The sequence below is a fragment of the Musca autumnalis genome, unplaced genomic scaffold (genome assembly GCF_047663935.1).
Source record: "Musca autumnalis isolate F117 unplaced genomic scaffold, ASM4766393v1 scaffold_4, whole genome shotgun sequence".
NCBI classification, from domain to species: Eukaryota; Metazoa; Arthropoda; class Insecta; order Diptera; family Muscidae; genus Musca; species Musca autumnalis.
In genome coordinates this window covers 23939019-24011107 of record NW_027411977.1, presented here as the reverse complement: position 1 = coordinate 24011107, position 72089 = coordinate 23939019, and the positions used below count along the sequence as shown (strand labels likewise).

At 37.7% G+C, this 72089-nt stretch overlaps 1 protein-coding gene across 13 annotated transcripts; it reads right to left on the bottom strand.

Annotated features, from left to right (window-relative positions):
* Positions 1 to 17951: 17951 nt before the first annotated feature.
* Positions 17952 to 66555, bottom strand: sty (sprouty signaling antagonist). 13 transcript variants are annotated; one of them, XM_073986178.1, is made up of 4 exons: positions 66028 to 66232; positions 58287 to 58564; positions 56753 to 58071; positions 17952 to 24557 (listed from the first exon to the last, which is right to left on the bottom strand). In XM_073986178.1, the coding sequence occupies exon 4, from the start codon at positions 24328 to 24330 to the stop codon at positions 22201 to 22203; it is 2130 nt and encodes a 709-aa protein (XP_073842279.1). In that variant the 5' UTR covers positions 24331 to 24557; positions 56753 to 58071; positions 58287 to 58564; positions 66028 to 66232; the 3' UTR covers positions 17952 to 22200. The 13 variants fall into 13 exon arrangements, with proteins under 13 accessions (XP_073842279.1, XP_073842286.1, XP_073842289.1 ...); XM_073986185.1 differs by having other exon boundaries at positions 57528 to 58071; XM_073986188.1 differs by lacking the exons at positions 58287 to 58564; positions 66028 to 66232 and adding an exon at positions 66255 to 66555 and having other exon boundaries at positions 57528 to 58071.
* Between the last annotated feature and the right edge of the window lie 5534 nt (positions 66556 to 72089).

The following is a 72089-nucleotide window of genomic DNA, read 5'->3' as shown; positions in this document are numbered from 1 at the left end:
CAATTTTTTCTGCGTTACAAAGCTGTAAACTATGGCTGAGAGAATGAACTTCATGTCACAGGTTGAACGCTTGAAGAAAAACTTGACAGACCGACTGGGGCTTGAGCAGGTGTTCTGGGCGTGTCATTTGTTTGTTGCCTATGCAACATATAATACCTCTGTATGGTATGCCGCACCTGATTCTGTTATGGAACGGAGAAAGTTCTTGTCGTGTCAATTGTAGTCAGGTTAGCATGTCTGCCTGTGTGTTGTATTCGTGGACACATTGATGCTGCTGTTTGGCGCCCGTCCTTTGATCTGGAAACGAGATGTAGGTATTTTTTGTGTAAGCTTGCAACTGGCTGAGAATGATTGGATAGGGCCTTCAGATCTAGTACAATTCTTTGGGAGCAGCAACACGTGGAGCCGGACAATGGAAGGGTGACGTATGAAAATTCGTCACACAACGTTCGTACTGCAGCGCCCAGACTTCGGATTTCGCAAGAGCCTGGCGTTTTTTCTGACGGAACATGGCTCTCTAAATGAATTTTTGCATGTAAAAGGTCTGTCTGAGACGGATTTGTATGGCAGACCAAGGACTGGCGTAGGCAATACTACGTGTTACCAGGCGCCATTTGAGTTTGACCGTTTGAAGCCTGAACGTGCTCCGCACGGTTTGACATACGATCATGTATTGGGTTGTTTACAGTGACTTGAAAAAACCAATTTGCCAAAAAATCTGAATTTACTCGTGAACATTTTCGTCCGACCATATTCCACAACTTTTGACGGGGATTATCGCGGCAAGGGTGCATCGATGAAATTAAATGACGACAAAGTACCATCCTATAGCTCTGTGAAAAACTGATTGAACGTATCCACTCGTGGCCAACGCTTAAAAAAAACGAAGGTGAGCCAAATTCAGCGAAATTTGTTTATGAAAGGATCACTTCGAAGAAAATTGTCGCCTGTTTATTCGACAAAACTGGTCATGATGCGAACATTCTGCTTGAGCATCGTAGCAAGATCAATTCTGAGTGGTAGGAACACCACAATTTGTTTGGCTTAATGGGTCATCCGAGGACCCATTTACTTCCCGCGCATCAAGAAAAAAGGCGGTTGGCAACGATTTTCGTCGCTAGAAGATGTTGTCGAAGTCAAACCCCATGTTTTGGAGGTGTCTCATTCGGAGAGGAAAAAGTGCTTCTACAATTGGTTTCATCGCATGCAAAATTGTAGAAATCAAGCTGGAGAATGCTTTAGAAAAAAAGGTTTTGATGATAAATATTCCCGCTTTCATTATTAGCCAGAAAGTTTTCAAGCAGCCCTCTTAAAGATTTAACAGATATGTATATAACGAATGGAAGGCCCGGTGGGTATTTCAGTGTCACATTTGAAGACAGTCGGAACCTTAGTTGTTTAAGTAGTTTTGTATGTCAAGTGTCTGATAGGAGAAGAACAAGACATAGTGGAGGTATACCTCTCACATAGTCAACTCTGCAATTTGGGCGTTTTCGAGTGTTGTTGTTGTTGCGGCGTGGTGTTTCGTTGTGGATGTAGTGCCAGTCACCCTTGAGGTTGACCTCGTTAATTGTTGAGTTATGTTGCCCGTTGCCGCGGACCCAGTGAGTCCTTTGTGCAGTTCGTGAGGCCAGCATGTTCATTGTTGGTGGTCCTGTGATGTGTGTTTTTCCGCTGGTAAACTGGTGGGGGCCACCAGTTCCGGGCTGTTTTGAGTCCAACTGGTAGTAGACTTTAGCTAGGAAGCCTGACCCGATACTTCCCTACATCTTCGGGTCTAGACAGGCAGTTGGTGTTGGCTGTGGTTTGGAACCAAGTCGCCGGCAGAGCCTGGATACGAAAGTGGAGTTGGATAATCAAGCGGTTGCCTGACCCAAAGATGAGCGATCACGCCCAAATGCATGTGAGCGATTTGGTACTCATGCATTTGAGCAGGGGCGTTTGTAGATGCACTAAACACGTCGCCATATACAATCCCAGCAAAATTTGAAGGAAGGGGTTCCATGCGATTACATGATTTCATGGCATCTTTTGGATTGGTTCAAACGAAGTCGTGAAAGATCCGATCTTTTCATTCGAATTTGAACCAATACAAAGGAAGTCGTGAAAGATAAGATCTTTTCATCAGCATTTGAACCCATTCCATCGATCCAATATCACTAAATGTTGACAGGAATACTCATGGCGATAACAGCCAGGTACTGCATCGACAAAATTTTGTTGTGCTGATGCACCTGTAAAGTCTTCGTCTCCTCATCAAAATGGTCCACTGGTATTATGAGGATGCAGTCTGTAGCAGCCTTCAGGGCGAAGATCCCTAACATTTGTTGCATATCACACTGGCGTCATCGGTATGTTGCTTTGTAAAAGATCAACAAGGTTTCTTAATCAACAATCAAGTGCTTCTGGACAGCGAATTCAGGACCTTGTTTCTACTTTTGATCTTGGCGGTGTGGTTTTCGCGGACGACTTAAGCATATTATCGAGTGTTACATCCAAATATTTTGGGCTAGTTGGGTCGATAGTTCAGGGAAAGCATTATTTTAGCCAGCCATGTGGTGAATAGTTTGGAACAAATGCACAAAGTCAGCTATATCGATATTTAACCTATCATATACGATATAGAAGATAGGATCCAATCATCCGCCTACATTACTATATCTATGCCGCCTGGATGATGTGCAATTTCAGAAAGGTAAAGGTAGATAAGTTCCAACAATATCATAATCCTGTCGCGAACTCCCTGTCTCACTATAGGGATCTTCAACTTTTTATTTCTGATTTCCACAAACGACTGGCGTCACACATATACGTGATTATCCAACGTTTCAAACATGGCTGGAAGGAAATCTTCCTCGATGATACCGAAAACCTCCAATAACTCAAGAGCCACCATGACTGTTAGTTCCCAGAGCCTGTTCTGGTTCAGTGCTCGACTCAGTGGATATGGCGTGTAATTGTAGTGTTCATTTTCCGGAATACATGTTGATGTTGGGCAACTGGTAACGAGCTTTTTATCATTGGGAAGTGTTGCGTCTCTAGAATCGTCGCTACTTACAACAGTGGAAAATCGGCCTGTACGATTTGCTGCTGGTGGCAACCTTTCCTAGCTTCACTAGCGGAACCAACCTGTCAACTTTCCTGGTTCTGATAAAATATGGGTGATTAGCGATAAGTTGAAGACAATTTTCAAAAACTCAACTCCGGGTTCATCCAGTTGCTTAAGCATTGCTATTGAGGTTACGAGTGGACCCAATGCTTTGGATTATTTCACGTTTAATATGACATTGCAACATCTAGCATCGTAAATTGTGGTGTATTTACTCTGCTAAGAGGTCCCTTTTACGGCTTAGGGCAAAGCCCTTTCACTGTCGGAACGCTCTATAAATTACCGGTTAATATAACAAGCCCACCTTTTCGGATTTGTAGCTATCACGCTGTCGAAAGTAACAGCCCTTTTCCCCATTCGAGAGTGATTTATCGGTGGCCCACAATTTACTTGATCATATACCAATATTGCATTACCGCTGGTGGTCTGGCCACTTTTTTTAAACTCCCTAACTCTTGCGTCGACAGGTTTCGTACGGCGAAGCTTGTCACGCCATCGCTAGTCCCGCCACCTCTGCTTGAAGATTTTGTATAAGGTTGGGTACACGGCCGGCAGGAATGTAGTGAGCGGCAACAGCTATCATGATGTCTCGAAGAATAATCTCGGCTACCAGAGGATCTAAGGCTGCGTTGATTGGTAAATTCTCTGAACCCTTGTCAATCAGTTTTTCCACTCAGAAAAATTCGTTGGTCAGATAGTTTGGTTGGTCGGTAGTTTGCTAACGCAGACTATAATAGGGAGTTAGTGGGAGTCGAGGGAGGGAGTCGACGGATGCCACAATGATGATGTCTGGCGAGCTGTGGCAATCTCCTCTTACCCTCGTAGAAGCAAAATGTGGAGTTAACAGTTTGCTTGGCCATTGCTTTACCCTTCTGATCATAATTGCCTACGATGGAATACGAATGTTTATGACGAACATTGAAGTCCCATAGCACCAGAAGGTTATTGCCATCCAAAAGGGAACTAATGTCGGGCATATAACGCAGGGCACAATTATTCATCTGCGGTATTTATACTTTAAGCAACTCTACCTAGGCAGTCTCACTTTACTTCTCAAGTCAAACCCAAGCGAGAGAGTTCTGTACTGGACTGACTGGGAAGGCAAGTCCTCCTCCTCCGCATTTTGCACCATTCATTCGTAAAACGTCCATTACAACGTTGCAAGCTATGGCTTCCTGGATTGCGGTAACCATGATGTCCCTCCAACTCGCAAAGTATACAATTTCGTTTACTATGTTGCGGAGACCGTTGGAATTGAATGCCAGGTACGATGCATTTTCGAGGCGATTCATTGTTAGATGCTGCGATTGTTGTTGTTGTTGGGGAGACTGTGGGGCTGTTTCGTATTACGACGACGAATTTGACCCGTTGAAAGATGATCTGGCGCCAAATGCAGCAACATAACTCATACTCGCAGTAGTCTTGAAAGCGGATAAGTCCAGAGCAGTCTCGAAAGTGCACCCATTTTCTACATCCTGTCTTTGTTGCGGAGACCGTTGCAGTTGAATTGCAGGTACCATGAATTTTCGGGGCGCTTCGCTGTTAGATGCTGCGATTGTTGTTGTTGGAGAGACTGTGGGGCTGTTTCGTATTCCGACGACGAATTTGGAGACCCGTTGGGAGATGATCTGGTGCCTAATGCAGCAACATAACTCCTATCGCAGTAGTCCTGCAAGCGGATGAGATCAGAGCAGTCTTGAAAGTACACACATTCTCTACATCCATTATGGATCTGGCAAAAAGGGAACAGACACATAGGTCCGTGGTTCTTCTCTATCCCGGCAATGACTAATAGAACTCGGAACAGGTATTTGCGGGATATATTACGGCTCTTGTTGTGAAGAAATACACGTAACTGTTGATGTGTCGTTCCTAGTTCGCAGATTCTTCCAAATCAGTCCGCCGTGAAATTGCACGCCTCCGTTAACTTCCTTGCCTTGTTACAGTAGTGGAACCATATTTTCATACATTTACCTTAGTATTACCGTTTAGTTGTGAACTTATTCGGGCGGTTCATATAACACACAAATTTATGATATTGCCACGCCTATCCTCGTTTTCTACCAGATTGATGACCATGGTTTCCTGCATTGCGGTAACCATGATGTACCTCCGACTGGCAAAGTATACAATTTGTTGTTGTTGGGGAGACTGTGGGACTGCCTCGTTCCGTTTCGACGACGAAGGTGGAGACACACTGGGGGATGATCTGGCGCCTAATGCAGCAACATAACTCCTATCGCAGTAGTCCTGCAAGCGGATGAGATCAGAGCACTCTTGAAAGTGCCCCCATTCTCTACATCCATTACGGATGTGGCAAAAAGGGAACAACAGACACACAGGCCCGGGGTTCTTCTCTATCCCGGCAATGACTAATAGAACTCGGAACAGTTATTTGCGGGATATATTACAGCTCTCGTTGTGAAGAAATACGCTTAACTGTTGAGGTGACGTCCCTAGTTCTAAGATTCTTCCAAATCAGTCCGCCGTGAAATTGCACGCTTCCGTTAACTTCCTTGCCTTGTTACAGTAGTGGAACCATATTTTCATACATTTACTTCAGCATTACCGTTAAGTTGTGAACTTATTCGGGCGGTTCATATAACACACACATTTATTGGGAACTGCCACGCCTATCACCCTTTTCTATCAAATTCGGAAGTAATTTTAAAGTTGACCACAATTTACTCAAACCTCTACCAATGTTGCATTGCCTCAGGTGGTCTTTACCCTTTGGGTTCACCTACTAGAATGTTGACTTCTAGAGCAAATTTCCTACTTTTTGGACTCAGAGTTATGCATACTTCTCCTCTGGAAAGTTTAGTCTCTTTTCAATTATTCAAGAGGTGCGACCGGTGAATAATTTTCCCAGCTTCCACGATTTGATGCTCTCTGAAGTGGAGATAGTCGATGTACTTTGGAACCCATACTGATAATTTGCTTCATAGTTCAGAAAGGCCTTTTTTTGTAATAGTAATTATCTTCGAGCTAAGGAAATAACAGGTGTTTAGGATACACTATTTATTAGACCTGATGGGTTTGTAAGAGTTGGTGTTGTATCAGCATAGGTTTGATGATAGGCTGGCCGAAACGCTTTTGGTTTCGGGACTGCAACGTATATGACGGTTTCTAATGCGGGACAGACGCAATAAAACTCTGTCTCTTAAATGAAATGAAATATTATCAAGGTTTTGAATAAAGGTAAGTTTTTGACAAATAGAAAATATTTTCCAATGGACCCCTTGGATTGGATAATCCTTGCCAATTATGCCTACATTATTCTAGTCTTTCGAAGTCATTTCTTAAATGGCCATTGTAGGGTATTTCATAAAACCAGACTGTTGTTGTCTTCTTATTCATATTCAGTTCATTCAATTCAGCCAAACACCACACACTCGCTCATTTGTACGCACACACACACTCACACAAACCACCAACAAAATAATGAACGATCGACGAACGAGGCAAAATAAACTAAACAGCTGCTTCCGGTGCTTGATTGATAGTGAACTGCTTCAGAGTGCTTGTTTGTATGACGACAAGCGGCAACGGCAGCAGAGCACACCACACACCATCACTAACAGCGTCGGCGGCCGGCGTTAACAGTTGCCGACGACGACGACCAGAAAGCAATAAACAACAACTAGAAGAGTAATAGAGTCAGTGGTGTGCAGAGGGGCACCTACATACAAAAGCGGTGGCCATATGTGTTGTGGTGCGTTGGCAAGTTCTGCCGGTCGCCTTCTTGCGACTGCCTGCATCCATGCAATTGGAATGGTGCAAATACCAAAAGACAACTCCAAAAAATCTCCAAGAGTAGCAGAAATAGTTTCTTCGAAAATAAAAAAAAACAACTCCACCTCTTCGTTTCTTCTTCTTCGAGTTTTTGAATATTGAACGGATCCATTTGTTCCGACATGTTGTGTAGTAGTAGGAATGTATCGGTGCGTAGTATGACATACCCCTATCGTCGAAAATGTGCGTGTGCTCATCAGCATCATCAAGTGGTGCGTGTGTGTGCTCTCGCTTGTCTACTCCACGTCGTTGTTGAGTTTATTTTTAGTCCGTGGGGGCCTTTCAAAAAAAAGAAGAAAAAAGTGCACGCATTTTAAAAACAAGTGAAGGGAGGCGGAAGCCATGAATGCACCACCACGCACAGCAGAGGTGGGCATTATTTTTGGGCTTATTTTAGAATCAAAGTGAAGTCAGCTCCCCAAGGGAGTGTGGGGGTACTTGTTGTTGTTTGAATTTTGTACACGCCACCCCATGCATTAAACACCACCGACAACACATTGAATATAGTTTTAGGGGGGTCTTAGCGGTTGTAAAGAGTTTTTTATATGAGAAAAAATTGAAAAAAATTGAAGCGACAATTTGTTCCAAAAATAAAATTAGACATTTCGAGTTATTATTCTTTTATTTATTATTATTTTATAATTATTCTTTTTGGAATAAATTACTAAGGTGGGGCTTGAACCGAAATTCAAATCGTGATTTTGGTACTACGGAGATTTTTGTTAACACTTGCTTTAAGCCAATAGTCCGTACTTGGGTTTATCAGAATGCTCCGTACTTGTGTTTATCGGCCTATAGCCAGAAATTGTCAGCAATTTGTTCCGAAAGACGGGGGAAGATAATGTCTACGTATAAATGCATGGAGGGAAAAACTCAGTTGAATTTCAATCCCGAGCACAAGTATCACCTTAGACTCTGAATACGGTTGGAAAAGTAAAAACGTACAAAAAACTCATGCGGAAGTTGAAGATGGCTGGAGATATTGACAAGAAAGTGTCATCTATCGTGAAGGCATCCCAAAGGACAAGACAATCACACGGCAGCCGATGGATACAACATTTTGCGGAAGGACCACACAAGAAGCTGTAGTGTTATAAGTTAACGATAAATCTATCAATGTGAACTACCTTAATATTTATCAAATGTTAGTAGGATTAAGTCGATCAGGTGTAATTTTATTGTTTTTATGGTTCAGAATAGGATAAGTAAAAAATCCAGTATGAAGTAACGTTATATTTAATATATAAGGACGATGATTATAAAAATGTGTGTTCCCGCACATTTTTAATGGTAAAAGTAGTGAAAAAGCGAACTGTGAAAAATGTGATACGCATACAACTTTATTCAAAAAGGTACGGGAACGGAAAAATGAAAAAGAAAAACGGGAACAAATGTCAAAGTCGGCTTGGCAGACATGTTATTTTTTTCACTCTCAAATTTGTCGTGTAAAAAGAGAAGTGAACATTTTACAACATGTTTGTGTACGGGAACGGTTTTTCGGATAAAATGTGTAAAAGTGGTAAAAATTTTAAAAACTTTTTAGTTCTGGAACAAAGCTAATGTCCGAAATTATACAGAGCTTAAGTCCATATTTACATTAGACAATTTTCCTTGCGGCAATAATCAGTTTGATGGAGAGGTGAGGCATATGGTAACCCTTTGCCACTCAACACCCTCTCTCACCTACAAACTGACGATTGCCGCAAGGAAAATTGCCTAATGTAAATATGGACTAACATTTCTAAGAATTCAATTAAACACCTTTTATTTTGCGCTAACCAGTATTGGCATTGACTAAAGGCCAGAACAGAATCAATCGTCGCTTGCTTTGCCTGCTTCCCAAATGTCAAATTATAAAGGAATGCCAGAGCCTCCTAAAGGAGAACGCAGGCGGATTTGCAAAGAGGCTCTGGCATTCCTTTATAATTTGACATTTGGGGAAGCAAGCAAAGCAAGCGACGATTGATTCTGTTCTGGCCTTACTAGCTGTTCTTGCCAAACCCATGTCCCTTTTAGATCCCGTGGCGTCATAATGCGCTGGCAAATAACACATGCCTAGTTGAAAAGAAGAAGTTGCCAACTATCTCTACAAAGCGGTGGAGGAAGATCGTCTTTACTTATACTCTAGTCCGTCCAGTACAGACCTATCGCACTTGAGCTTGACTCTAGTGACCCATACACACAGAGAAGAGATATTGTTGGAACAATCATATTCTATGAGCAAAATAGTGTATTTTAAAAATCTGAAAATATATATTGTTGTTTCAACCATATATTTTTTATTAGCAAACATGATGACACAAAATATATTGTTGCGCCAACAATACATATTTTAAGAATTTTAAAATACATTATTTTGCTCTTAGAATATGATTGTTCCAACAATATTTTTTCTCTGCGTGTACATGGAATGTATGGGACTGCCGAGGAAGACTTGCTTAATGTCTACATACCGCCGATGAAAAGTTGTTCTCTACGTTATATGCCTGATATTTGTTCGCTTTTGGAGGGTGCTAGGCGACTTTAATGTTCATCATGAATGGACTTTGGCATCATCATTTGGCTTTGGGGAACAGCGCTGGCCGAGCAAATTGATATCATCACATTTTGCTCGGTGGACAAAGACGCTCCTACGAGGAAAATGCCGCAGCTAGCCAGACATCACCTTTGTGCCCGGTGTGGTAAGTGACGTCGTTTCCCTTGATCCGGACCACCACCCTATCATCGTCTCTATTAACAGACCACCCGACTTCATAACCTCTGACCACCGTACTTTTATGAGTAATGGAAGAGCTGATTGCCAAGGATACAGAGAATTCACCGCTTTAGAAAGTTGTCAATCCGCCCAGATGTTCAGGTAGCTTAGAGAATTTTCTGGGACATCATCACAGCTGCAGTCACGCTTTACATACATACCTGATGGTCGAATACCAGAAATTAGGCCAAATTTCGCAGCCAATGAACATGATGAGATTTGTCATACGAACCCTGTAGACCCAAGATTTAAAGTTCATTTAGACTACTCTGGATTTATCAATTATCTGGCTTTATTTGACGTATGTTGTATGAAAATGACAACTTAAATCCACTGGATTTGCTAAATCCAGCATAGTCTAAATCAGGCATTAGGGAACTTCCTCTTGAGAGGCTAGTAGGCGAACAAATTCGGAATAAGCGACTAGACCACCTGACGCATTGGTAGGTACCATCACAAAGTACGATAGCCGATGTTTCAGATTTCATTCCAAACACGAAATGATCGAAATCGTTGCAGAATCTCAATGGTAATATTTAAACAACTGGATTACCCTGGAGTTGAGTTTTTGACAAGTGTCCTCAATTAGTTGTTAGGCACCCATATTGAACCAGAAGTCTGGAAAGTTGACAGGATGGTTCCGCAGCTGAAGCCAGGCAAGGATGCCAGTAGAGGCGAATTTGTGGCCAGTAGCGTAGATTTTAGAGCCATGATGAGAAGCAGTTTCCCAGTTGCCCACCATCAGCTTGGATTCCGGAAAATGCATAGTACCACAATAGCATTACACGTCAACTGAACCGCAACAGCAGTCCTTAACTAATATGTGTGGATATATCAGTTAAGGACTGAACCAGAATAGGCTGTTTGACCGATGAGTCATTGTAGCTCCTGACATTTCGAAGGTTTTTAGTCAGCGTACGTAAAAATACTTTAAATAACATTTCCAATCGTTTCGTTTCGTATTTTCCATAGGCACAATACAAAACGAAACATAACCCACGTTGGCCGAGCTAGCTGTTTAGTTTTGTTTTGTTTACATTCGTGAGTGCGAACAAAACGAAAAGTACTCAACTCCACAAGAGCACATAGAAAACGGAATAGTACTAAACACATGTGGATAAATCAAAAACGTTTGGTGGTTGATAAAATTCACTGTGGTATGCTGATTGGTGGTTGATAAAATTCACTGTGGTATGCTGATGTTAACTTATAGGGTTGTTAATCACAATCACATGTGTGTGTGTTTGAGTGTGTCATTGACAATACGCACGGCAAACGTTTTCCAAAAATACTTTTTGTTTCGGTGGTGAATGAAACAACTCGGCAAAGCATAGCCGATGTTACATTTCAGCAGTCGTACGGTTTCCATCTTTTTACATTGAAAAGTTTGTGTTTTTGTTTTGGTTGTGAGAATAAAACGATTCAGAGAAGCTGAAAAGTTTGTGGCTTTGTGTGATTGGTACGAGAATCGTTTTGTTTGTTTCCGTTCATTGTTTTTAGTACCGTTGAGGACATATAGAAGACTTTCCTGGCTGTTATCTTCATGAGTATTCCTGCCACAATTTACTGCACAGACTTTGCATAACAAGGCACGTTATCTTTATGATCGAAAGAGAGTGATCCAAAGGTTCAAATGAGATCCACTAGATCAACAAAGAAGACGAAGATTTTAGCGCTGCATCAGTTTAACAAAATGTTGTCGATTCAGTACCTATCTGGGTGTTATCGTCATGAGTATTCCTGCCACAATTTAGTGGACAGACTTTGCATAAACAGGCACGTTATCATCATGATCGAGAGAGAGTGGTCCAAAGGTTCAAATGAGATTCACTAGATCAACGAGAATTGCCTCCTCATAATACCAGTGTACCATCTTCATGAGTAGAGGAAGATTTTACCGGTGCATCAGCACAAAATTTTTTTTTTTCGATTTTGTACCTACCTGGCTGTTATCGTCATGAGTATTCCTGCCACAATTTAGTGGACAGACTTTGCATAACCAGGCACGTTATCTTCATGATCGAGAGAGAGAGAGTGGTCCAAAGGTTCAAATGTAATCCACTAGATCAACGAAAGTGTTTAGAGTGAGCACCTACCATACGGTCTATCTCACAGTGATCTTAACCACGTCTGCCAACTCCCACATGTTTGGACGTTATCGCCCATCTATACTCCTGCCTCTCTTTGGGTCAGGCACACGGTTAATTATGTAACTCCACTTACGTGTCAAGACTATACTCGCGATTTGGTTCCAAATCACAGTCAAAACAAAGTGCCAGACTATATACGAAGATCTAGGGCCACCTGGCACCCGCAGTACCAGAATATAGCTTCTGGTCAAGCTTCCTAGCTAAAGTTGGACAAGCTTCATAGGTAACAGGTGGACTCAAAGCAGTCCGAAACTGGTGCCCCATCACTTTCCCAACAGAAAACATATATCACAGGACCACTAAAATTTACCGCGGCAACGGATAACATAACTCAATAATTAATGAGGCCACCCTCACGCCCAAATTACAGAGATGACTATGTAAGATGTCCTTCTCCTATCGAAGTCTTGACGTTCAAAACTACTTAAACAACTAAGGGTCCGAATGCCTACAAATGCCCCACTGAAATACGTGTGAGAGGTCCTCCTCCTATCAAACACTTGACGAGCAAAACTACTTAAACAACTAAGGGTCCGACTACCTATGTTCCAAATGTTCCACGGAATATTCACCCGCCCCCACCATCCGTTATACCCATATTTGTTAAATCTCTAATGTCATAATAGTAAGGATATTACGTCGGTATATGCCTCCAGACATCGGTCATCCCACGTTCACATAAATGCGTCAGGGACATACCTCTTACATGCAAAAATTCATTTAGAGAGCCAGGCCCCGTCACTAAGAGTCACAGACTCATGCGAAAACCGAAATCTGGGCTGTCCAGTACGAATGTAACGCCATGAATGTATTCGTACGTCATCCTTCCATTGTCACTGTACATCCTCCTTGTCCGCCACGTGTTGCTGCTCCCAAAGGATTGCACTACTGATTGCACTAATATTCTCATGCACCAGATCAGGAGGTCCGAACCAATCAATCTCAGGAAGTTGCAAACGCTTCAGTTTATATTATTATTATTTATTGCCCCACATCAAAGGTCAGGGCGCCAAGTCACACCAGCAGCGCATCCCTGTCTCACAGATAAGACTTGCTAACATCACTACAAGCTGACACGACTAGAACTTTCTCCGTCCCATAACAGAATCAGCACGCACAGAACTCCTGCTCAAGCCCCAGTCTGTCAGCAAGACCAATCTGACCATACCAGAAACAGCTGTCAAGTTATCCTTCAACCCATTAAAGTGTGACAGGAAGTTCATTTTATCTTTTTGGAAAGTTTACAGTTTTTAGCCTAAGTGTACTCAGGTCAGTTTGACATATGACCATGTGTTGGGTTGTTTACTGTGCCTTGATTGAGACACCTCCAAAACATGGCTTTTGAACGCATTACAACATCTTCTGGCGACGAAAATCGTATTTTTTCTTGACTAGCTGGAATCAAATGAAGTCATTGGATCCCCAGTCGGGGCTGTACGGCGTATGATCCATCAATTCTACGTTTTGTCCGGTCAAACTGGCGCTGGTTTGAATCGATGTGTGAGAGCTCGCATTGTCATGATGCAGAACAATTCGTCTTCTCTTGGTCGTTTTTCGAATTTCTCAGGAGACTTCAGGCTAAAAAACTGTAGTGTAATGTTCAGAATTAACCGTCCTTCATTTCTCAAGCCGTAGAGTCGCCCATACGGTCAGTATTGCCGAAGAGACAGGCGAACATTTGCTTCGAAGGTCTATTTCCATGAACAACTCTGGTTGGATTTGCCTCGCTTTCGGAGACCCAAACTGTCGATTTCTGTTTTGTTTCGGACTTCTAAGAATAGATCCAAGATTCGTCATCTGTGACGACCTTATAAATGCCGTTTGAAGCACCGCGAATGTTTTTATGCACAATTTCTTGGCACTAATCCACGAGATCTTTTTTTTTAGCGATTGACCAATTTTGCTGAATCTAGCGAGAAAAATCAATTTTTGCGGCCAGGTGTTCATGCAATATCGAATGTTAGTTGGCGGAATAAATACCCAAGGATGTCTCTATATGACGGTATTTAACATGACGATCTTGGATTATCCGTACACGCACGGCTTAATTTTTTTCTGGCACAACGGCCGTTATTGGACGACCTTCTTTTTTTAGCGAGTGTCCGCCAGAAGGTTTTTTAGTGCCTCTCGTATTAAAATGCAATTTTTTATACCACACAAATTGTGTCTCCGCTAAGTGGTGTCTTCGCTAATCAAAATCGATTTTATTTTCCTTCGTTTACTTGGAGGCAAGGCTTGCATGGGGGTGACCAAAATGTAGCCTAAGGGACGGCAGCTGGTCCCTTAGTACCACTGACGGGCAGAGGTTGAGTCAACTGGTATGGTCGTCTGTGGATAGCGGGTGGCGCGGCAAGAACTGCATAAGCGGCACACGAACAGCGAAACGCGGACGTCGGACTTGGAGCAAGCGGTTCGCACTATAAACGTTTTTAACAGGAGGCGGGATGGATCCTCCAAATTGGCAGCCCCAATACCATCCTAGGACTCAGTAGGCCAATCACCCACTAGTCCGAATCAAAACACGATTAACGAAACTTCTACAACAAATAATGAAAATGAACAAACCCCCAACTCTTGAAGACTATTGGCTCACGGAAAAGGATACGAATAGGACAATGGAACGTCAGGACACTTAAAGAGACATCTAGACTCGCCCAGCTAATGAAATATAACCTAACCATATTAGGTATAAGTGAAATGAGATGGCCAAAAAGTGGAACGATCACAACAATGAACGGAAACATTGTCTTGTATAGCGGAAAGGAGAATAAACATGAAAATGGGGTGAGTTTCCTAATAGCAAAGCAGTATACTAAAGCACTTAAAGACTGGAAGCCAATCTCCGACCGCATAATAACGGCTCGGTTCCACACTAAATTAAAGAAATGCATTACCATTGTTCAATGCTATGCTCCAACAGAGGAATCTGAAGACTCTATAAAAGATGAATTTTACGACCAGGTCACAGCCACATTACACAACATCCCAAAAAGGCATATAACGGGCGACCTGAACGCCAAAATTGGTAACGATAACGCCGGGCTAACACAAATTATGGGAACTCACGCCATTGGCTCAAAAAATTCTAACGAAGAACGGTTTGTTGGGCTCTGCCAAACATTCAACCTGGTAATTGGCGGGTCAATCTTTCCCCACAAAATCATCCATAAATATACATGGACCTCACTTAATGGAACAATAAGAAACCAGATCGATCATATATGCATCAGTGGAAAGTGGAGAAGGAGTTTAGAGGACGTGCGTTCCAAAAGAGGAGCAGATATCGACAGCGACCGTGAGATAGTGGTTGCTGCAATAAAACTAAAACTCGAAAATATCCACAAAAAAAGAAGGCAAGCGACAAAAAAAAGGTTGATGTAGCAGCGCTACGAAACGTAGAAACAAAACATGAGGTCGGACAAAGATTAAATACACTATTGCCCTTAAATAATAAAACATGGAACGATACCTGCAGCCAACTATATGAACTAGGGAAAACTTCATAGGATACACCCAAACAAACAAGCGTAAACCATGGATATCAAACAAAACCTGGAAACTGATAGAAAAGAGAAACCTGCTCAAACCGCATCAAATAGACAACCCTGTCATAAAATAACAATATAAAAATGTTGCAAAGAAGGTCAAAATATCAGCAAGAAACGATAAGAGGGCATACTTCGACAACCTATCAAACGAATCAGAGGCAGCAGCAGGAGCCAACAATATGAAAGAGTTACATCAAACAATTATCAAATTAAAGGAAAACCCACAACCATTTAATCAAAGACAACAATGGTCAACTTCTTACGACAACCGAAGAGCAAACTGAAAGATGGAAACAACATTTCGAGAATATAAGTAACGATACTGAGGATACTGCAATTCTAAAACTAAAGAGAAATAAGTCCCCTGGAGAGGACGGCATACCCGCAGAGCTTCTTCAGACCAACTCGACAGCAGCTGCAGAAATACTGCTACCATACATTCAACAAGCGTGGATAGACGAGGAATTGCCTGAAACTGGGACGAAAGGAACAATCATAAAACTTCCAAAGAAAAACGATCTGACAGATTGCAATAATTGGCGGGGCATTACCCTCCTCAATACCAATATAAAATACTCGCAACAATAATAAATGACAGGCTAAGGATCGTGGAAAGGGGACTAAGAGATGATCAAGCTGGATTTAGACCCCACAGGAGCTGTCTGAATCAGACGAACACCATCCGGATAATCATTGAGCAATCGATAGAGTGGAGAACCCCGCTGTACTTAGTCTTTATCGACTTTAAAAAAACCTTCGATTCCATAAAAAGAACTGCGATATGGGATGCACTTCGGGCGAAAGGTGTTCCATTAAAAATAATACACATAATAAAAGCTATGTACCACAATGCTGCGCTCCAAGTCCGGCACAATGGGATGGCGAGCGAACCTTTCTACACCATGGGCGGCGTGAAACAGGGCTGCCCATTGTCACCACTGTTGTTTGCGGTGGTACTAGATGAGATCATGCTAATTCTAAGCAAGAAAAAAGAGGAATAACTTGGAACTTTCAACAACATCTGGAGGACCTCGACTATGCAGACGACATATCGTCGGTGTCATGCTTAAGTGTTCCATACGCCATTTTTGGCTTTTTGAGATACAGGTGATTTCTAGTGTTTTCCGGTATGCTCTTTCGCCTCAATAAAACATGGAGAGCAACGAGCATATCAACAAAAACAAAAATGAGACTATTCAATGCATGCGTGAAAAGCACACTCTAATGATAGCTATGGAAGCGAAATGATAGAATAAGTTGGAAAAAACATTGTAGAAGTCCTATGTTCCCATGAGGAATAAGGCTTGCCTCCATTTTTCCATATCATTTTTATGTTTCCCCTTCTATATCTGTGGACCCAGAGGAGCCAGAACCCAGTAGCAACAAAGCCCACAGATAATTTTTTATTGCAAATTCCCTTTTTACAACTTTTTTTCCTGTGAATAAAAAGACATTTTTGTTTTTATTTTATTTGTTGTTTTTAATTCATTTGTATCATTTATTATTAAATATACTTTATTTGTTAAAAAATAATAACAAAAATACATAAATGTAACTTAACACGTTGTTGTTGTTTTTATTTATTTTATGGTTTTTTATTCAGTTTTGATGCTTCTGCTGTAGTTATTTTTTGTTGTTTTTCTTTTTTGTTTTTTTTTTTAATTATGGAAAAATAATTAAATGGAATTATGTAAAAATTCTAAAAATTACTTAAAAACTGTTAAAAATTAAAATAATAATAATAATTACTCATAATTTATATTCATAATTTCTGTTGTTGTTTTTTTTTTGTTTTGCAATAATTAATTAATAATAATAGGTTATATACACATTATGTATATATAAATTAAATTTTGTTTTTGTTAAATTTCATTAACCATTTCAACTTGACTTAGATATTGAACAATATAAAATTAAAAAATAAAAAAAAATAAAACAAAAAAATTAAATAAGAAAACAAAAAATATTTTTTCTTTTAAATTAGAACAAACGGAATTTTTGAAAATGGTAAACGAAATAAAAAAAAAAACATTTGAAATTGAATTCGTTTGGTCATTTATAATGCCCTTTATTAACTGTGTCAGAGGGATTGAAAAAAGTAAAAAAAAAAATAATTTGAAAGTTACATATTTTTGCAGCTTATTTTGGTAACTTTAACTACCAATATAGGCTGTGAACAATTTTGAAAAAGTTTTACAAGTGTTATTGTGGGAATTTGTTTTTCCGGTGATGCCAGGTTTGTTCATATACTATGTATGTTTGTATGTATTCGAATCTATGGATTTTTTATTTTCTTCTCCTTCATTCTTGACATGTTTTCTTTCTTTTTTCGTTTAATATATTTTTCTTTTTTGTTTTTTTTTAATAGTTTTAAATAACATTTCTAATTATTAGTAATTATCTGTTTGCAGTCTTTGGTTATTCATTTATTTGTTTATATATTTCTTTATTTTTTATATATTTTTATGTGTTGTTTTTTAATGTATATGCTGTTTGTGTGTGTTCTTGGGGGATTTTTAATATGTATATATATACAGTGAAATATATTTGAGTTTTATTTGTTTATTTACTTTAATTATTTGATTTTTTTGTTGTTTAAATTAATTATATATTTACATATAGTATATGTATACGTTTTTGTTTATATGTATTATATATACACACATACAAAAGAGTGTTTTTGTTTTGCATATGTATAGTTAATGTTTAGTTTTCAATTTTCGTATTTCAGTTATTCTTCTTCATTCATACATAAAATACCTATATATATTTTAGCTACATATATAGTATATGGGATTGATTTTGGATTTGGATTTGTTTTATATTGTTATTACTTTTTTTGAATATTTTTTTTGGTATATACTACATATCTTGTACATATATATAGTATATACATACATCATATATATTATGTAATTTTATTTATTGTTTTTTTTATTGTTAATATTGAGTTTTTTGCTGTCTGTTTGTTCAGTTTTTTCGGTAATATTTGGGATTGGCTTATTTTCTGAAGTTAGTTTATTTCTATTTTTGTTTTTGAGGATTTAAGTTTTGAAGAAGGGACGTAAATTCAATTGTAATAATTAGGCGATTTGTTTGACAGGTATACTTTTCCAACTTCCAAGGAAATAAGATTTTATTGATTTGTCTGTTCCAGAGCATTAAGTAATCTACCTCTCCTTTAAAAATATTTTTATTATCTTTGTTTATTAATTGCCAATTCGGTTTTCGAATTATAGGCGACCAAAAATATTGCATAAATTAATTATATACTTAAGATTTTATAATTTTATATGTTTTTCAGGTTCTCTGCAAGGGCATCCTTGTCTTTAGAATCCCTTAGAAGTCTTACAGAATCCCGAATTCCCGTTCATACTTGGATATTGGAAATCTTCTATAGACAGAGTTTAATTTGAGGTCTTCTTAATATAACTTGAATCTTCAGAATTTACCTGAGGTATTTTATATTTGGAGGACAAAAACTGATCTTTCTAAAATCTTCTAGGTAGGAGATCTTCTGACTTCTTCAACTAATATAATTTCTTTTGAGACATTTTTAAGACAAAAAATTAAGCACTTCCTTGTCTTGATTTTATAATTTTCAGTGAGGAAAATTTCACCACCTTTTTTCTTCACATCTAAAATGCCCACAGTCGATACTAAATCGTGTTCTTTCAAGGTTTTGATGTGAACTGTACTACATAGAATTAAATCTACCGTGAGGTTTGGCCGGACAGTAAATTCTATTAAGCGGCACGGTAATGTGTGGATCAATGAGGACGATAATAGTCTTAAATAAAGCTTAAAAGCGCTTTAAGCGCTGACAAATACTATAGTTTTGGCTCAACTGCCACAGTTTGTGGCACGTCAATTTTAAGTGTCTTAAGGACATAAAAAAAGAGTCTAAAATCTTCCAAATACCTCTAATCGGGTTAACTAATACAGAAGGGGGACTCTATTGACCTGTTTCTTTAAGACGATTAGAATTCAAATTCGTTCGAATTACTACCAAACTCACTTTATTGTAAAAAATAATAATAAAAACTAATGAATTCTGAGTTCTTAAAGGCCATTCAGTTTAAAATATTGACAGATGCCGCAAATTCACTATCAAACTTATGACAGCTAAACCCAAAATTAAAACCTTTGAAATTTTAGAAAAATGAATGAATTCATAAAATCTTCCAAATACTTCTAATCCGGTTTACCACTGCAGCAGGAGTACCCTAAGTGTCACAACATCACCGCCTAATGGACAGAAAAAATACAATTGTTTTGATTTACCTGCCACATAAGGTGACACGTAAAGCCAATTGCTTACTTAATGTGGGAGTTCAAAGGAACATTCGGTTCAGATGAATTGATAGTTGAATAGGAATTCCCTATTAAATTGGCGATTCTAAGCCCAAAATTTTGTGGCACGTAGTGCTTTGTGGACAGAAAATAAAACTGGTATTCTGGATTCTGAAAGCGGATATATGCCAACAATTTCTTACAAGGAGATTTTCTAAGCATTTAGAACCCTAAATTCCAACTTATGACCTGAAGTTGGCTGCAGTTAAATAGCGCCCACATTCCGGAGACTCCAAATCAAAGGAATTTGAAAATTCCACTATTGAATTCAATTGGATTTTGAAAACTCCGTGATTTCCCAAATAATCTCCATTTTCCCTATTTTATAAATTTTGATATTATCTTGATCTGAAGTTGGCTGCAATTAGGAACTTCTATATCATAGAGTTTAACAACTACTGTAGTGTACTGAATTCAACTGGATACCGAATATTCTATAACAACTGGAGAACCTTAAATTCCATTGAGAACTCCATGAACCGCTTTCAAAGATAAATTGTCCATCGAAAATATTTAAGAACTGAGAACCCTATATTGTAGTTACAAACCCTCATTTCTAATTTTGTTTCCTTGATTTTGGGATTTTTTGCTTTTCAAATAACCAAAAAGTGGATCTATGCCAACAATTTCTTACAAGGAGATTTTCTAAGCATTTAGAACCCTAAATACCAAATTATGACCTGAAGTTGGCGGCAGTTAAATAGCTCCCACATTCCCGAGACTCCAATCCAAAGGAATTTGAAAATTCCCCTATTGAATTCAATTGGATTTTGATAACTCCGTGATTTCCCAAATAAACTCTATTTTCCCTATTTTATAAATTTGGACATTTTCTTGATCTGAAGTTGGCTGAATATTCTATGAATTTCTATTATGTTTAACAATTCCTGTGAGCTATTGAATTTAAACGGATATTGAAATTTCGATGTAACTGGTTTTTAGATTTTTTCCAATTTTATGATTTAATGGATATAAACATGACCTGAAGTTGGCTGCAGTCTGTTTACAACAACTTCTGGCAGTTATTGAATTCAACGTGATTTTGAAAATTCCATGAATTTTTCAATAACCCATTTCAATTATCCACAATAACTCCCATATTCCAGAAGCTTAACGAAATTTAACGACTCCTGAAAGCTATTGGATTTAAATTTACAAATAAACGCAAATTTCCCCACTTAATGGTGTTTGTTTTTATTCCATGACCTGAAGTTGGCTGCAGTCACAAACTCCCATGTTATTTAAGTGCATTGGAGATATTTTCAATTTCCTATTTTTCCTTTTATTTACTTCAATATCAATTTTCAATTATAATAGATTTCATTTAATAACAATTTACTTTAGCAGTGAGAAGTCCTTGAAATCTCTCCGCTGGACTTCACAAATTTGACAATGTCTTGACTCTATCTAAGAGCTTTTAAGAAATTTCCCATTATGTGACATTTTCTTCCCCACATGCCCCTTAATTTTTTTTGGAAAATCAAAGTTTTTGGGAATCTGACACTGAAAGTGTAGAATTTATTTTCTGTTCAACTTTGAAGTTAGAGGAAAAAAATCAAAATTCTATCCAGATTTAAAATAAAAAAAAAAAAATAATCTCCTTGGAAGCTAAAAATGAAAAGAATTCAAATAACATTCCTTCCATATTACAAAACGCCCTTTACAATTGAATTTCCTTTCCCCATTAATAATGATGTATTTCAATGTAGGTCTATTGAGTTTGCAACGGTGCCGAAGGAAAGCTAGTTACACACGACTCCCTCTGGGAAATAAACGATCTTTAAGATCACCAATTAAAGGCCATACTCTCCAAATATTTTTGTTGTGTTTATAGTTTTCTTTTCATAATAGTTTTATTTGTTTTGTTTTCATATTCTTTTTAAGTGATATTTTCTTCTTCTTGTTCATTATTATTTTTTAAAAATAATAATTATAGAAAAAAAAACGTATTTATGTATGTGATTTCATTTTTGATTTTAGTTAGGAGGAGGGGAGTGAGATTTTATCTAAATACAGTTTAGTTAGTTTGGTTTTCTTCTTCGTGAATCATTTGTCTTTAAATATATTTTTAATTATAGTTTTTTTGCTTATTCTCTTTTCATTCTCCATAACTTCATACGATTCTTCTTCATCGTCTTCTTTCCTTTTTCATTATATATAATATTAATTATACATGTACATATTTACAAACATAAATGCTTTGATATTTTGTTCTTGGTTCCATGTTAGGGGTCAGCGTTGCCAACAAACAAATGTAAACGTAAACGATACCGAAATGTTCGAACCTTCTTCGATTTGATGGTTATCGTCGAATCCGTTTCACGCAGGTGATTGGCCACTCAACGGTTGCTTACTTTTTTAGCTCGGGGGGAAGTGTGGGGGATTGCCTTTCCATTTATTTTCCCGTGTGTGTTTGTGTTCCGGTCAAGTGTTGCCATTTGCCTGGTCTTTAGTTTCTCTGTTTCGTTTAGCTGGAATTCATTTTTCTCTTTAATACTCTGGACTGGAATCAAGTAATCTTTTTTCAGGTGTTAAATCTCCCTTTCTTAGTATTCGATTTGCCGCACTATTGCATTCATGATGATGATGGCTGGCTGCCGATTTCGAGTTGTTGCCGCCACTGTTCGATTGCATACCATTGCCACCTCCGCCACCGCTGCCACCATTGCCGAGGACCATAACATTGTTGCCATTGCTGCCAATCGATGTTATGGGGAACATACTTGAGGTTGAACCTATTTGCTGGCAACGACAGCCTCGCCTTGCAAAACGGCCATAGCACTTTTCACATGCCGCCACGCATGCTCTCATTGGCCAATAACACCACAGGCAGGGTAATACCAGCGACAGGGCTCCCAACCAACCCCATCTTTGGGTACGCTTATAGGGTCCACACGAACAGGGATTATCTACACATGGTGTACCCGAACCATCATCGCAGTCGAGGTCATTGTCTCGGGCACAATGATAGAAGAGGGCCTTGGCACAGCACAGACACGAAGCGTAGTCTATGATGGACTCAGCACTGCAAAGGCAGGTTTTGTTGCATACCCAGGTCTGGGGTAATGGCCGTGGACTTTGGCATTGTTCACAGCGACAACGTTCACAACGCGGACAGGTTATGGGATTCAACGAAGAGGGACCTTCACTGCCACCAATGACCATGGGTCCAGTTAGGGGGCTGGCACCATTCACTGCCGATATCATGCCTTGCGATGTAGGTATGCCCGTGGCTATGTTGTGCATATCCAGCAGCTCATCCAGGGCTGGTAGTTCCTTGGCGAATTTACAGGAGTTTGCATTGCTTGACAAGGCGGGTTGTTTTGTTATAGGTTGATTGATGGGTTGCAGACCCGTTAGGCCAAAACCGCCCCTTGTATCCGCTGGCGTTGGCGATAGTTTGCCCGTCACCGTTGAACCCTTGGATAGGTGGGGTTGGTGGTGCTGCGAATGTAAAATGCCATCCGTCCCATCGATGCCCAACGGCAGTGCTGATGTCGCTGAGCCAGCAGCTGAGGTCGCATGCCTTTGGGTTTGCTGATGATGGTGAAGGTGGTGGACTTGATGCTGCTGCTGTTGTTGGCGCAATTCACGTTGCGGCAGCAACAGCAGGTGATGCGTTGTGGTTTGACCATTGTCATGCTCGCCGGCCGGATGTTGGATACGCGTTGCATTCTGCAGTTGTTGGGCCGTACGCAACGGTGTGTCCACATACTCATTGCCGAGTCTTTCGGACTCGGGTCTAGGTTGCGCCAGTGTGACGGTAGATGATGGCACCTGTTCTGTAGTATGGAAATGATTAAGGAAATTGTTGTTGTTATTGTGGTGGTGGTGTTGCTGATTGCCACTGATTGCCGTTAACAGCGGCACTGCTGCCGAATTCCCCAATACAGGTGATACTGCCACGGGTGGTGGTGGAGGTCGGCGTCTTGTAAAACTATTTGCTGCAATAATACCGTTGTTCGTCGATGATGTCGACAATGTGGAGGAGATGCCACCCACCGACGTTGTTGATGTATTGGTGGTTGTAGAATTGGAGCTAATTTGACTACCGTTGCGACTCAAATTGCTGGGTCTTTGGGGTAAATAGGTTAAATGATGAATTTGATAATCGTCTGCTAGGCCCGTTGATGATGGTTGTTGGGTTATGACATCAATATTGCCAATGTGGTTGTTGTTGCAACCGACACGATTGTAGCGTATGTTGCTAACGGGAGGAGGGGGTGCGGCAACTACCAAAGCGGCGGAATTGCTGTTACTGGAGGAGGATGTTGTAGACGATGATGATAATGAAGTTGATGATGATATGGGAATTGTGTTTGCTGTCGACGACGACGTGGTTTGGTTAATACTAATTTGTTGTTGCTGCTGCAGCTGTTGCTGGTGATTCAAGTTATTGTTCCTACTTAAATCCGTTTGATTTGTACATTGAGGTGTGTTTATAACTTCCGTTTGTCTCCCGTTTACAGATGCTGTGTTTGCTACTGCTGTTGTCGTATGATTATTCGATGCCGTCGTATTCATCATCTCTGGCTCGGGAGCTCTGGGACGATGGATTTTTGGTAATAATTTAGGGGGCCGAGGAGGCGCCAAGGGATCGCCGCCATTTCTGCGATCCATGTAGCGTTTAACTACTCTGTTTTAAGACCTCAATCCCCTCGAAACTTTTGCCGGGGACCATCAGTTTCCCTCATCCTCCTTTTACGACGCACACACAACAATGGTGGCGTAGTTTGTTCTGGCTTTAAGGCTAGCCTTATTTTTTTCCAAAACAATTGGCGTTAACAAACTTTTCGAATTGTGTGTAGTGGTTGATTAGATCTTTAAAATTCCCAAGCGATTGCTTTCTGCAAAGAAATGAAAGGAGAAAAAAGATGATTATTGTTTTGAAATTCAATCAGAAAGGTCATAAATTATAGCTACATAAATAAAATAAGAATCAGTGGATAGAAAGAATTTAAAAATTTATGGGTTCACAAAAGTGTGATTTAGTGGCGCCCAACAGTTTTGTTAATTCTTCTAATTTGTATAGTCTGCCCCTCAAGGGCCATAAAATTTCAATAATTAATAATTATTAACAAAAACCAAAACCAATAGAAAATCTCTTAAGTTTAGGCAAATCAATTCATGACTGTTGGAAACTATGAACATTTGCATAGTTTTGAATTTAAATATTTGATTTACAATAAAATACCAAAAGATCTATAGAAAAGTGATGCTAAATTGAGTTCTTTTAAATCACAAGAATCCTATTCAAACGTCATCGATTGTTATAAAAAAAAAACAAATCTATGCGGCTATTCTTTACAATACAATTCAATACTCTCAATCACTTGGCTGGCTGGCTATCTGGCTAAGCATCATATACCGTTTGGGAATATCATGAACGGCAAACGTAGTTTTGCTTTTATTAATGAACAGCGAAAAAAACGTTTTTATTTAGCGATCACTTGCCGTTGTTGTTTTCATTGAAATCTTGAATGGGCGAGATGTATGTAGAACGTCAAGGCTAGCATGGCTGCTAGCCTACAGTGTTTGAATTTTTTTTTTGTTTTGAAATAAGATAAACAAAACACTAAAGAGGAAAATGTTGAATTGATGTGTAAACCATAAAAATCATTCATATATGAATTAGATGTTAACTTTTTCCGAATATCAAAATTATAAGTTTTTTTTTTGGGAAAGAATTATTTTCTAGCTAGAGAATATTTAAAGTTAAAAATATTAGGAGCATTTCATGCCTCACGATTTCCACCATGCAAAAACCATCAATGCTTTTTTGGGTGAGTACCTATAATTTAATTGCCTATTACTAATAATTTTACAAATTTAAAAGATATTTTGTATTAGTTTCATGGTTATCAAACTCTTTGCTGATCTTTGAACGTTTTTTTTTGTTCTCATTTTAGGTGCTGTGAAAACTACAACGCTTGACATATTTGCATTTAAAGTTAAAAAATTTAAGGAAGTCATGTTTTATGATTTCTTCTTTTAAGGAGACCGAAACCATTTTAAGGTAAGTAGTCAGAGTTGTAATCTACCCAAAGTTGTCTCAGTCGAACCTTGATAGAACTGATTATTTTTTGAAGATAGCATTCTGAAAACCTTTTGGGTTGGCATTGTCGTTGTTACCGCATACTGGACTATTGGGCCTTGAGTGCTGCACTAGTAATCATTAACATTATACGGGCCTGACACTCTTTGTGGGTAAATGGCCTCACTTAAGAAGGACATAAATCGTCAACATCTCACATAAGCTGGCTTGGCTTCGTAGAACATAAAATTTAGTAGACAATGGGGATTATTCTGAACGTAAATTCCCCGTGAGTTTTTTCACTCTTTCCCTTAAATTGAAACGGCAGAAGAACAAAACACACGGGGAATTTTCGTTCAGAATAAGGCTGAATACTGTTCTAAAATGATATCCACTGTGAGTGCTCTGTTCATTCCTTTAGTGTTGTAGAATCTCTAAATAACTCCTGTAACTAATTTTTTGAGTTACCGGCAAAAATCGGTAAAATTAAAACGCAAAATTAAGAATGAAAATTTCAAAGACCTTTAATAGGTAAAGTTCCTCAAGGGTTACGTTATCGGTGGACATTCTGTTTAATGCTGGTATATCGCAGCTAAAAAGAAAACTTGCTAACGAAAGTATATCTGACAAGTTTGGTTCAAATATATTACTAATACATAAATGTGGGCACAGAATAATTTATATTTTTAACAATTTTTTTGTGTGTTATTAATATTGAAAATAATTGATTTATGAAAAAACAGGCTTAAAAATGATTCTAGTCCAGATCTAATCGAAACCTGTACCCTCAGCAAACCTGTGATTGTATGTCGTTTTGTATACAAAATTATTCCGCATATGGTTCCGATAGATTATGTAGTTGCAGATACGTATTTGCTTGTGTAGACCAGAAGAAATCCACAAGGTATTCATATTAGATTCCGTGTAGAGTTATACAAATATTGAGAACAACTTAGAATATTTCACTGACAGTTCACGTCTAAATTTTATTCACTGGTCAATGGCAGGAATGCTCAATAATCACTTAAAAACATTAAAAATTTGTCAGTTACAACACTTGGTCAGGTATTTGCTATTTATGAGGTGGTTGTAGCGAATTCGATGGAATCAAACTTTGACATTGTGTTGTTTTTAAATTTATATCTGTATGTGATGTATTGGGTTCCGAAAATTTAGTTATGCAGGCGTTATCCATAAGCCGAACGGTGTAGAGTTTTTGAGAAACACAAAGAGTCATCGTTATAAAAATAAACCGGGAAACTCAAAATACGGAAGCTGTTGATTTTGATAATGCAGGTTTAAGGGTGGTAATTGAATTGCGTGAATTTTTGTTTTTGGTTAGATAGAGATCAATTTTCCTGAAGGTTGGTGGTAGTGTAACATAAATGCACAATAGTTTTATATACTCTTCCAATTCATTCCTTCTAATTCATTTTCATATTTTTTTCCAAATAATTTAATTTTCAAATATTTATTTCGGGTATCTTATTTTTAATTTTTGTAGAATCTCATTCACTTTTTTATGTTTTTGCCACTTGTCACACTGAAATCCGTTAAAATTTTAGATTGCACTTTATTGCTCTGCTCATCATATCACCACAAAAATTACTTACAAAGGTAACTACCGCATGTGTAAAGTAATCGATTAATTTTCGGTCTTCTGCAAAAAAAAATTTATCACACGACGTGCAGAAGATACTGTTTTTTTCTTCGTAACTTCTACTAGAAATCAAATGTTTCTTGGAGTTTAAAACTTGGAGTTAAAAAAACAGAAATCCATAGAAGAAAAATAAAAGAAATAGAAAAACAGGCAAAGAACGCGAAGAGGTAGCAGCTGATGTTGGTTGATGCGTTCGTTGTGTTGCGTTGAATGTTGTCTCCGCTGCAGGTGTTTAGGTGTTTACTAAGTCGTTGTACGACTAAGAAAGAGGCTCATTGTGTATTACAGAGAGCAATGAATAGAGTAAAGAGCCGTGAATGAGTGTGGCTGTATGTGTGTGTGCGTGTTTGCTCTATGTTTCTTATAGAGCTTCCTTTTATTGTTATCATTACCATTGTTGTTGTTCTTGTGTTTTTCTTTATTTTATGTGAAAGTCTGATGTTCAAACCATAGATACATATGGCTGGCTGGCTCATTCATTTACACAGGCAGACAGACAAACGCACACACACACACTCAGCCAACCAGCCAGCACACGGATACAAAACACGTTAAGTATGCTGGGTATTGTAGGTAGTTGGCCGCCGACGTTAACGTTGCCGCCGTAAGTCCATCTATCCATCCATACGTCCGTCTGTCTGTCGTTTTGTCGGTCCATCCATTTTCGTTGTCTTTTCAAATGAAATAGAAATGCTCTTGAGATACTTGCTGGTTGCTTGCCATTCATATGAATGGCGAGCGAGTAAGTGAGCGTGTGTAGGTATGTGCTTATATTTGGATTTCAAGTGTCTGCATGGGTGTATTTTATATCTATAAAAGATATAAATGTATAAGCATGGGTGTGTGGCTGGTTGGCTTTGTGCGACTTGAGTGTGTGTGTGTGTCGGTTTGTGCTGTGGATGAATGAGTATACTATTTTTTTATTTTATTTGATTTTGAGTGCCGGATATGACGTCAATAAGTGGGCGTATTGTGTTAATTATTTATTTCTTTTTTGGGTTTATTCATAATGTTCATGGTGTTGTAGTTGTTGGTGTTGCTATTACTGCTGCTGACGCTAGGGACCATCAGCAGAACAACAGCAACAACAACCACAATGTATTTGCTTTTTTGTGTGTATTGCTGCTGAATTCCAAACATTTTTAATTTTAGTCCAAAAACAACACCACCACAATCATCGTCATCATCATCGGCAGCAGCAACAACAGCACCACCACTTAATACAAACTCTTTTGAATGGGCCCGTAATGTGGACCGGAAGATATAACACACATGTATACATTGAAATAAATTTATTTGCTTTGCCAGCAATAAACAAAAATTAAACAAATGTCCAACAATTGAACTCATGTACCCAAATTTCTATACCGGAAAAATCCAGTTTAATTTTGAATTGAGTTTTTTTTTTTTGCAAATCCAAAAATATAATTTCCAAGCGGTGGCAGTTGTTGTGCTTGCTTGCAAAGCGAGAGATAAATACTTTAATTAATGTCATACTTTCTTCACACAACACACACACACACAGCGGCACGGTACACAGCAACAACCTTAACCCTGGTTTCTTTGTAGACTAGCCTCTCTTATCGCCAAACAGCGGAAGTTTATAGTCAACAAGTAAACAGAAGCATTAGCAAATCCAACAAAAAGACAAATAAATAGAAGAAGAAGTACCAAATGTATTTGCCATAATGGTTTTTCGCTTCTGCTTCTTCATCCCCATAATTTCCACATTATGGAAATTGAATCACCCTGTCTGAACAACAACCAAAGACCCTGGGGGTCATCTCTAAACATAGTAATAGACAGTTTTTTTTTCGCTGTTATATCTAGCATTTGCCGGTTTGGCTATCTGTGCCATCTCGCCGTCATCATCAACTCGTTTGTTGCTTGTCATTCATCATTCAGTCAATTGATAATTGAAACAATTTATGCGTCCGCCGCTATTATTATTGCATGAATGTTTTGCTGTTTGTTGTTCTTGTGCTGATCTCGTTGTGAATGAAGATCACTATGACACTGGGTAACCTTAGTTGAGTTTTGTTGATTGCAAAAAAGCAAATATTCATAGATGTGAACTGATAATTAAAATATAACTCACAGGGAGAGAGAGAGAGTCTGTTTTAAATTCTAATTGAACACAATTTTTAATTTGAATTTTTTTATTAACGAATTTAACAATTTTTTCTTTTGAGGAATTTCATTTTTTTAAGGAAACTTCAATTACACTTTGGAGGTTAATTAAACGCCTAGTATCAAAAGTGGGGGGGTCTCCCTCTACACAACAGAAGGCGTTAAAATATTTTTAATTTGAATTTTTTTACTAATGAATTTTAGTTTTCTTCTTTGGTAAATATTATTTTTTTCTGGGAATTTTAAAGAAATTTCTTTTACACTTTTTTGGATTTGAAAGTTTACTGGCAAGTATAGTAACTGGTGGGGAGGAGAACCGTAGACAACAGAGGACGTTAAACCTAGTTTCCACGAACAAGTGCACACATTTGGCTAGAATTTTGCGGAGGTGTTTTTAATGACAACGGAATGTGTGATATTTGAAAGCCTGGGATTCGAAGTGTGCCAGTCAGTTATGGTGGATGACTACAGCTTTGAGTTTAGAAAAATCAGTCTTCAGTTACTTAAACGTTTCATCACCAAGCTGAAAAGGTTTCCAATGATTGTCCATCCATTTGGGGACTCTGAACCTCACGACATCTGTAAAGCTGACTTAAGAAAATGGACTGTGAAAACACTTGTGCTGATATATTAGTAGTTCCGAGGACTTACAAGCATTTTTCTAATGACATTGAAGTCTATTACAAGATGTAGATGAAAATCAATTGATACACTGGCCCATTTTAAGTATAAACATTCCAAGAAAGAGATTCCAAATGCATCCTTGAAGTCAGCAGGATAAACCTTTCATGCCTGAAATAACTGGCATCGTTCATCAGTATTCCCCACACCTTTTGGGGTCCAACAGTGGCACGCGCTGGCTGTTAGCTGAAAACGGATTCGTGTAAAAATCAAGAAGACAAGGAGAAATTTCTCGCATATCAAGGAGATAAGCCTGATTCCGGCAATAGGTCAAGTCATGTGTTCAGTTGCATTTTTAATCGGTTGTCTGACCCACAGAAAGAAGGAAGTTTTAAAGTGGATTCATTCCAATCGAAGTTGGTCATCACGTCCTCACTACAAGGTGTTATGTAATCGCTGCAGCTGAGACCATACTGAATTTAAACGGCCAAGGCAGTTATCCACTCTAATCTCCAAACACCCATTTTTCAACATTCATTATTACCTGCCAAACTGAAAGGTGGTGAACACATCCTCACTATAGGACAAGGGGCTATCAAGGCAGGCATCCTAAGCCTTAAAATTGCCTATGGCGTTAATTACCAATTTCACCTCCATTTCCTTTTGGGAGCATCATTAAAAATGAGTTTATTAGAGAATGAAATATGAGTTTCTGCCGGCACTCTGAATCACTAGTAGAATCAGTCCCTAGTCTTGGGATAACCTGCACGTAGACTTCACTCTCATAACCCTTTCGAAAAAATTGTCCGAATTTTTTTCTATGCAGCAATAAAAGCGTTCGTCATGAGAAAAAAATATAAAGAGATTAGCACTCAAATTTTCTTTGTCATTCTTAGGGTGGTTGTAAAAGCCTGGGTACATAAGCTGCTTAGCCTGATTGCCTTGCTTTCCTGCTTCATTTCTGACATAACAAAAACAAAAGAATAAACAAGGCCGAGCCAATTTCGAACTAGATTGCCCTTTTCATTTTTCTTATCAGAAGCAAGCAAGGCAAGCAGGCGAGGCAGCTTATGTACCCAGGCCTTTACAATCCCTAGGCCTAAATATATGTTTTTATTAAATGATTTTACTTCTATATCACTTTGGAAACTGCCCGAAAGCCTTTGAAATATATTTTTCTCTGCCTGCTTAGGGGAATTCATTGGCAAGACCAATCTCCAAGGCTGGAGGTAGTCTTAGTTATTTACGTTTTTTTTTACCAATTTCTCTTCCATCTTTCCTTGGAAAAATTTTCGAACCTACACCATTTCTGTTAGTGATAGAGCAGCATCCATTGAAGAAGATTTATTATATTTACAAACGGCGTTAATTAGAAAGACATATGCCCAGCCATTTCTTTTAAGAATTTTTGGGAAAATTGTGTTGCAGAAGTTGCATTGTTTCTGGTTCAAAGCCTATAGCACATTTTAACAAAAATTTGCTGTAATAACATGTTTGTCCCAGAACCTGCAAGAATCTACAAACTTTTACTACGATAACAATTTTCCCTTTATGAAATCGAAAAAAAAAAATAGTAAAAATTAGGAGATTCTTTCTGCTCTGGAACATACCAAATATGACTGACAAGAGACATTTGAAGGAAGGAAACCTTTTACTGGAATCACTGGATTCATAAGCATTAGAGTATGAATTGAACTTCTTTAGAGTCGGTGATGACCAAGTCCTCTGGGATGTCTCACCGTCATATCAGAACTGATTTAGAGTCGCCGATAACACTTTTGAGGGATGTTAGTTGCAGGACTATTTGCTGCAAGGACCAGTGAAATCATGAGCTTTATTTCAGGACTTTCTAAGAGGAGAATAACTGTCCATTGGATTTTGTAGTGATCCCTTTGGAAATGGGCCCATTCAAGACTCTCTTGTTACTCCCCATGACCGTCCATTGCAGTTTCTGACATCAAACGCACTCTTGGGCTGGGTAGGCCTACCTGATATTTGTTAAATAACGTACGCACAATACACACGTTTTCCATTACAAGAATGAAAAGTAGCAACAGCAAGAAACATCATTAAAATTACAATAATAACAACAACATTTCTCAATAGTAATAATGATAATAACTATAATAAGGAGAATGAGGGACAAAAGAATGGAAAAAGATTGAAAACCAACCAATTCCATATAGGCAACAGACGGATGTAGTCATAGAGAAAAATGGGCAATAGCAACAACAACAACATGTACTTGTGTATGGCAGCAACTAACAGCTGTAAACATTTAGTGGGGCTCCACAAAACTGAATAGCAAGAAGAAGAAGAATGAAAACAGGGTATTGTATGGATGTAACCCCATCAAGTTAGATGTTAGAGTGTGTGTGTAATAGAAGTATATTGTGTGTGTTTGTATCTCTTGTTTAGAGGTCGATCACTTTTGTTTAGTTTATGAGTTGCTTCATAGAACGTTTACACAATACCATTACCAACAACAAACTCTCTTTCTCACTACAAAGCATTTGTTGTTTTACACATTTACAGTTGTTGGGTTTACTCAACGGCTTTCAGCCTTAGTGGAAGTGTGAATAAGATACTGCTGCATGCATGCTTTTGTTTTATCCTCCATCTGTTCTTAATTTCTTTTAAAGAGTATCATTAAACTCATTATTCCCTTATTGAGCGAGAGGATGAGGATAGGGATGGATTAAGTCTTAAGATACCAAAATAACCTTTGTTGCCATAGATAGATGATACATACACATAGACACACAGTTATTGATTGTGTGTAAAAACTAGGTCTTTGGAATTAAATTTGTTGGGCTTTCTGAGGTCCAGTTTCTCAGTTATAAATCATTATTAATATTTGTAATATTTACTTTTTTCATTTAAGTTAATATATGAGGTTAACAAAACGAATGACTATTCATGACCTAGTGGTAACTGTGTCCAAATATTCCAAAACTGTCTGTATTGTTTTGACAACATTAACACAACATCAACAGGGGAATGCCTCAACCGGTGGTGTTTAATGAAAAACCCAAAGTTCAAACCACGTATCCTATAGTTAGCACAATGGGGAGAACGACCCAGCTCATTAAACGGAAAAGGAAAAACCTAAAATCGAGACATAGAAAAATAAGATAATTCCAGAATAGAATTAATCATTTAAACCCCGAGCATAATCATTTGATGTAAATGCACTTTAATACATATATGAACATATATATTGATTACAATTATTATAAAGTTGAAAAAAAAAATCGTCAACACTTTCCCTTCCCAATTTGTCGCAAACGACAAACTGAAAAAGCTTTGCATTTTTGTCTGCCCTTACGATGCTACCACTGCAGCCTCTCCACCATAAAGTCAAGCAGGCTGGCTAGCTGAATGGCAGAGATGTTGGGTTATTTGTCAGTCTGTCCTTATGTCTGCTGGCAGGCATGTCATCTTTTTCATTCCACCTCCCTCTGTTCTCCTGCAGCACCATGGCAGTAATTTAAAAGCAACAACAACATGTTTTCATTTGCTGCTCAAAATGCGCGTGCATATTATTTTTATGAATGCACTGACGATGTTAATTTTTGGCATCAACATCAGGCGAGAGCAAGCGAACTGTGCAGCAGCCTCCTCATCTATGGATGGCATCAGCACACCGACATCACAAGCGCAACAAACATGTGATTTGAATTTATAAAAATTTGAAATGCTTATTTTGTTGTTTTTATACATATTTTTAGAATTGTTGTCAATTTTAAAATTTTCCTTAAGATCTAATTTTAAACTTAACACAAATTCACAAAACCATAGCAGCAGCAGCAATAACAACCACAACAATGATGGCTGCAGTGATGCTGATGAGGAAGACACCCATCTCCCAAAGAATGAAAGTAGGGGTAATATACAAACAAATTACCAGCAAATAGAAAACAACAACAAATTTGCCAAAAACAAAAAAATCTATAAAAATATAGTCGAAAACATTTTATGCATTAAGAATGGGGAGGAGAGTATGGATCGAAGTACGACGACGAATGAACCAACGAATTTAGCATGTACGTAAATACTTTATGTACGTCTTTTACGACAATGACAACAACAAGAATAAAAACAAATTAAGATACTACGTGAATCCTTTAGCCTATAAATATTTTGTATATGCTGTTCATAACGAGGGTAGATTTTCCATTTATTTGGTTTTTCTTTATTTCAGGTGAGAACCCCTACTTGCCAACCTGTGCTGTCAATATTTGCGTATACATCCATATTCTCAAACCTGGACCTTTCCGAGGAAAATTATCAGCAATAAATCAGACTACACTAAGTCATAGATCTACCTATGTTGGTCGAAGGAAACCTAACATCTGAAATTACTTCAAAATCGGTAAATATTTGCATTTTTTTATTGAGTTGCAGAGATATATAATTATATATTTTTTATTGCAGGTAAGTAACTTTGAAGCTTTTGAATAAGCCCTTGCTGGACGCAACTGGTGAAGACAAACTTGACATATTTGCATTTAAAGTTATTTTCCCAAAAATTGGGCTGCCTTAAACGTGTCATTTGCATTTAAAGTTATTTTCCCATAAATTGGGCTGCCTTAAACGTGTCATCAGGGAAATATTAAGAGATTGGCAATCTCATTTTCGTTGCCATTCTGACGACAATAACCGCTAGAAGCAATGCATAAACAAAAAGAAGATAAACCAACGTATGTTTTTGTTAAGCGATTTCGCTTTTATTTTCTTTTGGAAACTGACCGACAGCCTTTAAATTAGATTTTTTCGGCATCCTGAGGAGATTTATTGGCAATACCAATCTCTAAGCCACCAGAGGTAGCCTCAATTATTTAGGATGTTTTTTTTTTTTTTAATTTCTCTTCAATCTTTCTTTGGGAAACTTTTCGAAGCTATACCAATTCTAAAGTGTTAGTGATGGCTCAGCACGACTTGCGGCGTGTTTTATTATGAATGATTTATATGTCATTAAATTGTAATAAAGTTATTCTTTAGGGAAATTGAGGCGAAACCTCTAGGTATCGCTCATTTGTATTTTGCAAAATTAATAACATACAAAGCGGAGGAGCCTAGAACCATTACTATTTGCTCCTCGATTATGACATGTCGGACAAGAGATATTTACATGAAAAATTCTGCTCAAAGCATTTTCGGCAAGATTTCGGGACACGTCTGCCTGATTAATCAAAATCAAATATTTCCTTAATAATTAAGTTCTGTTAAATTTTCAAGCGTCTTTATAAGAATTCCCCAATACAGTCCTCTATCAATTAAGGTATTTATACCACTGATATACATACTTTAGATAATTTGGTGGGATACCTTTAATTCTTATTAAAATATTTACACTACGTGGCGAACTTTTTCCAAATTCCCAAAGTCTTTCATCTTAATGAATTTGAGTGATTTCCCAGTTCTCAATATCTCAAAATACAAAACGAGAACACATAGCATTTTGTTAACGACATAAACTCCTTTGAATTTCGCTCAACAAATTTGATAACAAAACACAATAGCTGTGTTCCTTAATCTAATTAACTATAATTTAGACTTCTTGCTTTTAGTTATACAATGCCAAGGCTTAACAGATTTAAAATATATCCCTTTAAAATGGTCAGTAAATGTTTGAATTTGTTAAGTTATAAACACCCTTGATCTTTTCCACGCATTTATACTTTTAAAATAAAGGATCAGTCCTTCACCGCTTTACCTGAAATGCTGCGAAATAGCTTTGAGTGTGTTTGAAGAGAATTTCACAAGAATCCTTTACCACATTGATTTCAAACAAACCTCGTATAATGATTTTTACACAAGAATTTTTGCCGACAACAATAAATCCACATAAATCTGTGTCGTCAAAAGTTATTTTTGTTGCTTTTCTCATTTTGCTCACATGCTTCGCTTGATGCAAACGTACGTACACACTTTAGAAAAAGATATCAGGTAGTAGTAGCACAAGAAGAAGAGGCATACGTATGCACAAATTTTAGTACATAGCATCATAATGCCGTACATAGGTAATTCTGCACATACAATAAACCTATTTTAAATGTATATAATATGGATTTAATAGCATTCAAATGTCAAAGGTACACAATAATTCTTTGTTGTACAACAAACGTCGTGCATACATACATATGGACATAGTCACAATACTTGTGAATTGTTTTGCTGCTTGCATGCATACAATTTCTGGTAAGTACTATGATGGCCTTATTACCACCATAGAAAACGTCCTTAGCACAAACATACACAGTGGGCGATAATTAGCTACTACAGAGAGCAAACACAAAACAACAATGTGATTTATTGGTTTTAATTTTAGATCAAATTCGTTTGAATTTGAAATAGTCGAATGAAAACAATATGTAGAAAATTCGTTTCTTACTAGAAAAAAAACTTTAGAAATCCAAAACCTGATTTATAGAAAACTCACGTAACTAAGCAAATCCCCATTTGGTATCACATTTCCTTTGAAGTTTTTTCTTTTTTTTTTGTTCCAAAAAATTATAAACAAATTCCATACCGTATTATACATATAATTAGTAGTTATTCGTTGAAAGCTAAGCTACAACTTTCCAAACGGAAATGGTTATAACTACATATGGTTTACCCCCACACTCTTTCTCACACGCTATAAGTGTACGTACCCGAGACATACTTGTAGTTACAATAACCCATCCAACACCACCACCATCCCCATTCATTGCCATAAACCATACTGCCGACAAAAAACAAACATGGTCGCAAGCAGAGAATAAGAAGCGCAATGAATAAGAAACAATAATAACAACAACAACAGCAAACAACTAGTTGCGGATATCCGGTCATAAAGAACGTTTAGCAAATCAAGGCAGGCACACAATAAAGCAGGCAAACAAACAACCAGCAAAAATATTGTCATCATATTTCGTTGCTGTTTCGTTTCGTCGTCATCAACAACAGCAACAAAATCATATCAAAGGAAATGAAAAAAAAAACACCGGCACAACCACACTAGCATTACAAAATGTTGCACTTTCTCGTTTCTCAATTTGGTCATCTGTCCTCATATAGTAGTATGCACGTTCATGTGCGAAATTTGTCCGATCGCCATCATCATCACAGACGCCCAATTTATAGAAATCGCCGAGGGGAGGGGAATGCACACATGTGATACCTGCTACAAATAAAATACACATGGAGAAATTAAAAAAAATAATAATACAATTTAAGTAACGGAGGAACACGTGGAACCTTAAGGCCTCGACACATAAGAATCATGGCATTCTTGCTTAAGTCATATCTGGTAAATGACTAAAGACCAAGTTCGACCTAACTCAAATGTGATTCTGAAATCTTTTTATTAGGTCGAACTTTGTCTTCAGTCTTTTATCAGATATGACTTCAGCAAGAATGCCATGCTTCCTATGTGTCGAGGCCTTAACTTCTCAAAGAAATAGAAAATCTGTGACGGAGTAAAAAAAGTTCTGTAATGTTAGTCACTGAAAACTGAAGACTAATAGGGTGGTCTAGGGCTGCTCAGCATTGTACTGTTCATCCGCTATATATATTTCCTCATAATTTGTTTAATGAACCGATGACCGGCGCCGTTGTTACCGTCCGGTTGGCCATCTGTAGTAGATTATGTTAGTGAACACGCCTATTATAATGACTGATTCAAGTAGATATACATTTTTCAATAGGCCGTTTTATGACAGATCACGTCCGAGTCGTGTCATGCTGTCATATTATTTTTGTTTAGTATTGTTAGGCTTTTCATCATGAAAAAAACTTACGTCTGAACAACATTTAGAAATCGTTCAACTTTATTACGAAATGCATGTTTTGTGAGGAATGGGTTTCGAGCCAAATTCTGTTCAGCGATGAAGCCCATTTCTGGCGTAATGGGTATGTGAGCAAGCAAAATTGTCGCATTTGGGACAAAGAGCAACCTAAAGATATCAGGAGCTTACCACTTCATCCAGAAAAGACAACTGTTTGGTACATATGCCGGTGAGAACGTAAACGTCAATTGCGACCGTTATTGTGCCAGGATAATCGACTATTTCATGCTTGAAATTGAAGGTCGTAATCACGTTTGTGGTGGGTAGGTTGGCCACCAAGATCCTGTGATATCACACCGTTATACTTTTTCCGTGGGGATGTGTAATGCCTAAAATATATGCGGACAAACAGGCTTCGATTCAGGCCTAGGTAGAAAACATCACGCTTATCATTCGCCAGTTAACAGTCGAAATACTTGAACAAGCAGGGAAAGAATATGGTTTACAGGAGAAGTTTTACTGTCTCGCCAATAGGATGGCATCCTCTCAGCACAACTTTTTCCCAGGCAAGACAGCATCAACGATATTCCAAAATATTGAAAAATTTATATGGAAACAGTAATATAGAATCGGACATATTCTCTACGGCTGATTGTCGAAACAAAAAATCGACTAAAACTAAAATTGAGCCATTCTCTATTAATTTTCTCGTTTAGAGTTAAGCTTGATGATCGGAAATTATTTGCAAGTGAAAAAGGAAAGCCAAGGACTCGAACCCACATAGTCAACAAATTACGTTACGTGGTTTCATTGGTGGTAAAGCAAATCATCGGACGAATCGACTATGTAATGGCTTCTCTCCGACCTACCAATTCGAGAATTCCTAATCTAGTTCCCTCTAACGCTTTCCCAGGCAAGACAGCATCTAAAAACTTCCAAAAAGTTGATATGGAACCTATCAACGAGTGTAATATAGAATCGGACATATTCTCTACGGCTGAATGTCAATGCAAAAAATCGCTTTTTTACCGGGTTCAGCTTCATTACCTATCCTAACTGAAAGTGATCTCTTCGAGCCGGGGAGAAGAAATTGTCTGCGACATTGAATGGCGATTTGGGAGATTGTAACAACTGGAGAATATTAAAGCAAACATGTATTCTAATACCCCTACAGCTTCCAATTGCATTGGAAGAAATGATTGTTAAAGTCTATTCACAGGGAAAATGCGTAACCTACAATCTCTCACGACAACTGGAGATGGTATTGAGGAATTTAAATATTTAAAATTTCAACATTAGCTTAAGATTTTTTCTCTTTTACCCCTTCCCATCGAAATATATTCCAACAAATTTCCTTCGAAATCGTTGCATGTGTTTATAAATGATCTAACATACAGTCATTTATCTATACAATTTCCTCAATGTGGCGTATAGGAGAACGAGCGCCTGCCGTATACCATGAATGGTGTTTCGATCAATTCAATTCATATTCCACTCTATAATAATTCTTTATTATTTATGAGCAACGCCAGTCATTATTGGAATTTTTGTGTCTATTTGGGAAACGGCAGCGGCCATCAATAGCACGAACATCAGAGCTTTATGGCGGCGATCATGACGATGAGGATTGGCGTCGTTTGGGCAGCAAAATATGCACCTTGTTGCTTGCTGCTGGTGTGATGTTTGTTGTTCATCGCGCAATTAGTTCCCACATATGTATGGATGGATGTATGCACATCATACACAATTTTTCCATATTGTTAGTGCTGCCTGCCTGCCTCCTCATTTGTGTGTGTAGCAGCAGGTCTAATGTCTTTTTTTGGGATTTCCGTTCCATAAAAAATAATAATAATAAAAAAAACAACAACAAACAAATGCTTTATAGCTATATATTGTGGTGGACATGATTTGTATATTGAATGAATTGTAATATTAGCCATGGAAGGTGTTGTTGGTGGGGCGGTATTTTTCACTTTCGTCTTGAATGACCATCACACACACTTAGTTAATTAAGGAAAAGCTTATTGGAAATTCATAACCTCAACAAAAATGTGTCATATTAAGCAAACAATTTGTGTAAAAAAAATATGGACATGTAAGATATGATGATTATACGTGCACATCCGTTCCGTTTAAATTTGGTTGGTAATAAATAATAGGTTTCACATTAAATGCTAGAAAACAAACATGGAATTGTATGCGGAAGTGAGAAGAAACTTTTTGCGTTTTTTATTGAGCGACATAAATTAACCAGTAAGTGAAGAAATTTTTTTCATTAATAACAAATTTTAGAATTTATGCCAATTAAACGATAATTTGTAGCTGAAGACCTTTAAATCAAGAACCGCAATTTAACAGATCCAAAGCTATTGCAAAACAATCCAGCATTAAGTCATATATGATCAATTAGTAGTCTATTACGATGCCAAGAATTTAGCTCGTTGCATTTTATTTCAATTTGTCACGGCATATAATTCTCATTTCCTTCATAAACCCAGGCGGATAAGTATTTTAACATTCATCACCATCGAATGAATCAAGAACCAGAGTTAGCGAAAAGTACAAGTGCAGCCGACTAAGCTATGAATTGACAATGTTTATAAAAAGCTTAAGGATCCCTACAAAGTAATCGATGCGCTAGAGGTTATGATCATAAAATCTTTAACAGTTCCAAACAAGCCACAGAAATAATGTGAATAATCCGAAACAGATGACTCCAATGCCTTCTGCACAAATTCCAGAATTAAATTGTATTTAATCAATTAGTGGCCTACAGATTTGTTGAGCTTATTAACTTCGTTGAATTTTATTCGGATTTATCCCTGCAAATAATTCGCTTTTACTTCATAAAACCTGATTGATAAGATTGCTGTATTAGCCACCAAATTGATCGAGAACCAGATCGAATAGTAAAAACTATGTCGACTAAACGGGAAATTTTAGGAATTTATAACAACGTAACAAAAATACCGATTACAAAACACATTACTAACCCATTATTTTAACAAGGACATGTCGCACGAAGTAAGTGTATTTTTAACAGTAAAGAAGAAGTAGTTGCTAAAAGTAGAGACTATTTTCGTGCAACACGCCCTTGTTAAAGTAAAGTAATGGTAAGGTGTTTTGTAAGTGGTATTTTTGCTGGGAAGCCTTGGAATCGACACAATGTGGTAAACAAATACAAAACAGCCAAAAGTATAATGTGAAAAAGAGATCAGCTTTAAGTTGTTTGTATTTCATTATATACATATATCACCGAATTTGTCGGGAACCACGGATGTGCAAATTTTTGCAAGATAATATATCTAGGCCTCACTTTCTGCGAACGGTTAGAGTGTGCGTATTAAGCTGCTAATTTGTGCCTTTGCAGCCAAGTTTGTATTATGATCAAGTCAGATGGAAATGCTAAAAAAATTGAAACAATAAATACCCAACTATTGCCTGGTTATGGGTCCAAATGGTTCATTCATAAATCCTTCATGTCGGACAGTATCGGTCAGGTCTTAATAATACTGTTAAGCTAAAAATTATAAGCCTTTCCTGTCTACTATGTAATCTCATTAAGTCAGATGGAAATGCTTAGAAGATGGGAAGAATAAATCCTCAGCTATTGCCCGGTTATCGGTCCATATATCAGACCAGATATTTCATGCAAAAATCCTTCACAGGAAGAATTGTCAGGTTCATTATGAGGGCGATCTAAACTATTTGAATGCGGCAAAGAATGTCGATATTGTGCTTGTCCAAGGAACTGGAATTTCCCATTGACACAGATACCCTCATGTTAAGAAAACACCTGCCGCAACAGCTGCATTATTCAAGTTATCAGAAGAAGGTTCTACCACATAAGGATCAACACGTTGAATATCATAGACACCGTATATATAACCACCGAGTAAATGTTGTGTATATTTGTAAATAGTAGACTTTAGTTTAAACGAGTCATAAATTTTACATATCTTGGGGTATTATTAAACGAAAAATGGGATTCGTCAAACGAAATTAAACGACTTATAGAAATGGCCAGAGATGCCTTTTTCAAGTATAAAAAAGTATTAACAAACCACTACATAAGCCTCTCGACAAAAGCCAGATTTGTGAAATTCTATATCTGGTCTGTACTACCCTACGCAGGACCATCAAAATTACCAATGAGAAAAGGCTTGAATCCTTCGAAATATGGGTCCACCGAAGGATTTTAAAGATACCCTGGACCGACCATGTATCAAACCAGGACGTTCTAAGAAGATTGGGATTAGAAAGACAACTGCTGAAACATGCCAAGTCTCGAAAAATTGCATACCTGGAACATCTCATGAGAAATGAAGAATATAAGATTCTGCAAACCATTCTAAAAGGTGAAATAGTAGGAAAAAGAGGAAGGGTAGAAAAGAACTAAACTGGCTGAAAAATATCCAAGACTGGACAGGCTGCCAAGATGAAGGAAGTGTGATTTCGGCTGCAAGAAATAGAGAGCTGTTTATGCCTGAATAATCATTATAATATAAATATAAATATGATCGCTTATATCCGGAAAACGGATTTGCTAATAAAGAAGAAGACTTTAGTTTCTTGTTTTAGTTATTGCCTAAGTCCTTAGTTTTTGAAAAACAAGCTTTAATCTTACAAGTTCAAAGCCCACATTTCTTGGCATCATCATAAATATGAGTATGTGATGCATGGAAGGACCAGAGAACGGATGTGCTGAAATTAATGTATGGCTATTCCTTCGTCTTTTCTCGTTGATGTTGTTGCCTTTTAAGTGTGTTAATGCCCTCAAACCAAAAACAAAGCATCCTACATCAGCCTACAAGTTTGTTTTTGTTTTGTTCCTTATTTTTGTACTAAGTGGTCCTTTATCCCGTTCCTCTTCCTTTTTGTTCTTATTCTCATCAGGGAGTCGTTGATTGCTGTTGTTATAAATAAAGTGTAAATGTGTGTAGCAGCTCACACACACCTACACACTACGATTTAACGCTCATTTTTCTCTTCATTCAATAAATGACAGGAAAAAAGGGGAATCGGGGGACATACAATCTAACTAAAGTAGGTGCGTGCTTTTCCAAGTTGAATGCGGAGGTGGTGTAGTGGTAGTAGGCCCGTCTATGTCCCTTGTTCTTAACTAGCTAAGATGCTGTTCGTGCTTAAGAGCCGATGTTATGATGGGTCGTGCTATAAAAGAGGTCTGATAAATTGAATGAATGTAAAAGAAGTGTATGTGGTAAGGAAAGGAAACAAAAATAGAGACAACAACAAAGTGTCTCTTTTGCAGGACTTGTATGATGTTGTATTGTTGGTTGGTTGGCTGACTGGCTGATGACAGGCTGCCTAACTGCCTTGGATTGCTTTATTATTATGTCAATAAGTCTGAGGGTGTTCACTCGCTGAAGTTGGGAAGTTAAATTATCTTTGTGGTATGAGACTTAGGTGGTTTTTGGGGTGGGCTATAATGGTTGCCTAGAAGCTGGGTAAATATTGTTGACGTCATCACCTTGGGGGGCTTTAACGTAATAGCTATAAAAAGATTTATGGGCTGGCATATTTCATTTTTGGTAACAGGGAAACGTCATTTAGGGGGTATGGAAAAAGGAAAATACCAAATATCTTAAAATTGTGGAAAGTAATTTCTTTTTTAGAATTTAATATTTAAAATATTATTGAAAGTTTAGATTGTCATGGCTGCCATTGTCGTCTATGACCATTCTTGAATTGAGGTTTCTTTTTTTGGTTTTTATGCCCACATAAGAGTTACAGCTTAGCCTTACAGACATCCACACACACACACACAACTTTGGCATGACTGTTGAATGGCTCTTAGTTGTTCAACCGGTTTCAATGAACCATTCTCGAGACTTCTATTATGTTTTCATTCTAACCCGATGTGTTCTCTTTTCGTTTGGCGTTTGATGGAAACAAAAAAAAAAAAAATTTAGTTTTGTTTTCTATTCAATTACTACATAGAGCTAGAAGCCATTGAAGCCAATGGTTTTAAAATTTAATTCTCTTTAGAAGTTGAAGATAATAGTGCTCAGGTTCAACGATACAGTTATGCTACCCCTACGTTACGTAGGACAAGGTTGCATTGCTTGATCAGCTGACTATAGAATAATCCACTTTATTGTTTTCTTTTCTAGATTTAGGTAAAATGTATTCAGTTAGAATATATGAAAAAGAAAATATAAAGAAAGAATATTATGTTTAAAAATACAGTTATAATAACTCTACGATACGTTACAAGACAACTTTGCCAAACAGCTGTTGGAAAGAAATAAATGGCGCTCCATTTGAAATACAATAATAATAAGAAACAGTAGTCAGCCAATAGAGTTTTTTTTGTTCAAGTTGTCCAAAAAAAATTTCGTTGGTACATTTATTCCAATAAATAATTCTGATTTACTTCATTAGACCTGACAGGATAATACCAACAAAGTTGAATTATGGTCTTACAAATCATTTAAAATTTGATTTTCGCAATTGACACAGATAGTCTTTCCTATTCTCCCAAGAATAGGTCAGTTATTTCTTCTTATATATTTTGCTATTTGCATTTCAATCCCGTTTTGAAATCACTTTAAAATTTTGTTTGCCTTTCAAATAGGAACCCAGCAAATGTAACCTCTAAAGTACATTAACCCAGTTTTCAATTTATTTATTTTTTTTTGCTTCATATCAAAAAGCTCTTCCACATTAAGACCCCTCATATGATTATTTCAACATCTTTGCATCGGCACAAAATGTTGTTTTGTTTGTTTTGTGAAAGCATGTGATAAGAACGGCCCCAAGTCAATTTACACCAAATACCTTTCCATTTTCGAAAAAAATACTACAATGACTGCAATTGCAGTCCAGCGATAACAAAAAAAAAAAAAAACATAGTAAAACAAAAAACTAAAACAACACCTTATACTTATCTATCACAAAATTATGTTGAAAACTTATCTTAACCAGAACGGACGCGGTCGAATGGAGGACGGGGGGAAAACATTTAACTTATCTTTTTTAATGTGGCCAGACTAATAGCCCCCATTTACGTTTACAATGTAAGCGTAAATTGTAGTTGGTATGTCATCACTTTTTTAACATTTTCAAAACAAAGCGAAAGAGTGGCACCGCGGAATGCAAGGGGTTTGGGGAAGTAAAACTCCCAAAACCATGTGTTTTATTTTTATTATTTTTTTGGGAGCCCAAAAATTAACGATATGGTGTCTAAAAGTTAAAAAAATATATTGCTACAAATTGTAGAGTGGCCCGAATTAAAAAAAAAGAAATCCCAAGAGAATATCGTCATCCTTATAAAATATAAACCAAATATACTAACGGAATTGTAGCTCCGTATTGAAGACATAATTTGGCTGTCAAATCTTGCCCTAAACGCCAATCATAAGATACAAACATTGCACTAAGCCAGGAGAAAAACCTTACCTCGCCATACAAGGGAGACTCACCTCTGAAGCTTTCGAAGGCAGCGTTAAATACTTTCCAATAGACAGTTCCTTCTTATAGAACAGCATGTTTTTGAGAGGTGGGATGGGAAATAACAACAAAGTTTCCCTATTTCAGCCCACGTTTCAAGCAGTGAGAAGACTAGAGACCTTTGGGCGAAGCATATACATCTGAGGATAACACAGGATATGTATACATATATGCCCACGATCGACATATTGTTGAAATTTCCTTGGGCTCAATTGTCAGTTTATTGTGCCCAGACTTGCAGAATTGTAGCTCCGTATGGAAGACCTATTTTGACAGTCAAATCTTACCCTAAACGCCAATCATGAGATACATCCATTGCACTAAGACAGGAGAAAAATCATACCTCGCCATGCAAGGGAGACTCCCCTCCAAAGACTTTGAAGGCAGCACTACATCCGTTCCAATAGACAGTTCCTTGAGAAGTGGGATGGGAAATACGAAAAAAGTTTCCCTATTTCAGCCCACGTTTCAAGCAGTGAGAAGACTAGAAAGCTTACACATCGATACATTGTCGAAATTTCCTTGAACTCAATTGTCAGTTTATTGTGCCCAGACAGAATGATCTTTAGAGGAGAATAAAAATTTCCTTTCTTAACGCTTGCCTTAAGCAGTGGCACTGGAAATAAGATCCTTATGAAGCACTGCGTTGAGTTAGGGAACATGCCAACGTCATCGAAGACGTGGTTTTTGGAAAATCGAACGAAGCCCTCGAAACCAGAGTCTATGGGATTTAAAGAGAGTGTTCCTTGCTCGCTGGCGTTAAAATTCCACGGACACTTAAAATGGATTCCATGAAATTTTTGGACCAAGAATGCTCTGCAACCCCTCGCTATTTAAACCTGCTAGAGGGATTCTTCATTCTCAACCGTAAAAACTCACAGGGTATTGAAAATTGATTCTATGTTATTTCTGCACGAATAAGATCTGCAACTCGCAGGAACTGAAAGCTGCTAAAGAAGTTTCGAGATCTAACATGTTATTTCTGCACGAATAAGATCTGTAACTCGCAGGAACTGAAAGCTGCTAAAGAAGTTTCGAGATCTAACATGTCAATGATTCCAAGGGTATCGCCATTGGGGAATTCGAGGATACCAAAAAATATGTCTGCAGCGAGTATGGTACGCAAACCACAGCAATTGAAACTTGCTAATGAAGTTCAGAAACTCAGCTTGGCACTATGCGCCCGCGATTTGGCGTAAAAGCAATAAATGATAATAAAAGAAGTTCAAAGATCTAACATTATCTAATATAAGGTATGTTCGATAACCCAAAAGCTTCTACAAATTTGTACAAACTTTTACAAAATGCTGTTGGATAACAAACTTGTTCAGTAAAAGAGAAATTAGAAGTATTTGCAAGTACTTGTGAAGTTATCGAACAAACCTATAAATGTTTACACGAAGACGCGGAAATCGCAAGTAAGTTTTCTGACAACGTTTTCACCGAGTAAGGCCGGCAAACCACAGAAAACCCTGAAACCCTAAGCATCGTCATTGGCGAATGGCAAAAAGACGAAAGGAAGATGTCTGTACTGAAGAATAAGTCTATCAGCTAAGCAGCTGAATAAGCAATCTGAAGCGATAATGCTGCTTCACACTCAAGCGGAACGATTCTCTGGGAAACATTGCTGCCTCGTATGCTGACTTAGTGCATTCTCATCCGAGCGAAACTCGAGACCGAAAGTGCTTACACGTGCCTCTGGCAGTGATAGCAACGCTAGGCCATCCTGTAATACAGCTAGAAGGGGTACACCTTTGTTGATGTTTAAACGACGTTGGGCGCCACTTGCCCCATATTTCAAGTGAAGAGGCTAATCTGCCGTATTGAAGAATATATGATTTCAGTGAATGGTCCACAGCCTTAATTCGCTATAAAAAATTATTTTAAATATGCGGTAAATAACAAGAAAGAGATCAGGCCATCCTGTAATATTGTCCCGGCAAATGAGCTTGTAGGCTTATCTTAGTTGAGACTCAAAGTTTAGGTGCCACATTCTGAATACTTAAAAGCCAAATCTGTTGTCCAACTACGCTATATGGAAATGAATGAGTTAGTGAAAGGTCTAAACTCGTATTTGCTCAAGAAAATTTCGTAAATAGTAAAAGATAGCTAAGTAACTTGGTCCCGATTTACATTAGGCGGTTTTCCTTCCAGCAATTTTTCTCGTTCTCTTTTAAATTTGCTCCTTGTTTTTGTACAGGCTATTCTGACTGGGCAAGTTTGGTTTTCAAAACATTGAAAATAATGGCAAAAACGAAAAATATAAAAGGATTTGCCTGAAAAATGTCGGTATGAACAATTATTTTCCGCTTGTATTCCCCTTACGTGTCTCTCCTACAAACTGAGACTTGCCGCAAGTAAACTTCCTTAATGTAGATTGGGACTTGAATAAAAATTTCTGCAAGAGATCTATTTTATGAAACAAGGGTTGTGATTCGCTTCTCTAAAAAAGTATGTAGGCTCGTCGTACACTTGATGTTCGAGGGGCTCGGCACTAAGAAGCCCGAAAGTGTATACACGAGGTAAGAAATCCTCATTGGCAATGCGGCTCTCTGGTAGCTACATTAGGCTATCTTGTAATATTGTCCCGGCCAAAAAACAGAGGAAGTATCGTAGTTGGTACTCATTGGTAAGCAGAAGTTTGTGCCCCACGTTGGGCGCCACTTGCTCCATATTTAAAAAAGCGCAAATCTGTTAAGCCACCAGCCCTATTGGAGAATTAAGGAGCTTAACGAAAGTCCACTCTTAATATGCTTAAAATATATTTAAAATAAAAATAAAATAACAACTGATCTGGAATCAAAATCTCTGCCGCACTTCTATTTTAGTAAAGAAGATATAAAACACCTACGACATCTCTATGTTCGACAAAACCGTTCCAAGAACTCTTCCATGACTTCCTGTTTCCAAGTTGCAACATTATTTTCTGCAAAACAAAAAACAGTTTCCCCATATCCTCTTCATATTTTTTTCTTTGAAAGCATCACAAGTGAAACCTTTCCTCTGAGATTGTGTAGCAATCCACCAAAAAGGTTTCATATTCAGTTTTGAATGAATTGAACATAGTTTTGTTGTTGTTGTTGTAAAAATGAAATCTAGGTTGCCAATGGCTATGCTGCAATTCACTCACTCACCATTACCAGATTTTCACATCAGTGAATCATGCTGTGAAACCAAAAGTTAAGCATGCATTTTTTTCCTCTGATGTTGCAGTTTTGAAAGTAACGAAAGACAACACAAAAATATTTACTATTAAGCAAAACAAAGAAGAGGTGGAAAATACAATAATGAGACGAATTGCCACGTTAAGAGGCTAATAAACAAAAGAATTATATTTTAGGTGTATGCGAATGCGGCTGTGAGTGACTGTCTGAGTGACTGAATGAAAAATGACAAAAAAAAAAAAAAAAAAAAAATGGAAAACATACCAGCCAGCTAGCTATAGGGTTGGTTGTTTTTCTTTTTTTTTGTGTTTCTCAATGAAATCTTTTTTTTTTTGTTGGTTGTTTGAATAAAACAATAAAGCCAGCAATTTAAAAATGCCAACAACAGCAGCAGCGGTAGGCAACAGTTAGCGATTTTTTTTATTAAAATATTTTTTTGTAAATTCTGATTGCAATGCAATGCCAACTGCTGGTTGCAAATTGTACAAAAAAATGGGGTCCAAGCATTATTGCCAAGTATGGGAATGAACACAAAGTCAAATGCGGGTGGGTGTTCTATTTTCTCATTTAGCTGAGTTCTGCAAAAGTAGAGCTGGGTTTTTGATTTCTAAACAAATGTTGTAAACTTATGAAGTCTATATATTGGCTTTGTATTGGGTTGCAAAACTATTGATAACAAGTTTCTTACGCCAAGTATTTGCAAGTAAAAAATAAAAGCGTTCCACATGACTAACCCATTTGCGAATTTCATCCAAAACATCCTTTAATCACAAACAAATATTTGCAATGAATTTTCTTCTTCATTATGTGTAGGTATTTATAAATTTTCCAAATTTCTGAATCATCCATTGAAATCTAAAAACATTTTTCATCATCATGAAAAACACAAAAAAAACTAAAAAATGCCGCAGAAAACATAATATTTTTGCGCCTAAAATACGCAAAACTACTGCTGTCATTAACGCACAAAAATACAAAACGTCAAAGGAACATGAAGAAAAAAACGTAGATGTCATCGTCTCTACCACCTCCTCAAAAAATAGGTTCACCGCCAAGAGTTTGTTGCCGAAAAGAGATTATTTTTGTCTCACATGACGATGATGATGCTGCTGATCGTGATGATAAAGATGAAGTGTACAAGAATATTTTGCACAGAAGCCGGCAAAATGTGTTGGCGGGGGAGGGGAGGGGCCGGAAGAAGGATGGTAATGCGTACATATGTATATTTTATGAATTTATTTTCGTATGCAATGCGTTGCATGTTGACGTTTGTCTAGAAGAAGATGAACAAAATATGCCTTAAAACATATTTATGTATTTGTATCACTACTCTGCAGCAGTCTGTTGTGGGCATGGGTGTGTGTGTGCGTTATAGTGCGTACATCCCCCAACCCCAAATTCGAAAACGTTAATATTATCTACAGTTAGGCAAGAAAAGTATTGCAAAAACCAAAATTGTAGAAAATTTCATATTAATTGTTCGTTTATGGCAACAAATTATGTAAAAACTATACGGTTTTTTGTGCAAATATCTTGCTATAGGTCCTTACAACAATATTCCGTCAAAATATGCAAAGGTTATTTGCGACTAATAACAAATACGGTCAAAAATAAGAATTAACTACTACTTGGGGGTGACAATAAAAGTATTGCAAAGGGAAAATCAGTACTACAAAACTATAAATTTTTGCAAATTTTTGCGGTCATTATGCATTTTTATGACTTTTGCGGCTAATAATAGAATAACAGTATTGAATGTAATAAAGTTCAGTGATAAAAAATGCCGTCCTGGAGGGTCTTCAGACAGGTAAAAAACGCATGGGACCATATTAACAATAAACCATGACGAATAGGCCACAGGCAAGTAGGCAAAGAATGAATATTTGACTCAATATGTATTGTAGGATAATGGAACAATGCAAAACACTCCGATTTTGGCTTTGAGAAAATGGAAATACCTCTGGAAAGTATATGGAAAAAAATTTACACCAGTGTAGTATTTTGGAACGACCTACGACAGAGCACTATTTCGTCTCCCAATGGTATTGATATGATTTAATTTTTGCTAAGTGGATAGATATTATCCTCTGCTATCATAATAAATCCAAAAAAGTACGCCAAATCCAATAAAACCCATCAAATATGGAAATTAAACCGCTACTGGAGAAGCTGGAATACCGAATATTTGCGTACTATATTCTTTAACATGGAAAATAGAATGCAAAATTGGGTTCACGGATATAATAATGATTGGGAAGGCATTCCTACTGACATTATTAAGAAATATTTAATAGTCATTAGTCTGAAAGTCAGAAAAATCGATCCCGAATGCTCAAACAAAGTCAACTACCACCATTCCAAAGACCAGATAATTACATGTTAATCTTATTTGTGTAAATTGCCGATGTAATATAACAACACAAAACTCTTAAATGCATCGGACCAACATCCTGATATCAACCCTCATAAAATGTTTTGGTCCAATTTAACAAAAGGCTCCAAAAACATCCTGCAACGAAGGATCAAGATTTACTAAAAATTGGGAACCAGTATCCTTAGAGTGGAACATACCGAGCCTTATTTTTTGGTTTAACTAAGCTCATTAATGCTCAAATGAATGTCCAAAGTGGATAAGCAACTCATTAAAGAACACACCTTTGGTAATTCTAGAAGAAACCATCGATTTGGTAATTTTTGCAATACTTTTATTGTCACCCCCAAATAGTAGTTAATTCTTATTTTTTACCGTATTTGTTATAAATCGCAAATAACCTTTGCATGTTTTGACGGAATATTGTTGTTAGGACCTATAGCAAGAAATTTGCACAAAATACCGTATAGTTTTTACATAACTTGTTGCCATAAACAAACAAGAAATATGAAATTTTCTACAATTTTGGTTTTTGCAATACATTTCTTGCCTAACTGTATAAGTCCCCATATACACATAAGTAATGAAAAATAAAACCAACAACAACAGCCACGACAAAAACTAAATTTTCACTTAAACATCATCAGCGGCAGCCTGGCTGCATTCATGCCGCAGCAGACCTGACTGCCTGCCTGGCTTTCTACTGCACACTTCCATATTAAAGAAGACAGCAAGAACAACACGGGAAGTTGCTCTATAAATGCTTGATTCTTTCGTATCGGTGTATGAGTGTGTGTGTGTGCGTAATGAAACACCTATGTTTATGCGTGGCTCTGTCTGCAATACCGTCGTGCCATTTAAAATTTACCCTTACATAAAAATATGAAATCATTAATTTTCTTTGTGTTTACGTGAGTGTTTGTGTGTGTGTGTGTGCGTATGTGGAATAAAACCATTTATGTGTGTAGTATATTTCCCCCTTTTAGTTTAGTTTTTCCATGTCTGTCCTCCTTAGATGAATAATGAAGAAAACAATAATAAAAACATATGGAATGGGTTGTATTTTCCACACCCAACTGGCAGCCTTCCCTTGTTCGTTGTTGTGTCTTTTATTTATTTTTTTCTTTTGAGGTCAAAGAGGTTGGTTGCATTAACATTTGCATTTGAACAAATTAAGGCAAATTATAGAGAAACAGAGGTTGTATTCGAAAGTAATTTTATAAATTTCTTTAAATGTCTCAAAATTTTAGTTGCCGCAATTAAGAAAGGTACATGTGTAGATGTGACGATACAAAAGGTTAGGAACTATTTGAGTATATCACGTTTTAAAATACAACAGTTGAAACAATTATTAACAATTGATATGTGAAATGGCGCCCAACGCGGGGCACCAAACACAATGGGGGTTATTCTATACTCAGTTCAATGGGAATTTTTCGTTCAGAATAACCCCCAATATGTGATCTTACTAACGTCCTCCATTTTGTAAACCGTTTTAATTTTAAACCAAACTGGCTATAGTGGGAATTGTGGTGGTAATATTGATATGGCGCCCAATGTGGGGCACCAAAAACAATATGTGTTCTTATTAACGTCCTGTATTATGTAAATCTTTTGAGTTCGAATTCAAATTGGCTGTAGTAAAGATTCCAGTGATCAAATTTGAAATGGCGCCCAACGTGGGGCACAACACAGATAGCGACTATCTTATGCTGGACTATTCTTCCTTAGCTATCCACTGTGTACATAATATCTGAAATGGCGCCCAACGTGGCGTTGCTTAATTGAAAGGGCTTTTATTGAATTGTTATTCGACGTAGATTGATATTTTATGGGAAGTATTTTTGTTCAATTCCTGTGGTTATGTTCATTCATTGGAACTAAAAATGTCTATTCGATTTGTTATGTTAGAGAGGCTTTAAAACTGTTATTTTTCAAATCGAGTTAGCTTAGTTCTTAGGCCAGGAGAGTTTTTTTTAAATAAGATTGAACGTGCAGATGATCTTCAGATCTTGGCAGAAACATTATCACGGTATCAGCTTAAAACTCTTAGGAAAGTATGGGATATTTCAGAGAATTGTAAAGAATAACAAACATGAAGGCAAAGTAGAAAATCCAAACATAGCCTGAATTTTACACAATTGACCATAACCACTTTTTTATAACTACATTTCCTCTTTGCGAGTATATCTGTTAAAGGATTTGGCTTCAGTTCAATGTCGATAGCAATAAAAGAAGCCTGGCTCTTAATTACAAGTATGAAGCCTAATAGAATTTCAAAATAGGACTATCGGATGTAATTCCTTTTCCGCCAGTGGGCCATTTTACTTCCTTTTTCACCAATACCTCTTTGTTGACCAATCTTGACAGATTCAACCTTGAACAACTGAGGTCGACGATTAGTCTTTGTCTTCAGATTTTGAGCAAAGACTGTCCTCTATCCTACACAAGGCTTTCGGGTTAAATTTCTCTGCTGTTGCCGAGATTATCTTATACAGAATGTGATCTATTAGTTTACTAAACTTGTCCAGTTGCAACCTTCAACAAGAGATGGTCGACGAGGCAATGTCTACATTCTGTATGGTCGACGAGGCAGGTCATCAACATTATCATGTTTTCCATCTTTCCTGTATTAGGTTAGGTTGAAAGGAGGGGCGATATAAGAATCGCCACATGCCCGTATGGGACATACACTTAAGCCAGTACAGGCCTGTTGTGCGCTCTAATTGCGGAAGCCTAAGGGGAATAACTTTTTATTGCTTAATTTATTAAAAGAAAATAAATTAATCAATTAAGAAATTCTGTGCCATTGACATAATCTCTTAAGTCTTTGAACTCGCTTGCCCTAATTTGGTGGAGTTCTAGTATAGTGTTATTTCTTAGAAATTTGTTTCGAAGCGTCGCGAAAGCTGGGCAATGACAGAGATAGTGTTCCAACGTTTCGTCGTCCTCTCCACATGCTCTGCATTCGCTGCTTTCTGCACAACCGATTTTGTGCAGGTGTGATTGTAGCCCTAGGTGTCCTGTAAGGATGCATGTTAGTCTACTAATGTCCTTTTTACTCATTAATAGGAGTTCCTTTGTTTTTTTTTTTTTTGGGTTTCCCCAGAGGATTTTTGTGTGTTTCCCTTTCTTTTCAGTGTTCCAGACGGATGTATGGGCGTTTTCTGCCCATGCCTTTAATTCTAGGCGCGCCGCTTTTAAAGGCTTAGCATTACCTAGGCTTATCGTAGTTTGCTCCCTGGCTTGCCTTGTCAAGGAGTTAGCTATCTCGTTACCCCTAATCCCTTTATGTCCTGGTACTCATCTAATGTCAACCGAACCATGGTGGGAGTAGTCGTTGATTGATTTTTTACACTGCAGGACAGTATTTGATTTAACCGTCTTGCTTGTTATTGCTTTACTGTCCGTTAGAATGTTTACAGTGATTGGCCTTGTGTTAGCTTTAAACCAGTTCAGACACTATGTGACCGCTAGGATTTCGGCCTGTAGAATTGTATTATGATCCGGCAGTTGAAGGGAGATTCTAGTTTCCTGGTCTTCGATATATAGACCCAGACACGTTCTCCCCCCCCCCCCCCCCCCCCCCTAGAACGGCCCCATCTGTGAACCCACAGCTTCCAGTTGGCATCCGTTCCAGGGTTCCATTGATCTACATGTCTCTGTCCGGTATTATAATTTCACACAAGGCGACTTCAATTGTTTCACCCGTTGTAACCTGTAATATGCTTTGGTGGTATGTTTGGTGGTCTCTTACGATCCACTCGCTCATCGACTTAAGTCTTATAGCTGCAATGGCTGCCTCATACCTTACCTGAATTTCTATTGGGTGGACAAATAAAATTGTCTCTAAAGCCCTAGTTGGTGTTGGTGGCTTAAGCAGTACATTTTTTGGACATTTTGTACTATTTTTACGTTGAATTTCTTGTCCGTAGCTGTCCACCATACCACAGAAGCGTAAGTTCGAATCGGTGTAATTACGCTTCTGTATAACCAGTGTGTCATCCTAGGATTGAAACCCCATTTTGAGCCTATAGTCCTTCTGCAGGTTGACCAACATCTGTGGGCTTTATTAGCCCTATCCTGAATATGGTCTTTCCATTTAAGTTTCCTGTCTAGAATTACTCCCAGGTACTTAATTGTTGGAGAAATGTTTATCATCTCGTCGGTTAAGATCATTAGTAGACTATTTATGGTGGTAACCCATAGGAGATGTGATAGTATTCCTCCCTGTGGCGTCCCTGACCAACATTGTCTCTTTTTGTTACGTCTTGTCCATATATTCCTTAGCATGTGGTCTATCCAGTGCCTCAAGGCCCGGTTTACCTGAAACTTGTCTAAGGAGTGGATTAGCGTTTCGGTGCTGAAGTTATTGAACGCTCTTTCGATGTCGATGCAATCTGCGAGTGTATACAACTTCATCTCGAAGGTTCTCTCTATATGGTGTACTACCTCATGTAATGCGGTTTCCTGTATTTCGTGTTGAAGACATTTCATTTACGCCTTTGTATCCATTGCACCAGTCAAGCTTCCGGAAGGAAAGCCTGGCTATTAATTACAAGTGGGCTAGGTCCCACTGAACCCAATACGATTTCAAAAGAAGCCTTTCTAATGCAATTTCGACTCGGCCGTTTGCCTTTTTTGTATTTTACACATATCATGATTTTTCGTTAAGCAATCTTGCCCAGATTCAACAGGTGATAGCGATGTATTCAGCCATCGAGTAATATCTACATTCTATATTTCATGGTGGTCGAAATAGGGAATCAGCATTACCATGTTTTCCTTATTTCCTGTGTTCGATTCTCTCGATCAGATTTAAACTGCAACAGCCACAAGTCGATGGGGAAAACAGCTATTGTTGGTTGCCCCCTATGCTCCAGTGGCGGATAAAGGAATAAAGGGGTTCTCTGTTCCAGAGGCTTATTTTTTGGCCCAATTTGTGAGTTTCCTCTTTGTATATGTTGGACTTGTCCCCATTACAACCAAATAGTGTTCTTACAATAAAAATTCTCGTCACTGATTTTAAAAAACGCTCACTATGAAGTTCTTTGCCGTATAGTTTGTGTTACCTTTAAGGTGTTTTGAGTAGTAATTACTGATTAATCTGGACGCAGTAGGTTTTTTTGTACCAGTCTGGTAGCAGGGAATCCCCTTGTATATGTATCAGTGAATCAATGTGTGGTTGGTGCATTATTCGACACTTGATCAAATCTTTACGGAGTTCCTCCTTTAAAATTGTTCCTATAACGTTTTTCTATTATCTGCTTGCTCAAGATCAAAACTACTACCATATGGGACAAATTTTCGAAGGACAGTAGTAGTATTGCGGTAAACTTGATCTATACTTTTCAGACTGCTTATTCAGGAATCTCAGCGTTTTCTTTACATACCCACTACACATTTCAAAATTGTTCTTTCACAAGTCTTCTCAAGATTATTATTTTTTGCTATATTTTATTCTTAATTTCACTTATTCACCTGACAAATCCGAAATGATTTTAGTTTTAATAGTTTTGAATAAATATATTCATGTTATCTACAAGGAAATAATTCTCAATTTCTATGCTTTTCATAGAATCGGCTTTGAGTTTTCTTGTGACAGTTCAGAAACAATTCGCCGCAAGTTATATCTGTCAAAACTTAAACAACTCTACTATGCATTTACGTTATTACATTTGTCTAACTCAAGTTTAAAAGTCCAACTTAAGAGATGTATTAGCGAATGATTTAGAGAGGACAGAGAGAGAGAGAGTGTACAAATTATTTAATAGTTTTTTTATTGAAATTAAAAAAAAAATGAAATCAACTTACATTTTCTGTAAAAAGCAATCCAAAAATTATAAAAAATAAAAACGGCAATTAATCCTTTATGTTTTTGTGGTTGTGCTCGGGGAGATTTGTTTATAAATTTCCTGGTGGTTGTTTTTTTGTTTGTTTTCAATTCAATTAGAAGTAGAAAAAACTCCTTTACTCTACACCAGACCCTAAGCGCCAAGAATTGGGCAAGACCGAGGGAGAGAGAGGAGAGAACGAGCACAACGAAATAAAAAGAAGAAGAATTATGGTCGATTTGTTGTAATAATAATCCACAGGAAATGACAGACAGATGTGCATGCGTGCGTATGGTTTGTTTGATTGTTTAGATCACTGATGTTTAGTTGATGCTGCTGCCTTCTTCTTATTATTATTTATTTTTTCTTGTTATTGTTGTTGGTTTTGGTTGTTTATTTCTTAGTTTTCAGTTAGAGTGCTGATCATTTGTTGTTGTTTTTTTTTTTGTTTTCTTACTACAACAACTACTCTCTTTCTCTCTAGTTTGGATTGTTGGCGACGACGATGAGTTTGTTGTGGTGTGTGTTGTTGGTTTTTTTGTTTTAATAAAGAGTATTTGTGTGTTGTTTTGTTGGAGAGTGTGTATTGGTAGGTATGATGAGAGCCTTTAGGTTTGGTTTTATGTAATTTGTTGCAAACAAAATATTTTTTTAACTTTAAAAAAATATTATTAATGCCTCAGTTGTTTACAAATGATTTAACAAAATTCCACTTTTCATTAAACTATGTGTTTTATGGCGTGTTAATTTTTCACCTTGACTGTGTTGTTGTTTCTGCTAAGAAAATTCGATTTTTTTGATTCATTCATAAAATTTTTTATTCTTTATTTATCCTCTGTGGTGGTGATGGTGTTATTGCTTTTGAATATATAGGTATGTATATGTTTAATCCACACACACTTCTTTTATTTTTTGTTTTATTCACATAATCATTTTTTGTTAATTACTTTTTTCAATTTTTCAACTTCTTTTTTTCTTGTAATACTTCTTCTGCTTCTTGTGTGTATGTATGCTTATGCTTTTTATGTATATAATTTTGTGCTTTTCATTATATTATTTTTTTTTTTTTACTTTTTTCAACTCTTGATAGATTTTTCTTTCATTTTGGTTTTATTTTTAGGCACTGAATGAACTTTTCGTTTTGTTTTCTTCTTGCTTTTCTTTATGTATTTTTTTTGCTATTTTTTCGTTTTTTTTTTCTTCGTTTTTATTTTGTTGGTTAATTTTGTTTTAATTATATCCGATGATGATGTTGATGCTGCTGCTGTTGTTGAATTTGTTGGATGCCACTTTTATTCGCTGCGGGGATAAATGAATAATGACGAAGAGGATGAGTAAATGGTTTGGTGGGGGAAGGGAGGAGTACAGAAAAGAAAAACTAGCAAAATTTATTTTTTTCCCTCTAGCATTTCATTGAGAGGAGGGCAGCATAATGCATGGTTTAATCAATGAATAAGGTTGATCGTTTTGCTTGTCGCGCAGACATTGGGGTTATCTTTTTACGAAACACTCACTTTTTTTAACTAAATTTAATTGATGCTGCTTAAATTACTTTTTAATAAGTGGCGCGCATTCGTTTTAGTTGTTTTTTCTTTGTTTTGTGTAAATTTTAGTGGGGCTGGGTCGTTTGGTCGATCGATACGCGTGTACACTCAATGTGTGACTGACAATGGGATTTTTTTAAAAGCGGTTAACGTTTGAAGCGAAATAAATCCAAGTGGTTGTATCCCGAACTGGCTAAACTCGTACTAATAGCAATGCCCAAGCAATGCTCTCACATAGCTGGCAAGAACTAACAAAAAAAGCAAACACACACATATTTTCATACAGCGAGAGAGAGAGCGTGAGAGAGCATTCGAAACCCCACACATGTTAGTAAAAGAGATCACTCTTTCTCTCACACACATACTTTTTCGAGCAGAGAGCAAGAGTTAATTATGATTTCCATTAGGCAAATTCAAACAGATATTTGTAAAGAGGTAGAAGGAGAGTGTCATGCAGAGAGAATCCAATTACTATTCTCGTTTTTATGGATATCTCATAGATACAAGTATGCATGTTGTATGAGGAAATAAACTACAGTGGCTCCATATTCCATGGTTTTGGGGAAGGTAACAGAATTTGGAGAAGGAAACTAAAGTCAAATATGGAGAAGACCTAAATTCGCCTTCTATGTGTCACCTCATTACATCTACCTCAGGAATTCAGGGTGAAATCATTTCAGAAAAAAATAATGATCTATTTCAAAATGGATTATGTTATGGCGCCTTGCTTTCCTGCTTCAAAAAAAGAAAAAAGAAGGACGAGCCCATCTTGAACTCTTCTATTCTTCTCTCAGAAGCAAGCAAGGCAAGGAGGCGAGGTAGTTTATGTACTCAGGCCTTAAAGCACAGAGGAGACTCTGTTATGGTATGGGGTTGTATGAGTGCTTGCGGTTGGAAATCTTGTTTTTGTCGAAGGAAATAAGGATAAGATTTATTAGTTAAACATCCTGAAGGATAATTTGAAATGCAGTGCTGAAAAAATGGGATTTGGGACAATATTCTAATTTTTTCAATATTTTTGACCCCAGCACAAATCACACATTTTTCGAGAATGGATGCCATATAACTGTCCAAAAGTGATTCAAACACTCCCCGATCCATCGCAGTTTTAATGAAAGAAATTGAAGTGGATACTTCTGCCTGTGATTCACTGTATTTGCAGGCATAGATACAGTCAGGGCAATCGTGAATAAAAAATTCGTAGGGAAATTGTACTCTTTCCCAAATTTCACAAATTTGTATTTCCATATTTTTGTTCAAAAAAGGAATATTTTTGTCGAATATTCCACAATTAAGCGATTTGAGGAGTTAAAAGCATTTCACTTTTTAAAATTATTTTCCGTGCGGAAAATTCCAAGAGAAATATTAATGATTACCCTGAGTGTTTTCGAAACTCGGCTTACCACTTCAATTCCTAAGGCCCTAATCAATTTAAAAAGATATACTATGTTCCTTTACGTGAACGTCGTGGAAGAGGTGTAACTATTCTCAGCAAAAACAATTTTAATGCTAAATTTATAACTAAATGTACCGTCACATTTGGCAAATATTTGCTCCAGTGAGCGGCAGCGACATGAATTATTTACGCTCACTTGCTCTCAGTAAGCGCACACTGTCGGTCGCTGGAGCAAATAGTTGCCTAATGTGACCTAACTTTAAGTCCAATTAATTGAAGTCAGATCGAAAAAATACTATTTGGATGTATATATTGTCCGAAGAATTTATCATGACGATTCCACGATGACGAACAATATTTTTTTAAAAAAATAGGGATATATTCTGCAAAAAAACCATATCCTATCCATGGGGAGCGATAACACCAACGCCCAATCAACAATGGGAAACCGTGGTTCTGGAGTTAAAAACAATAACGGAGAGCGTCTCATAGAACTGTGTCAAATATTCCAGCTAGTCATTGGTGGTTCCATTTTCCTGGATTCATAAATACACATGAACATCACCGAGCAGCAATACTCGCAACCAGACAGATCACATATCCGTTGAAGATGGAGGAACTCTCTGTCAGAAACAAAAGCGAAGCTGGAAGTGACCACGAAATCAAAAGCAAATTGAAATGCCAAAGAAGAACCACCAGACACATAAGGCGGAAACAACTATGCCTACAACAACTCCAAAACAACACAACCAGAAACACCGTAGCCACGGCAATACGCGAAAAGTTACCAATAAACAAACACCACACATGGCATGGAATTACATTAACATACCACCAAGTTGCGGAAAATACAATGGGAGTACCCCAAAAAAAAAAAATTAGAACAATAAGAATATGACAAGAGAGCAGTATCAACAACTAGCAAAACAAGATAAGAAAACTGCAGGAAGACGCAAAAGAAAGTTCCTAGACGAACTGGCAAAAACAGCAGAGGAAGCATCAAACCAGTATAATATGAGAAAGCTACACCGGACAATAGATAGTCTCACAAACCGAAGGTGTACCAGGAACCAAGCAGTAAAAGACCGAAATGGTAGACTACTAACGAACAATGATGAACAAATTCAAAGATGGAGAAAACATTTCGAGAAAATTAGTAACGTCAGAAACACAACTGCAACTAACGAAATGTACAAAGCAGTCCAAGAGAAAATACGTTGAATATAACCTTTAACCCTCCCAGCTTGAACGGAATAAAAGAGACAATAGAAAAAACAGAAGATGATTGTTTACTAGAAGAAGCTCTACAGGTCTACGACAGAACCGCGGCTGAGTTACTTCGGCTTCACATCACATCAGCTTGGGAAGAAGAAAGACTGCCTCCAACATGGAAGAAAGGGATCATTTTAAAGTTACCCAAGAATGGCGACCTTAAAGACATAAAAACTGGAGAGGAATAACCCTGCTCAGCACCATATACAATATACTAGCAATCATAATACAATACAGAATTCAAAGGAAAGTAGAAAACATTCTGAGAGATGAAGAAGTTGGCTTCCGACAAATAGAAGCTGTGTAAACCAGGCTAACACCTACGCGCCATAACAGAACAATCTACAGAATGGTGCACTCCTCTGTATCTAATTTTCATCGATTTCAAGAAAGCCTTCGACAACAACAGACTAAGTGCCATATGGAAAGCATTAAGCAAAAAGGGAATTCCCCAGAAAATAATCCGAGTAATAAAAGCGATGTACGAGGTTGCAGAACTCTAAGTTCTTCACAACAGGAACAAAAGCCAACCGTTCCTCACAAATGCGGGACTGAAGCAAGGATGTCCTCTGTCACCCCTACTGTTCACAATTGTATGGATGAAGTATGAAGTATTGGATGAAGTAATGAAGTCTGCTCTCAGAGAAGAGGCATAACATGGAGTCCCTCACGACAACTCGAAGACTAAGTCCACAGTGAAGGGAATACTTGAATCGTCGGAATATTTGAGACTGTTCATGTTAGGTTCTTAACGTATACAATATACTAGCAGTCATAATAGAATAAAGAATTCAAAGGCAAGTTGAAAACATTCTGAGAGATGAACAAGCTGGCTTCAGACCAAAAGACCAGGCCAACTCCCTACACGTCATAATATAACAATCTATAGAATGTCGTACTCCCCTGTATCTACTGTTCATCGATTTCAAGAAAGCCCTCGCCAAAGGCAAAGAGTGAGTACCCCTGAAAATAATTCGAGTAATAAAAACGATGTGCGAGGATGCAAAACTCTCAGTTCTTCACAACGGGATCATAAGCCAACCGTTCCTCATAACTGCGGGAGTAAAACAAGGATGTCCTCTGTCATCCTTACTGTTCACAATTGTACTGGATGAAATAATGAATGAAGTCTGCTCTCAAAGAAGAGGCATAACACGGAGTCTCTCACGACTACTCGAAGACATAGACTGTGGAATGAAGGGAATACTTGAATCGTCGGAATATTTGAGAATGTTCATGTTAAGTTCATCCACATAAACATTATATAATTGTTCCATAATCAACCCAGACGGGACAGGATACACTTCTCTCATATCAATGAGTGCACCCCGAATAATATTAGCTCAATGACCTACTGTTTATTGCCCAGCCCAAACGTCGTGTCTTACGACACCAATTTATAGAGAAGTTGTACATGGCTGAAATACTCAGGAAATATCGCCAACATTACTGAGGGGTATTTTGCCACCGTTGAAAATTTTGATGTTGCCTGGCCGGGGAATCGAACCCACGAACTTCTGCGTGCAAGGCGGGTGTGCATACTATTGCACCACGGTGTCACCCAACATTACATGATAATAAAGTCTTTGATTTAATAATTTTCCATTCGGTCGGGTCATCTACCGAAATAGATACGTCCATATACATTATTCCAATTAATTTTAAAGAGTATTTCATCCATTTTATTGTAATTTAAGTTTTTAATGTCCCGCCATTTCTTCAAGCCAAACAAAAGAATGTCGTATATATTCCAGAAATAACGGGGAATCCCTTTTTATTGTAGTTTCAATAAGTATATAAAACAGATACATATGTCGTCCGCGTAAATCCTAGAACACTCCCCAGGGACACCCATTGCATTGCTCTCTCAATGACATTAATATCGAAATATTGCCTCCGGACAGATTAATAACTTTCTAAAAGTAACGTCGAGCTTTCCATTACGCCGTATATTGGAAGCTTTTGCAAAAGAATATAATGTTCAACAAGGTCAATAGTCTTCGAAAAATCATAAAAAAAGACCGCAGTAAAACGAAACTCGTGGATCGGCGGGACTCTAGCTGAAAAGCCTCCTGGAAACTGCTGTTATACAGACAGCTCGATCTTAGGGGGGAGGACTGGATGGGGACTTTTTATTGAAGAACCAGAGACCGAAATCTCTCTTCGGTTGCCGGATCACAATACGGTTCTTCAAGCGGAGATCAGGGCGATCACAGATTGTCTGAACTTGAACTCGAGACCAACTACCGTTAACGTCCTTACGGACAGTAAAATGGCAATCAATGCAATAACATCAAAAACTGTACTGGACTGCATAAATACGATAAACAATTATTCCCAGCAAGGAATAGTGCGTATCATATGGGTACCAGGCAATGCGGGGATTAAAGGTAATCAAAGAGCTAATTATCTGGCAAAAAATGGCAGGGAATTAGCAACAGTAAACTTAGACAGCGCAAAGCCTCTAAATGCGTAACGTCCAGAGTTAAAAAATTGGGCAAAACAGGCCCATCCATCCCTATGGAATAGAGAGGAGATAGGGAAGACCACTAAGATTCTCTGGGGACCCAAACGAGGATAAAACTAAAAACTTACTATTATTAGGTAAGGCAGGCATTAGTAGGCTAATAGGTATCCTTACTGGTCACTTGGGCCTACAAGCTCATCTGCATAAAATTAAATACGCAAATAACAGCTTATGCAGGGCATGCGGAGAGGACGACGAAACGTTGGAACACTTTCTTTACCAATGCCCAGCTTTCGCAAATATCAGTTCCCAGTCTTTAGGGACCGACACTATACCGGGACTTAATCAGATAACGGCAAATGATGTTAAACAGTTAAGGGTTTTGTTAAGGGCACAGAATTCCTAAAATAATAAAGATACCAAATATGACCCTTCTTTTCAACCTAACCTAACCCGTTTTTTTAATTTATTACAAATGAAATTTTGGACATTAACAGAGTGGCATCCTCTGTAGCAAAACCTCTGGGAATTCCATATTGGAATTTATTAAATAAATCTGTTTGTGCAAAGTAAAGTGTTAACCTACGTGGCCGGTTAACGCTCCAAAATGTTATTAATACTAACTAGCATAGAAGAAATTAAACCGAACTTATTTACTGTGACTGCGTTGGGGCTTCCTTTGGAATTCGGATAACTTTATGAATTTTAAAAACGTCCGGATAAATAGATGTATCTGCCAGGTATTTGTCAATATAAGTGCAGACTTTTTGTTGGTATTATATCTCTATGGTATATGTTATCGTTCTGAAATCCTCGTCATCATTAGATATTGGAATATTCTGATTGGACCAAAAGTAGTTTCATTGAAAACAGATTTGGAAAACGTGCCAATATTTTTGAAAATTTTTGTCTTATTTTGTATTTCTTTCCTGATTTTTGCATATGCTTTTATTATTTCTTCAAATTTAAACCATTTGAACAATAAATTTTTATTTACAAGACTAGAATATGCAAAAAATCCGATGTATGGTCATCATGAAATATTTTGTTCCCACACATATTTCCTATTGGAACCGGGTGGAAATTCCAATAGAAATTTAAAAAGTAGTTTCTGAATGGTTTTTACAAATTTTCGATTTTTCAAATCGATTGGATAATAAGTTGGACCTGTAAAATTTCGTGAAAATCCACTTAGATGGCTGAATTGACACGTGTTATCGTTAAGTCCCGGTCCACACTAGAGTAATTTCAAGGAAATAATAATATTATGAAATTCGGCGTTCTTTTAGATCGAGTTCCCCACTAGGGCAATTTCATAAAATTTCTCTATTATGGATTTAAGAACGCATAATTTCATGAAATTTTTTCCATTAAATTATACTAGGTTGGACCGGGACTAACCGGACACCCAAATTTTTCGTATTTAGGTGTTTTAATTGGAAAAAACTGGAGGGTATGCCAATAACAACATTTTCAATATTTTTTTTCGTTTTTTTCTTTTTAATATAAAAGTTCTATACCAGTGGTGTTCTACCATATCGTTCAGAGGCTGTTCCATAAGAAGTTAATGGCAAATGCACTCATTGATAGAAAAAAATCCACCATTGTTCACATTGTATTTTTTTCATCTTGCAAAATTGAGATTGGCTTGATAAAATGGAGCCACTGTACAAAAAATGGGTGTATGTTTCATTGAGATATTTCGCTGTGTTTATCGATGACGTAGATCTTTTTTTGAGTTTGCATGCGCTCCCCCTTTTTCTCCCACTCTCACTCTTGATATCTCTCTATTGCTAGCTCTAGGAACAAGCTTAATTTAAACTTTTTTAATTTGTATTAAAGAATGACAAAAAATCCAAATAATATTAATAATAAAATAACTCTATAACTTTATAAATAATATCCATAATTAATTATAAATGAAAATACTCCTTTAAACTTTTAGTTCATACATGCGGTGCATACAATTTTTTTTTTAGTTTTGCAAAAACAAGAAATGAAGCAAACAAAATGAGAAAAAAACAGCGGATACAGCAAACGACCACAAATAAAAATGACGACGGCGTCATTTGTTTGGCCGCAGCAGGCGGCGCACACAAAACAACAACAAAAAGCCGCTATTGCGGCTAGCGCTGCAGCTGAGTCGGCGGCAGCTGCTGTTCGCTCTTCACTGCTAATTCATTTGAAATACACTTTTTTCAATGAATGAATTTTGCACAGTTCGATAAGGTCGTCCGCACACAGTATATTTTCCTGTCTTCTTCTTCTTGTTTTTCTTGTTGCTATACACCAATACAGGCGTGTTTTTCGTCGTTTATTTGTATTTGTTTTGCTGATTGTCAACGTATTTTTTGTTGTTACTTATTTATTATTTTTTTAATACCGAGTCTCCTACTACACCTTCTGCTTTGAGAAAACCAAGCATTTTTATTTATGCCTTCTCCTCCTTTTTGGTTTGAATAAAAATAAAACTATCTTTCTTGTCACTGAAATTCATCTTTCATAAATAATATTTGGTGAATATTTCATTTATTTTTTTGCATTACACTCTTTCATTTTTTTTTTTTTTTGCATACCATCATTCTTTCGTTTTCATAATTTCCTTTCAAATTTGTATTCGTGCGAGATTTTTTCGTTAATAACACAAAAAACGTTTCGCTTTTCTTTTTATTTTCTATTCCGTTTTTTCTTTTTGTTTTGGAAAAATCAAGAAATAATTTTTCCAGAAAGACACACCAACGAAAGACCCGTGTAATAGAATTTTTGTGTTGGTTTGAGGAAGAAGAAAACGACGACAACGTACTCTTCTATACGCGTACTTCGCTTCGTCCGCTCAACAGGGAATATGAAAAACGACTGATTTGCACACATACATCAGTTCTCTCGATTGCCGCTGCTGCTGGGCCCAAGCAATGTTAATGGTGGGCTTGCAAAACACACACAATCGCCCAGCATTAAGTTGTAATTTATGCTCTTTTGCGTTCTCTATGTGTCGGTATTTGTTGACCGGAAAAAAGAGCCAAGCCATGAAATTGAGATGAATTCGCCGTCATCTATAGCGCACCACCGACATTGTAGGGAGAGATACTGCTGCTGTAAAATGTGAGCTAAAGGTATTTGTTCGTTTCTTTTTGTGGTTATAAGCAACAAACAACACACCAGTGATATAACCCAGTTAACCAATTGAAAGGGTAGTTGGAATTTTAGTGGTATATTTTTTTATAATGGGAAAGAAGAAATCTAATTTGAAAATATAAGCTCTGTTCCTTTACGTGCAAGAATCTTCAAGTTTTACCACTTTTTACTCGAAAAGCGTTCGTTTACTTCAGACACAATACAATTCATATGGAAGCAGTTTACAACTTTTACTATTTTTGCCGGTTTTACTATTTTCAATATTGTTATGATGCCACTACTAGATGAATAACTTTTTTGTGAGAAGATAGATAGGCGGAATAACCACAAAGGATTAGAAACAATATAATAATTATTGCAGGTTCGGAGGCCTACAATTATAAAGACAGAAACCAAAGATAGCAGCCCTATCACGGAAATAGATGTCGGTCTAATCTTCCGTTGATTGCCGAATTAATATCAATTCGAGTATTTACAAAGAAGAAAAAATAATGATCGTAACTATTTGATGACGAACAAAGGCTAAGATGAAAGGACAAGATTTGCACAGTGGAATGTCAGAACGCTATATTAATCTGTGAAAAGTGTCTGAATTATCAAAAGAATGCAGGTGACGTAGGGGATGGAATATACCAAGGAACGGTCCTGACCGGCTTTAGCATGGCAAAGCCCAGGATTTATCTTGTCCCTCTTTCATCTCAAGTGGACACTGACCTCCCCGTGGTGTCACCTGGGGAACTGCCGTTAACACCCGTTAAAGGTAGTGAGCTAACATGTGCCGCGCGTTCACCCATACGTTAAAAACTTGGGTTTGGGTGTCGGGTTAGTAACCCTTCCCTAGAAAAAAACAGTCTACTATGAAAAAACGAAAGAAAAGAAAAACAAACCCCTCTAAAGTTGACGAACCCCGCAAACGTTATAAGGACCATGATCTGCGAATCTGCACCTGGAATGTTCGCACTCTTTATAGAGAAGGAGCAGTTTACGCATTGGCAGATGTACTTGAAAAGTGCAAGGTCGATATTACTGTCATACAAGAAAAAACGATGGAACGGGAAAGGCGTCACAATAACACCTAAAGGTGACGCACTGTATTATAGCTGCCATGACGCAAAGCATGAGTTTGGTAACGGATTTGTAGTTGGTCGGAGGTTAAAACATCTGGTCTCCAGCTTCACCCCAGACTCGCAATTCGATTAGAGGCTAAATTCTTCAACATCTGCTTTATTTGCGCTCATGCTCCCACTGAAGAAAAGGACGAACAGACCAAAGATATATTTTACGAGCGCTTAGAAGAAACATATGACCGTTGCCCTGCCCATGACATTAAAATTATACTAGGCGATTTTAAGGCCAAAATTGGAAAGGAGAATATCTTTGGCCCAACAGTCGGGAAATTCAGTCTCCACAGTGAAACATCTGACAATGGTATGAGCCTGATAGACTTTGCAGCTGCAAGAAACATGGCAGTTAGCAGTACCAGATTTAAGCATCTCGGTATTCATAAGGGCACCTGGCTGTCTCCAGATCAAAGAACAAGTAATCAAATTGATCATGTTGTGATAGATGGAAGACATTCATCGAGCGTGTTGGATGTACGATCGTTCCGAGGAGCAAACATAGATTCGGACCACTACCTTGTTGCAGCAAAGGTACGTACCAGATTAAACGTAGCAAACAAAGTGCGAACATACACAACACGGAAGTTGGAAATCGGTAAGCTCCAATCACAACAGATAGCCACAGCATTTCCACTCAACTGGCCCAATTGCTTCATCAAAGCACTTCTCATCCCGATAACATATCAGCGCAATGGCAAAACATTGCTCACTCCATGCATCAGCCGCAAAAGCCATACTTGGATTCCAGAGACCTCCACAAAGGAATTCATGGTATGACCAGGAGTGTCGTGCTGCTACCGAAGAGAAAAATGCGGCATATAGAGCTACTTTACATTCAGTAGCAACGCGTAGCGCGCGAAAGAGATATCGGGAGAAAAGGAGAGAAGAGAAACGGCTTTTCCGCAAGAAAAATAGAGAAATGGAAAAGCGGGGGGTGTGAAAAAATCGAGATGTACAGGAGACAGAATGAAGTCCGAAAATTCTACCAAAGAGTGAAACATCAAACAGATGGCTTTGGTACAGGCACATCCTCCTGTAGAGACCAGCAAGGTAATCTGGTAACAGATACAGATAGCGTGCTCAGGATATGGAAGGAACATTTCTCCAATCTGCTGGTATCCAATAGTAGCGAAAACGATGATACCACAGATCCAGTCCCAGAAGATGGTATTGAATGTATACCACCCGGCCAACATGAGGTAAAGACAGCAATGAACCGGCTGAAGAACAATAAGGCAGCAGGAGCTGATGGCCTACCAGCCGAGCTGTTAAAACCCGGAGGCGACACGCTGATAAGGTGTATGCATCAGCTAGTTAGTTCCATCTGGCAGGAAGAACGCGTACCCGACGATTATAACCTGAGCATCCTGTGTCCCGTCCACAAGAAAGGAGATAAGACTTTATGCTCCAACTATAGGGGCATAAGTCTTCTCCCCATCGCCAACAAGATAGTGTCAGGGATATTGTGCCAACGACTAAACCCCATGGTCAACGGAATAATTGGACCATACCAATGCGGCTTTAGACCTGGCAAGTCCACCATTGACCATATATTTACCTTGCGGCAAATCCTGGAGAAAACACTAGAGATGCAGATCGACACCTACCACCTTTTTGTCGATTATAAATCAGCCTTCGACAGCCCGCTACGTTCAAAGGTATTCCAAGCAGTGTCTGAATTTGGTATCCCCGCAAAGCTCATTCGGCTTTGTAGAAAGACTTTAACTGACAAGACTTTAACTGACAAGATCTTCAGTTAAAATAGGAAAGAACCTCCCCGAAGAGTTTTGTACAAAAAGAGGTTTCAGGCAAGGATACAGCCTTTCATGTGATCTGTTCAACATCCTGCTAGAAAAGGTTATACGAGAGGCAAACGTCAACAGAAGTGGCACAATCTACACCAATAGCCACATGTTACTTGCTTATGCTGATGATATAGACATCATGGGACGATCAGTAAAAGAAGTAACCGATACCTTTATGAAGGTCGAAGGAGAATCTGGGTCTGGCTGTAAACGGTGAGAAGACCAAGCTGATGGTGTCGACGCGCAATGCGTCCATTGAGATCGAACTGTTGAAGTTGGTTCCTAAAATTTTGAGGTAGTAAAAGACTTCGTATACCTCGGCACCGCCGTAAACACAACAAACGACATCCATTGTGAAATAAAAAGAAGAATTGTATTGGCCAACAGATGCTACTTTGGCTTAAGTAAGCACTTTAAAAACAAAGCCACAACTCGTCAGACAAAAATAACGCTTTACAAAACACTGATACTACCCGTGCTGATGTATGGTTCCGAAGCCAGATAAGGCAGTGCTTGGTGTGTTTGAGAGAAAAATTCTTCGAAAGATCTACGGACCGATCTGCGTTGACGGTGAATATCGACGTCGTATGAACCATGAGCTGTATCTGCTATACAACGACATCAATATAGTTAAACGTATCGAGATGCAGCGATTGCGTTAGCTTGGCCATATAATAAGAATGAGCGATGATGAACCCGCTAAAAAGGCGTGGACGCAAAATTTTCAGGCCAAAGAATAGATGCCGCAAACAAGTTAATGAAGAGATGACAAGGCGCGGTATTCCGAAAAGCGACGCACGAAACAGAGAGAATTGGAGATCTTTTCTTAGTTCGGTCTATGGAACTAATGTTCTGTAATAGTCCAGCTAAGTATGTAAGTAATCAAAAGAATGCGATTGATTGAATATCAGTGCATGAATATCAGTTAAGTGGAATGGATGTGGTGAAGTGCGCAACTTTTGTACTCCGGAATGCCAAATCAAGGGGATAATCATAGAAGAGGCGTACGATATTTTTGTCAAAATCATCTCATAAAGCAATATCGGAAAGAATTATCACTGCTAACTTAAGACCTAAATACAATATAATTACTGTAATCCAGTGTTACGATCCCACAGAAGAAATTGATTTAATGGAAAAAGAGGTTTTTTATAGTCAGCTGAGGAGCCTACTTACTAATGTACCAAGGACAAATGTTGTAGTACTGCTTGGAGATTTCAATGCATAGGTGGGCTCTGACTGTGATTTAACTTTGAGCTTAAGATTGGTGGTTCGCTTTTCCCACACAAGAGAAACCTAATCAGACGTGACCATTATCTCGCTTTATTTTTTTTTTAAAAACAGCACAACCACAAATATACTCATAGACATAGTATGGTGACACGGATGACAGATGTAGGGACACGTGGCACGTTCATTTGGTCTTGCGATATTTAGAATTAACGAAGCCTTGCCTACCTTTAAGTTATTTGGCAAGCCAGCGCGTGATCATATTGAACGCATTGGACGGGTTAAGGGCTGCCACATATCCAAAGATGAAAAATGCTTTATCGGTAATGGAGACAACAAGAATTCTTAAACTATTGCTACACATGAAAGATGATAAGAAGGGCGGTGGGATTATTCATTGGTAGCGGACTTCGGCATAAGAATAACCGTGTTCACCTTCCCGATGTCGGCGATCACCAATTGTGAAATTGAAAACTCTAGTCGGGTAGACCAGTAGTGGAATTCTGTATCTGTAACGCATTTTTTGAGTTACCGACAAAAATCGATAAATTAAAACGCAAAATTATGAACAAAAAATATCAATAAAAGTTGACAACACTTTTGCTATCGGTAGGACTTAGCTAGAGTTGGGCAATTGAACGACCTAGTTCACTGTCCTAGTTCAAAAACGTATGAGTAACATCATACAAACTAACGTGAAATAATAAGTATACGCATTTTGTTCAAAGAAACGACCGGTGTCCATTGAACTAGATTGTGAACTAGGTACATAGTTCAATATAGTTCAATTTGCACAACTCTAGACTTAGCGATAGCTTTATTTTGGTTGTTAACTTATCGAAACTATAAGCAGGCCTTTTAACAAGCATTTCGGCAGGTGGAATAGGTTGAGGAAGAACGGGTGAATATGCCGGAGCAAGTTTTTTCTTGAAGTCTTCATGTGCTTGTTGTAAGACGGCATTCAACGGACCTAACTGCCAAGGCCTTTCAAGGGTCGATTTTTGTCCCAAAACTTTTTGTTATGTTTTTGAACTTTGGCTTTCTTATTGTGAAGAAATTTCTCATAACCGAATTATTGTTTGCTGGGATTCAACCTTTTGGATCAAGGGGGAAGTACAGGCATAAGCGGAATACAACGGAAACATAAATGAGAATGCACATCGCACATCCGTCGTCGTTTGAACATTGCGAGAGATGAGAACAAAAACCAAACAAGCCATCCAAATAATCAAGAGGAGACATGATGGAGAAGAAGAGGAGCAAACATCGATAAGGCGGCGAATTTAATCACGTATGCCTTGGCGGCGGCTTCTTACGCCGCTTCAATGATTTTCATTGCTATTCTCA

Coding starts and splice junctions, on each gene's coding strand:
- sty (XM_073986188.1), bottom strand. CDS start 24,330: ATGGATCGCAGAAATGGCGGCGATCCCTTGGCGCCTCCTCGGCCCCCT.